At 37.1% G+C, this 72089-nt stretch overlaps 2 protein-coding genes across 3 annotated transcripts; both read left to right on the forward strand.

Moving 5' to 3' along the window:
- Positions 1 to 7359: 7359 nt before the first annotated feature.
- Positions 7360 to 16416, forward strand: csrp1a (cysteine and glycine-rich protein 1a). Of its 2 annotated transcripts, XM_036591433.1 has the most exons (7): positions 7360 to 7512; positions 9057 to 9158; positions 10669 to 10778; positions 12558 to 12726; positions 12816 to 12945; positions 13225 to 13318; positions 15040 to 16416. In XM_036591433.1, exons 3-7 carry the CDS (start codon positions 10670 to 10672, stop codon positions 15114 to 15116), a joined length of 579 nt encoding a protein of 192 aa, XP_036447326.1. In that variant the 5' UTR covers positions 7360 to 7512; positions 9057 to 9158; position 10669; the 3' UTR covers positions 15117 to 16416. The 2 variants fall into 2 exon arrangements, with proteins under 2 accessions (XP_036447326.1, XP_036447325.1); XM_036591432.1 differs by lacking the exon at positions 9057 to 9158.
- A 9732-nt stretch (positions 16417 to 26148) lies between these two features.
- On the forward strand, positions 26149 to 54225 carry lad1 (ladinin). Its single transcript, XM_036591434.1, has 14 exons — positions 26149 to 26359; positions 26795 to 26923; positions 27508 to 27823; positions 28689 to 28765; positions 28890 to 28971; positions 45087 to 45173; positions 45481 to 45524; positions 50814 to 50856; positions 50990 to 51033; positions 51151 to 51217; positions 52120 to 52251; positions 52337 to 52429; positions 53631 to 53731; positions 53897 to 54225. The coding sequence occupies exons 1-13, from the start codon at positions 26322 to 26324 to the stop codon at positions 53712 to 53714; spliced, it is 1236 nt and encodes a 411-aa protein (XP_036447327.1). The 5' UTR covers positions 26149 to 26321; the 3' UTR covers positions 53715 to 53731; positions 53897 to 54225.
- Positions 54226 to 72089: the final 17864 nt, after the last annotated feature.

Raw genomic sequence — 72089 nt, forward strand, 5'->3', positions numbered from 1 at the left:
AAATTTCTAATATGCTACAGACAAGTTGATATATCAGTCAGCACCTACACCAGGAAATCAAAATAACAGAATACAGCCAAACTATCTCTGCCTTCCTTCTTATTGCCATGTTCACCCTCTTGTATCATTTTCCTTTCTCCTGAAAGATTAGGAGACAGCCTAACAGTTGTGTGTAAGAGTTGTGTGTGAACAGAGGTTTTGTCCTTTTTGTAACGCAAAAAGTAGGCTTCTATATCACTAATTCATGATCTCTGAAAAGTAATTTCAGAATGAATAACACAGGTAATTTAAATCTGTGGCATTTAGGACCCATAAAGCAAGGAACAACTATCCAGATGGAAGCTGTTTCATTTTTAGTCTCTTTCACTTTTTAAAACATGCATTTTTAAAACTTTTTCAAGGGATTTCTTTGTCTGTTTAAACAATCCCTTGTATTTCCAATATATTTCCCTTATATTTGCAAAAATACCTTTAATTTATACATACAACATTTGACTAATTTAAATGGAAACTAACAAATGTCAGCCAATGAATGCACAATATAACAATCACACTATTTAAATAAAAATACACAATTCTGAAAAAACAAGGACATTAAACAAAGCACGAGCATGAAGTACCACATTATTTATTTAGTATAGTATTTTTTTTGTTTTGTCTGGTTTGTTTGTTTGTTTTTTGTCAGTGGTCATTACTATGACACAGCTGACTTATGTAGGTTGGGGTAGAATAATGTGAGAAAATCAAACTCTTCCTAAAGCTAAATTCATTATTGTAAGATCATATGAATAAACGGTGGTAAAATGAACTGTTATTGAGGTTCAACATAAAAATACACTTATCCAGTAAAAAAAGTATGTTAACATTCTTTACTGTACTGTTGAAGAAAAGACAACTCTGTCATGTGTTTGTGGCTGTGGCTTTCATATGATTAGATGAGCTGTGGACATCTCAAAATCATACAGACAGCATCATGGTCAGACAAATGTGCCACTACTATGTCAGTGCTGAGCATGATTCACCACCTAAAGAATATAGGCTTGTTCGAGATGAACTGCGCCTCGCCTTGGTGGTCAGCGAGGGCAGCCGGTTGCAGTTGGCGGAGGAGGGTAGAAAAGAGCCGTCAAGTCGGACAGTCGTCACATGAAACCCACGTGAGCTGGCGGATCTCGCGGCGTTTGCGTTCTTCGTAGCTGATGAAGTGGATACGGTAGAAATCCCTCTGTTATATGCATGGAATATAACATATCTGTAGGCTAAACAAAATATTCTTGATCATAGTTGCCAGTTAAGCCCAGCGTTTGTTTTCCAAATCCACAGTTGTGACTATAGGTGACCACAAAGCGTCAAACTAAGTTTTTTAACATCTGTAAACACAAGTGGTTTGATTCATCATTCGTTTACGTGTAGATTGGTGAAAAAGGTTTTAACAAACTGTTATCCGTGAATAGCAGTAATATTTGTCAATAAGAATTTAAAAGAATAGACCTAAACTAAGTAGTCTGTTTTTAAGACTGTCTATTGAATCATTTCACATTAAAATTTCACGTTTGAATAAATAATTCCAAATATATTCCTTTAGTTCAAGGTAGAATGAGTGAATATGATAAACAGTGTATATAAAAATTCTAGAAATAATTAAATGGAAATGATCAAGTGTACTCAGATCTTAATCATTAAGGTTGCGTATATGGTAAACAGACCCCAATTATATTGTGTCAAAGTGGCTTTAAGTGTAAATGTTCTAAATAAGCATTTTGTCTATGTAAAGACTTAATCACATTTCCCCTTTTTAGGCTTGTATCCAAAAATACAACATTTAGAGGATGTTGTCCCTCTCTACTAGCCTCTCAGAATTTAGAGGTCATTTCAGACTTTCCTAATGACAAGTACAGGTGTGTAGAGTATGTGGAAGCCACATAACCATCCAAATGGTTTTAATGTTATTATGATAACCTTTTATCCTTTTGCTTATTATGTAGAATCTATTAAACACCCTTGGCCGTGCTAATATGAATCCACAGCAGAAAAAATTGTCACAGACAAAGAGTGTCCTAGGCTGTCTACGGACTGTTTTTCTTAATTTGTTACAATACACCAAATTGCCACTCAAAACACATCTTTCCATTGAACAGTGATTGGCTTTTAGATTTAGTGTGTGGTCTTTAGCATACACAAATTGAACACATTTCAATTAGCAGTGAATGCCATTGTGTGTGCAATTTAGGTGAAATATCCTACTCCTAAGCGGTGTGTATGAAACTGCAGTTTGTCAGTGCGTATATTCATATATTGTCAACATCAGTGATGATATTAAATTGTAGGGAGATAAAACAAACCTATTATAACTAATCACATAACATGCAATACCAGATGTTATTTTATGGATGTATTGTGTAACAGTACTTCAGTAGGAAAACCAATGAAGGATGTGCCCAATATGAGTCACTAATGAATAATGAGGTTAATTTGTACATTGTATGATTGTGTAGAAGTCTGTGCTTCTTCAGGTACAGGCAAAGCAATTATTCAGGCATTGAAGATGCAAAGTGGCTATGGTTAATTGAAGATTTCTTAACACAGTCATCTTCTGAACAACACAATGCTTTGTTCTTATATTCCAAAGCAGCTTACTTTCTGTTGTTGGTTCTTGTAAAGAAACATAACACCATGTTCATACACACAGCTTTATTTGTTTATTATATTTTAAAACATTTACAAAGTTTACAGAGTGGACAGAAAAATAAATCAAAGTGCAATAGTAATGTAGTGCTTTAAAAAAACAGTCGTTATAAATCATAAAAGTATTTCGGAGTGCTTCATAAAAATAAAATAAGATGACAAAAACCATTAGAGGTTCTAGAAAAATATCAAGATAAAAAGATAGATATGTTAGTTTGAAGAAATATCAGGCACTCGAGTCTTTTCACGACATGAAATGACAATTATGACATTAAATACGTTGAAAACTGCACGAAAATAAACTGTCATGCTACTAGAGAGCATGATAGTATTAGCGTAAATATAGGGTCTTTAAGAGCTAAAGCGGAGATTTACATTTTAGAAAAAAAGTTTCATTTTAGAATAAAATGAAACCCGCGTCACAGATGTCAGCGGAGCTTCTAGCCAATGAGGATTAAGCTCTGTCGTCATCAAGCCATCTCGCGCAGCTCGCGGGAAGCAACTGCAGCGACCATAGATATACATACCTAGATGCCACGTTGGGTCCAGTCAGGCACGTCAACGGCGCCGCCATTTAAGGGCGGTCAACATCGCTGCTGGGCTGCATTGAGTACCATTACAGAGCCACAGTTTAGGTAATATACTGTCCAAAATTATACTATTTAAACAATATTGCACTCAGAAAGTGGAATAGGATTATATAACGGAGGGAACGCAGTGATCCACGCTCATGTTTGTGTGATGCGTATTGTTTGTGTGATGTGTATGTGTAGATATGGTTGTGAGGTTGGTGAGGCACAGAGAACCTGTTGATATGATTGTTTTTCCTCTGGTTTTAATATATATATTCAGGGGATCTTAACTTTATGTAGTAGTTATTTATTAACAATCATGGTTATTGCTTTGTAGGTAAATTATAGCATTCCTTAATCCGTGTAGATATTCATAATAGATTAATGTTAGCACCTTCTTACACGAACCTGAAGTCAGCTTCTTGTTCGAATTTCTTGTTCGAACCGTTCCACCTTAAATGGTGCAGGTTCAGGCACCAGAAAGTTAAGGTGAAACGGGAAAACTCGAAGAAGTAGGTGAATAGGAAGCCATTCAGTTTCGTCCTTCTTACTGTGGTTTGGGGAGTTTATTTTATTTTTATGTGTATTAAGATTAGAAGTGATTCACACATTGATGGATTTGCTGATGTTTCTACCGGAGCTCGATTTTTAACGTCAGGTGCAGACTGAATACTTCTCTGCTGGTCCGGACAGCTAATTAGCACGATCAGTTATTAAAGAAATAAAAGCTACCGAGAGCAGTCCGTGTAGCCTAGATTAATCTATCCCTGAGGATTATAACAAAACAAATTTGGTGAAAATCAGTTGAGTAATAAAGAAATTGTAGCCGATTTAATCCTGAGACTCATCATCTCTCAATACAAGTGAATTTGTTCACCAGCGGATCTTGACCGCACCAACATGGCTGACGCGCAGACGTCTCGCCTCACATAGAAAACAACAGGCAACGCGGCATCTAGGTATGTATGTCTATGGCAGCGACTGGCTCAAACCGGACAAAAAAAGACTAACCGGCATGCACCATACCGAGCCAGGCTGCAATCGGTCTGCGCAGCGCCGGGTTAAGTCGAACACGCCTTATCTGTTCTGTGGTAGTCCTGTTGGGACCCTGACCATTGAAGAACAAGGTGAAAGGGGTGAACAAAGTATGCAGAGAAACAGATGAATTACAGTCTGTTATTGTAGAACTACAAACACAAAAAAACACTGTCCCTGTAAGGAAAAACAGGTTTTAGCCTGGCCCAAGCTGATTTAATACATAAAAAAACTGGCAAAATGGCTCATATAGCAGTAATGCCCACAATGAAATAAAGAGGAAGATAAAATTCCAGGTGGATACTGAAGGCCTTATTCACATTGGGCCAGGATAATTACATATCCCAGACAGAAATCCAGTCTCCCCCTGTAAGGAAAACCTGGTTTTAGCCAGGCCCAAGCTCATTTAATACATTAACTGGCAAAATGGCACATTATTCAGTAATGCACACAATGAAATGAATAGGAAGCTGAAAATCCAGGTGGATACTGAAGGCATTATTCACTTCGGGCCAGGATAATTGCATATAATAGATAGAGAAACAGTCTGCCCCTGTAAGGAAAACCTGGATTTAGCCTGGCCCAAGCTGATTTAATACATCAAAAATGACTGGCAAGATGGCACATTGTGCAGTAATGCACACAATGAAATGAATAGGAAGCTGAAATTCCAGGTGGATACTGAAGGCATTATTCAGTTCAGGCCAGGATAATTACATATCCAAGATAGAGAACCAATCTCCCCCTGTAAGGAAAACCTGATTTTAGCCTGGCCCAAGCTGATTTAATACATTAAAATAACTGGCAACATGGCAGATTAGGCAACAATGCACACAATAAAATGAATAGGAAGCTGAAATTCCAGGTGGATACTGAAGGCATTATTCACTTCGGGCTAGCATTATTATGTATCCTACATAGAGATCCAGTCTCCCCCTGTAAGGTTTTAGCCTGGTCCAAGCTGAATTAATGTATTAAAAATGACTAGAAACATAGCACATAGAGCAGTGATGCACACAATGAAATGAATAGGAAGATGAAAATCTAGGTACATATTGAAGGCCTTATTCACATGTCCTAGATAGAGATTGGATCTCTATCTAGGATATGTAACTATCCTGGCCCGAAGTGAATAATGCCTCCAGTATCCACCTGGAATTTCAGCTTCCTGTTTAATGCATTGTGTGCATTACTGCTCTATGTGCCATTTTGCCAGTCATTTTTAATGTATTAAATCAGCTTGGGCCAGGCTAAAACCAGGTTTTCCTTACAGGGCGAGACTGGTTCTCTATCAATTATATGTAATTTTCCTGGCCCGATGTGAATAATGCCTTCAGTATCCACCTGGAATTTCAGCTTCCTATTCATTTTATTGTGTGCATTACTGCTCTATGAGCTATGTTGCCAGTTATTTTAATGTATTAAATCAGCTTGGGCCAGGCTAATACCATGTTTTCCTTACAGGGGGAGACTGGATCCCTATGTAAGATATGTAATTTTCCTGGCCTGAAGTGAATAATGCCTTCAGTGTCCACCTGGAATTTCAGCTGCCTATTCATTTCATTGTGTGCATTACTGAATAATGTGCCATTTTGCCAGTTATTTTAATGTATTAAATGAGCTTGGGCCAGGATAAAATCAGCTTTTCCTTCCAGGAGGAGACTGGATCTCTGTGTAGGATATGTAATTATCCTGGCCCAATGTGAATAATGCCTCCAGTATCCACCTGGATTTTCAGCTTCCTGTTCCTTTCATTGTGTGCATTACTGCTCTATGAGCCACGTTGCCAGTTATTTTAATGTATTAAATCAGCTTGGGCCTGGCTAAAACCTGTTTTTCCTTATAGGGACAGTGTTTTTTGTGTTTGGAATCTGTTATTGGTTTTCTTCCATGCCAGTACACCCCTCTGAAATTTCTTGTTTCTTGTCTATTTCTTTTTATGCACAATTACTCATTGTGCCATTTTGCCAGGTACATCTACGATTGGAAATAACTCTAATTCATAAACTCACCCTTATTTTTTTCTTCAGTCTAATACTTTAAAATTGCAATGAAAAAAGTATTGGAAATGAATTGAAGGAACATCATATATTTATAGAATTAGACATTTTATTCCTTTATAGTTATAATCTTCATGTTCACAATGGTAAGGCAAACACAGTACACATTCCTAACTCCTTCATTAGTATGTCTCCACCATTAGTCTCTCTGAGTCTGTTAAAATGGGAAACTGTTCAGCATATAGCGTTTGTGAACACTCCCTTTGTTTACCGTCATTCGCTAAAAGAGAAGCCGCGAATAAGGAGCTAACTTCAGCCGGCGAATAAGACGCTGAGAATAAGGAGCCAAAAGAATCGGGAGCTGCGAATAAGTAACTAACTTCAGCCTCGTGACGAAGCGGAGTTCTGTAAATTGCATAGATTTAACTTCTACAGCATGGCTGTATTAGGCACTAAATTCACCTGTGGGCGGCGGACTGGTTAATGGCTACACACTAAAAGTGCAGTGGGCCACTTATATGTCTAAATATGTGCACTCCAGTATTCAGCCTGCACATGCCGTTTGTCCCAATTCCATTCATTTTATATAGTACTATATTAGAAAAACATGTATTTCTCTCTTTCTCACTTTCTCAGCAGCCCACCAGGAATTTCCCCTAGAGTGCCAGTAGCTCCCACTTATTAAACGTAAGTGAGTATGTTAATAAGTGAGTTACAAACCAGGTCCATGATGTGCTTTGCATTAAAAAAAGCAAGACTCATATAGAATTTCTACATAAAACGTGGGAGTTGTAGCAGTATTTGCATTCTGATCTTTAGTGAGCTTTTTGTGTTAAGACATGTTTCTGGAAGAGGCTCAAGATTCTCATATCAAGTAATTACCTGTTTTTCTTCCTTCCATGGACTGGGGTTGTTATTGGTACCATTTGGTAGTAGTTCTTTATATAACCAGCAGAGGGGGCAAAAGCACTTATGAACATGATACGAGGTGGCAGTATTTCTTTAATGTCTCACCACAAAGCATACTTTTGACTCACTTCCTTGTCCCTCTCTCTGGTTTTTGCCCCACCCCTAGCCCTTGAGTAGGAAGCTCACACAGCCACGTACCACCAGTCGAAATTTCAAAGCAACTTTCAGGACTCTACAATTCTCATCTGATCATCTGGATCATAAAACCAATTCAACTGACTTCAAGCTGCTGTCTACCAGCTAACTTACTCCAGGTAAAGTGATTTTTTTTATTATCTAAAATAATTCGCTTCTTTCTGACGTTGTGCTACTGAGCTATTTTCAGTCTTTACAACAATGAAGACTCTTAGTTTTACAACAAAAGGCATTATCTGTATTTTACTGTACTGATTTTATTGAATTTACAAAGATTTGCAACAGGTCAGCACACACTATACACATACACTTTGCTTAAATATGCTTATCAGCCTCTGTGACCTGTCGTGTCATGCCCACTAGCACTTGTTTTAGGTGGGACTGGCAGTAAATCTGGAGTTTCAGTTTTTACTAAGAGGGTTGAGAAGACAGATTCATGGCATATATGGCACCACATCGCACATCCCTAAACAGATAGAGCACAGTATGTGCAAGTTTCTTTAGTCTATCTTGAAGGAAAAAAAGTCCAGTCTATGTAAACATTAGCAACGTTAGCAAGTGCCCTGAACACCACAACCAGCACAGAGACAGCACAGTATTTATTATTGGTGCATTTAGGAACGCAGCAACGGCAGCAGTGTCAGCCACTGTTTACAGTGTGACTGGAAGCCGTTTAACTCTACTATTTGAGGGCCAGCTCAAACAGTTTGAGGGCCACCTCAAATAGCTCATATGACTAGGACTCGAATCACAAATTTAATGACTTGAGAAAAACGAGATGCAAAGTAGAAGAAGCGTGGAGAGGCGTCTGACTGCAGACTGATACACAGCCGATCACTTTTCATGTGAATTAATTTGTTTCCTAAATTGAATATACAGCGACGTCGTCAGGTGTCTATTACATGGTACTCTGTGCTTTCCTCGGTTTATTTCGGAAGACAAGCGCGTTAAACAAGCCAAGCATCAACAGTATCAATAAGCCCTCAGCACTTACTCTCACTGGAGAAACTACCAGGCGAACACGACAATTTTCCTCACTGGACAGGACAAAAGAACGAAAGAGACACATCTCTCTCTATTTGACCAAATTTAACAGCTTCTGCACGTAAAACAAGGGCAACATTCACCACCAAGCTGAAGTTGACTCCTTATCCGCCAGCTTCATATTGGAATTTGTCGTTCCACCTTAAATGGTGCAGCAGTCCAAGTATATGTAACTGCAGCCCGGAGAACCAGTGGGCGTAACGAATGGGCGGAGGCGCTGTCAATCATTTCTTGCATTGGCCAATCATATAACAGAGATGAACTGTCAATCAAAACTTGCATTGGCCAATCACAAGTGTGAATTACCTGTCTATCATTTTGTGCATCAGCCAGTGGTTTGAAGGAAAGTGCAAAAAGGCGTTACATACTGTTCAGGCACGCGGAAGTGGGAGGATAGTTTAAAACTTTGAAGTTGCCTTGAGTATCACGTAATTTCTTATTTCAGATTGTTTCACTAACTATTGTTTTTCATGTATCTTTACTTAAGTATTTCTATTTTGGGCAACTTTTTACTTTAACTCCACTACATTTCAAAGTCACATATCTTATTTTTTACTCCACTACGTTGTGAGAAATCTGTCATTCCTTTTGTCTTATCTGTGCATGTGTACGCGCTTAGGTCTCTTTGGCAGGTAAAGCAGGACTTCAAGCAAATACTGACTGACAATCACACATGAAAGCATTTGTGAACTGACAGAACATATTCTTCCTGACTTTGTGGGTAAATACATGAACACAATATAGAAATATGTGCACATATGCAGTTATGATTGGTTTGAGTTTATACAAGCACTGTTTCCACTGAAACTTTGTTTACAAAAAGTTATTTCATAGCCACTTGGTTCCTAATGGAAACTGTTTGCCTTCAGTGTTTTGTGCTTATGACAATTTTAGGTCTCTGGTCTGCAGCATTCCCCTTCTCACAAAATTGGGTGTTAAACTAACCTAACAACATTGCACATTAACGTTTGGCTGCTTCCGCTTGATATCATCACTTAATCCATTTTCCGTCCATAACACAGCTAGAGAATTCCATTTAATGTACCTACCTGTCGAAAAAAGTCATAGAACCCATAAAAAGTGTCTGTTGGTTCCTGGTGGTTTTCAGTAGTCACTAATGGTGTTCTGTGTTTTCCTGAGGGGTTGATATCACCGTGTAAAGGATTCAGGCATAACGTTATGACCACCTCCGTCTTTCTACACTCATTGTCCATTTTATCAGCTCCACTTACTATATAGGTGCACTTTGTAGTTCTACAATTACAGACCGTAGTCCAACTGTTTCTCTGCATACTTTGTTAGCCCCCTTTTAACACTGATGTGGTGGTGGTGTGTTAGTGTGTGTTGTGCTGGTATGAGTGGATCAGACACAGCAGTGCTGCTAGAGTTTTTAAACACCTAAGTGTCATTACTGGACTGAAATGGGGGTCCTGACCACTGAAGAATAGGGTAAAAGAGGGCTAACAAAGTATGCTGAGAAACAGATGGACTACAGGCTGTAATTGTAGAACTACAAAGTGCACCTATATAGTAAGTGGAGCTGATAAAATGGACAATAAATGTAGAAACAAGGAGGTGGTCATAATGTTATGCCTGATCGGTGTATATTAAATTAGGTTTATGTACTTTTTAAAGTTATTTTCATGAGTATGTCTGTCACACACTCTTGAAAAGGATGGTTCTTCAAAGGTTTTTAGTAAAGAAAATTATTTGTAAATGAACCATGAACACTCAAAGAACCCTTTGATGTATTAAAGGGTTCTTTGCATCATGAAATGGTTATTCATATTGATGGAGAAAGCTTGACATTGTAACAATAGAACGCTTTTAAAAAAAATAACCCTATTCAAAAAGTTGCATATAGAACCATCTATAGCACATTCTTAAGAACTCTTTCATGAGGGTTATCTGAGTACCATGGGTTTTGTATTTTAGTTGGAAGGGTAAAAAAATAATGACAAATTAATCTACAGCCACACACTACTAACATGCTGTTGTTAAAAGGCTATAGGCTATATACTGTTACCATTTTTCAGTGTTATGGCCTTAAATTAGCTGAAGAATGCATACTAACCTGTTTAGGACTCGAAGATTAGAACTATTGACTTGGGACTCGACTTAATACTTGCCTGTAGTTGCCTGTATAAATAGTTTTAAATATTTATTGTGCTTAGGTACCTAAGGACACACAAGGTACTGTATATGTTCACATCTTTTGATGTGTGTTTCAGGATGCCTCTTGGGGGTGGAAACAAATGTGGCTGCTGTCAAAAGACAGTCTACTTTGCAGAGGAAGTGCAGTGTGATGGCCAAAGTTACCACAAGTCCTGCTTCCTGTGCAGTGAGTTCATTTTATTTTCCCAGTTTTATGGCTAGCACTCTCTGAGTTAACTCTGTTCTGAGGTTAGATGAACAGAATTTATTTTTAACATTTAAAGAATGCCTTGTCATACACATATAATTGCTAGACAATATCTGTAAAAATAAGTTATCATAGGTTATCACAGATTATCATCTTCGTTATTTTTTAACATTTGTGGCAGAGAAACTAGTATTCTAGGTGGAGCTGCAATTGGCAACTTCCTACTCATTTGCAGACCTGCAGATTAGCCTCTTTGTTTTATGACCAAGGCCATAACCTATAGGGCACATTGGTACCTTGAAACACAAAAACACATTCTGTGTGTGTCCTGATTGAAAACTAAAATGAACTGTTATTATAGTAAATGTCATGGGTTAATGCTCTGAGTATTAATACTCTTAATACTAAGAGTTTGGAGAGGTTGTGAGTGGTGGACTGTTCTTTGATGCCTTCTAGTGTCTCACACAAAAAACGTTCTCTTATCTAGCCTGTGTCCATTGCAAATGTTTTCTTTGTAAAAAGCATTGTACAAATTCATTTGAATGTAAACATTTTTGAAGAGAATAGAAATTATAGAAAAGTCTTCCTGTGTTATTGCTTTAGGAATATATATTTTGAATATTGAAGGCAACAACCCTGCGGCCCGGAAGGATAAGCGGCTTAGAAAATGTGTGCGTGTGTACGGCAACAAGGGGAGGATTTTGAAGCATTTTGTAATAGTTAGCAGATGAATGTGCATATTTGAGGAAGTATCTGAAAGCAGGAAGTTATTCATCTTCCTTATATGGAAGTTTAGATGCTGTTTGAGTTTGAGGAATGTTCCAGACTTGATAACATTTTAACAGAACTCCAAACCACACCTATTTACACACATTCTGTTAGCTACCAAAGGCTAGTTTCTTGAGGCAGACTAGCTCTAACCTATATATCACCTGTGAGTATTGTACAGAAAAGAAACTTTGTATTCTAGGTATACTATGTTTATTTTTGTTTATCTTTTCAGAATTTAAGCATTACCATTTTAAACTAGGATCACAAACTCTACTTGGGTGGTGTTTTCAAGATTACCAGCTGACTTTGCAAATATATATTACAGCTGGAAAAGTAGTAATAACATTTGTTTGCTTAAGAAAGCAGCATTTTTAAAAAAGAATTTAAAATGGAACGCTTGATTCTTACGAACTGTGACTAGGGTAAACCACTGAACGTTTACACCAGGGGTGTGTAGTGTTATTTGCAAAGGGGCTGAGTGGCTGCAGATTTTCATTGCATTTAAGCAGGAGCATGCCTGTTTCCAATTGTCTGTGGGCCCCTGTCTTTTTTTCATTCCAACATGAGCAGTAGTAAAAAGACTATCTCACTCAATTGCTACTGAAAGTTGCTGGAAAAATGTTCTTAACAGCTGTGATGCTGCAGTATTACATACATGACTGGTATCAATAGCTGTGCACTGTTACTGTCTGTGCTGTCATCAGATATAACAGAGTAAGCACTAAGTGTTTTAGCCTTTTAACAGAGCTGATCACACGAGCTAATCAAACCACACTATTGTGCAGATAAACTAGGGTTTCATGGGAATGTCATAGGAATGTTGTGGGAAAATGGAAAACATAAACTAATAAGCATAAGTCAATGATTCATTAAAGTAGCATAGATTCCAGAGTAAAGGTTTTTAAATACAATATTACAATGATAATAGTGACATACAAGTGTATATTAGTTGTACATAACCACATCTTGTCTCCCCTGTGCTTTCAGTGGTGTGCCGTAAAAACCTGGACAGCACAACCGTGGCCGTCCATGAGAATGAAGTCTATTGCAAGGCCTGCTATGCCAAGAAATATGGGCCAAAAGGCTATGGCTATGGTGGAGGAGCTGGAACACTGAGTATGGACCGAGGCGAGTCATTAGGAATTAAACATGAAGTGTAAGCATTTTTATTTGAAGAATTCCACAACATATATGTACATTTTCATCATAACAAAACAATGTAAATTTCTCTTTCTCTCTTTGCAGAGCTCAACCTCATCAGCCCACTAACAACTCAAACACCTCCATGTTTGCTCAGAGGTTTGGGGGCTCTGAGGTATGCCGACGGTGTAACAAAGCTGTGTATGCAGCTGAGAAAGTCATAGGAGCAGGAAGCGTAAGTGTAAAACAAATGTAATGGCATTGTTGTAAAATAAAAACATTAAAATGAGCTGTCCAAAGAGAAATTCAGCGCACTCTGTAATGTTTTTGTAGTGTTGTCATCTGTTGCCTGTTACACTTAAAGACTTGCATTGAGTGGATTATATAATCAAGAAATTTTAGCTATATTTTTATGGATTTTTTATACCAGTTCACGAACTTGTAGACATGTGTACAAATAAATATAATTAACACTGTTTTGAGACTGTAACAACATTTCTAATCCATTCTCCAGTCGTGGCATAAGACCTGTTTTCGTTGTGCTAAATGTGGGAAAGGTCTGGAATCCACCACTCTGGCTGACAAAGATGGAGAGATCTACTGTAAAGGTATATTCATGTTCAATACAGCACAATTCAGATAAATTATATAGATAAACAATACATTAATTCTTTCTCTCTGTTTCTCGTTCTCTCTCTGTTCCTCTCTCTCTGTGTATACATACCATTCAATTTTCAGTCAAAACGGCCATCATGTACATTATTAAATTTCAGTGTCAGGAAAAAAAAGGAGGAAACATAAACTCGCCTGCCACTATTATGTATACGTACCTTATGTGTGCATAGGCATACTTATCTCTGAACTCATTATCTATTTTCTATCTATTATATTTTGATGTTTGCATATCACATAGATGTACTTTGTAGTTCTACAATTACAGACTGTAGTCTCTGTCTCCCTGTATTATTTATTAACATCCGTTTACCCGATTCATCAATGGTCAGGACCCCCACCACTGAGCAAGTACTACTTGGGTGGTTAACCATTCTCAGCACTGCAATGACACTGACATGGTAGTGGTTTAAGGGTGAGTTGGGGCACATTTACTAACATTTTGTGCCATTACAAACCCCATTTTGGCTTTAGAAAGTGTCCATTGCGATTTACTAAATAGCCAATGGTCCATTAGCACCCATAAAACAATTAAAGGGCTGATCTTTTGCCTCTTGCATTTGTCATATGCATTTATAGGAGTTTGCTTCTCAAAGTGCATAGTACTGGAAGGAGGTTATTATAATGAAGCACCTACTCTGATTTATCAAGTCTGATACTAAATACTGTGACTGTGCGTTATGTAATGCCTTGAAAAAAAAGCTTGTCTTATTTTTGCCACTAACATGGCTGACATTATTTGTGCTCAGAAAAAAAAGAGAGGGCTTTTAAAACACATTTACTTCTTTCAGTGAATAAAAAAAACTGCCATTGAATAAATGAATAAATCCCTGTCATGTCACATTCTTAATGTGATGAAGGAAATAAAATAACTGAAACCAAATAGTTTTCAGAAAAAAAAAGTAAGCTGCTATTTCCTGAAATTTTAAGTATGTTTAACAACACTGCCAAGGAACAGGTTTTGCCTAATTTATTATTTGACTGTTTTCTTTTACAAACAATCGTTAAAAGCGAATCAATGCTGTCCAAAAAACAGAATGTACCTCTATTTTAGCAATTTTAATTTTTTGCGCCATTTGAACACTGTGGCTGTCATTGTCTTTTTGCCTTCTCTTTTAAAGTTACTATTTAGAGGTACACGTATTTCTTTGGACAGAGAAGATATATTAAAACTCTTTGGCTCTGCAATCCCTGCTTTAATAAAGCTACTCATTACTGAGCACACTCAAATTAAAGAGGGATTTTATAAAATCACATGGTTTTCAAATGCATTTGACATAGAACTTGGTAATTTCATCCCACTAGCTGAAAATTAATGTGAAAAAAAATATTTTTTTCAATATTTACATTTTCTTGGAAAGACCAAGACGTCATGAAATAGTTTAATGAACTGTTTATAGTAATTTATTTATAGATTTTCTGCCTAAAATTAGATAATGTTTCAAATACTAGGCATTCTAGATATTACTTTTAGGAAAACTTTAATGTTATACATCTGTGAGTTAAGTAAAACCTGTTAAATTGCTTGTTACCTCATATTTTTTAGGTTGAACTGATGAACCATTTTACAGTTATTAAGGAATCGCCTACATTTACAGCTGCATTTACATACATATATATTAATTGATTTAACCTTTAAATTTTGTGTTTTATTTAGGTTGCTATGCAAAAAACTTTGGTCCAAAGGGGTTTGGGTTTGGCCAAGGAGCTGGAGCCCTTGCTCATGTTCAGTAGAACTGCATGATCCAGTGCTTCATTCCCTGCGCTTTATTTCTACTTGTCTGAGGAGACTCAGACCAGCAGGCTGATGCTTTCTGTGTGTTTGATTATGTGTGACTCATAATTATCAGGTTTCTTAGAGTACAAATGCTTATGTAAGATTACTTATGGACATGACAAAAGACCCATGTGCCTTTAATCTCAGTCACAACATATATCTGTAGAGACTAGGCCTGGGCGATATCTAAAAATAATTAGCATGATATTTTCTAGTTAAAAAAAAAAATCATGATTATTGATTATCGATAATATGCTCCACACCCCCACATTCCGCAAAAAAATAAAATGAAGTAAAATGCCGGGGAAGCTTTGACCTACTTTCTATTTCATTTTAGTCTATATGCTTTTTATGTTTTGATAAAAATCTTTAATAGAACTCACATATTACATAATATGATACTGCGCAACCTGACATCATTTAAGAACTTCATCTGTCAGTACAATAAATGTTAGTGCAAACGTGTATTCATGAGCTGCTTCTGCGGCAAATTTGTGGTGACTTGCGTGCTAATAGCGCCCTCTGCTGAAGAAACGTCAGACTGCAAGTGATTTCCAAAGCTATGCTCAGGCACTTTTGACATTAAGAGCAAGGTTTTTTTCCATCATTACTGCAGCATTTTCATAATTCCATAATTCCACAACTCCCCCCTCCCCCCCCTTTAAATGTTTTTTTCCCCATTTTCAGGCTGTTTAACGGTTAATTAATCCGCTCTAATTCTCTCTTAGTTCTTCTACCAAAATGGCGATTATCAGCTTTTACACATTGGCATCAGGTTACTTGTCCATTATCTACGATATCCGATTACATCACCCTATCGCCCAGGCCTAGTAGAGACTCATAATTTCGGCATGCAATGCCAATTTCGGTTGTAGTAGAGATTCCTTTGCCATCTGGTTTACTGTGTAATAATTTCACTATACTACTATTCATACTGTAGACCAACAAACAATCGCACACTGCACTTCTGTGTATTGCTTTAAGTTGTACTGACCAAGCTCTTGGCCTAATACAGTACTGTGTATTAGACATGTCAAACTGGGTTCCTTCCAGGCCACAGCTCTGCAGAGATTAGCATTCTCTCTCTTTAAACACTTTAAAAGTCTGCAGTGCTATTGTGGCCTGCTGTACTGGACTGCTATATGCACATGATATATATATTTAAATGCAATGTAAAAGTTCATTTCAATCTGTAATTGCATGAATTTTGTATACATTGTTTTGCCAGCTAACCATTATTAAAAATTGAACTCTTCAGTTGTTGTCAAGCCTGTTTCTTTTCAAATCCAGTTATAATACATCCTTACAGTAATTATTGAAAAAAAAAACACAAAACAAAACTAAACAAATACCAATGACTGTAATGAATCCATATTTACAGAAATGCCCACCATCACATCCTGTGTTGAAACTAAAAAACTATTGCCCCAAAGGAAATTATGTTTTGTCCTGTGTAAACTGTTTTCTCAGAGTGTCACGAGATCCTTGGAGTTAAGTGTTTGTTTAGCAGGCAAATAATACTACATACATTGTACAAGCAAGCGAACACTCCTGTGAAATTACTTCACATCAAAGTAAGCATTAAACTTAACACTATTATTGTATATCACATCAGCTACTCAAACAGCCTTACACTGTCAAAGCCTCTAACATGCCACATCTGCCAAAGCTTGGGGTATTTTAATGAGGCTGCCAGCTCTATGATGTCAATTCAGTGTGCACCAGTATGTAGCAGCAGTTGTATTTCGACCCATTAACAAACTCTTTATTCAAAGGATCCGACCATGATCAGAGAAAAAATGTTGATACAGAAAAATATATCAGCTTTGTAACAATTTAGTTTACATTTTCGAAAGCACCATTTATTTATTTTATAGAGAAAGCCAGCTTAGACTTCCTAATATGGGCATGACACCAACTGCAGAATGACAACATGACTTCAGAGGTCTATAGCACTGTCATCTCAGACTTTTGGAAGTACTCCACTGTGTTTGCTTCAACCTAAGACAGAGGAAAAAGAAAACAGAAAGTAAATGTGAAGGAAGTTTAAAAAACAAACCATTTAATGAAATAAAGGAAAACAGACTTGGACTATTACATCAGAAAGTATTAATTACCAATCATAGCAGGTAAAAAAAGGGTTGTAGGATATATGAACACTTTTGTTTGAACCCTGCTACATAATGTTGACATAACCATACCATAAACATGTCATGGCCGGTGGCATTTGCTGCCATGAGTTGTCATGACAGATTGTCTCTATTAATATAACTTTAATTTAATATAATTAATATATATTAATATAATCTATTAATATAACTTTCATGTAATTTAAACAGTAATATGAAATGGTGAGTCTTGACAGAAATTCTAATTTCTGATGTCAGGATGGCTTATGTCACATGCTAATTTTTGCTAACTTCCCTTCTGTTAGCCTGCATGTTATGACGGATTTGATGACATCTGCTTTATGGCAGCTAAAAGAAAGTGTCATAAACATGCAATGAGACATGTCATAATTTTCATTAACAGCTACAACCATGACAGCTGTCATGTTTAACAATGGCTATGCCAATAAAGTCTATGCCATATGCACATTTTTCCAATTGTTTACCAATGGCAACTATTGTCATATGTTACTGCAATACTGTGAATGGTGCATACCTTATTAATAATGTACTACAGATATTACTTATTCATTAAATTGTTTTTTCTAGTTTTGTTTTTTAAATGTGATGCAGATTCTCATGGACCTGCCTTGTGACTCATTCATGTTTAGCAGACTGTAAATTCTCCACTATTTATATTGAGCGCTATTAGCGCTCAATCATCATTGTTCAACTGTTACGACGGCTGTTTACTGAAAAGGAAAACATTTATTTAACCAGAGTAACCATAATTCAGTAAGGCTGGGAAAGAGGAGCTTCATGTCAATCACATTATAATTTCTAAAGTAAAACATTTATCTATACTTTTTACTCTACAAAACACACACAAAACTCAGTGACACTATTTCTGTTAGCTAAGCAATCTAATTTTTACAGGTACAAGATTGAATGACATTTGATTGTCAAAATGAAACTCCAATTTTACCTAACTAATCTTCAGACTATGATCAGTACTTCTCAGAAATGGCATTTTTCTACAAAGAAAAGCAAGCCTTTTCTCACCTGTCTTAACATTCAAACTTATTAATGACATTTCCTCTATAGTTAAAGCTCAATAATATGGCAGATATTAATTTTTGGCATGCAGCACATCCCATTGGAATGCAAGAGACTTGTTGGCTCCTGAAACATTCATTACTGTCTGTGAGTTCATTAAGCACTATTTTTGTAATAACAGTAGATTCTTATGGTCTCCATTTGTATTAGCCAACCTGTAATCTGTTAAACATGGATATGTTTAAAAGTTGTATTAACATGCAAATTAAGATGTCAAATACTGTACATTAATGTTATTGTGGTTGTCATAAACTATGTAACAGCTTTCATAAAATACCAATTAAATTGACCAAAAGTATGTAGACCCTCCTAATTATTGAGTGCAGGTGTTTCAGCCACATCTATTGCTAATGGGTGTATAAAATCAAGCACATAGCCATAAAATCTCCATAGATAAACAGAGATGGCAGTAGAATGAGTCATACCAAAGAGCTCAATGACTTTATACGTGTAAGTGTCATAGTATTTCATTTTTGCCACAAGTCAGTTTGTGACATTTCTGCCCTGCTAGGTCTGCCCCAGTCAACTATAAGTGCTATTAACTGAATAGAAGTGAACTTCATGAAATGGGTTTCCATGGCTGAGCCCTCACAGAAAAATCTAACGTATTTATGTGAAGTGTGTTTTTTTGTTTTGTATTTGTTCATGTTACCGGCCCCAGGCCTAGGGGAAACCCGGGGCGCAGTACAACGCCCGATTCCCTTAATAAAAGAGAGAATGGACACAAACGTTTTGATGTGCAATCTTCTGGCGTTCAAATTTATTCATACAAAAATACAAAAACCAATAGCAATTTAAATACTTGAATATTAATCCTTATAAATTCCATAGAATAAATAAGTATAGAAACTAGAAAAAGAAACTAGAAAAAGAAATAAAGACCACAAATTCACAGAATAACCCAATTAATCACTATGGAATAACAAACAAACAAACAAACAAACAAACATTCTCAATGAAATAAGCCTAAGGACCAAAAATCAATTTGAAATACCCAAACTCATGAATACATAATTAGAAAAGGAAACAAATTAAATTAATAAACCAACGTTGCTTAACTCAAGCTTATATAAGAAAGGAAAATAAAGAAAAGAAGAAAAGAAAACCAAAGCAATAAATAGACAACACCAATGTGATAAAAACCCTAAAACACATGTAAACCATAATACACTATCACAGCTTCATTATAAAAGGGAATACTAAAACGAGTTTGAAGTGCAAATGCAATTAAAGTGCTTCTCAACTCAACTTATAAGCATTAACGCGACAGTAATTCAATCAGAAGCGCGTTTCCACTTATAGCAGCACCTGAGCACAACACATACACAATAGCAAAGCTTTACTTCACAGAGAACCCCTGTAAAACCACTATAGCAGCTTAGTTAGGCTAATGCTAAAGTTAATGTTAGCAGCGTGGCACTATCGCAGCTACATGAGCTTACACGATGGCATAAAATAGCATAAAACACAAGGCACATACAAATACATTCTAAGACCAGTAAAACTTCTTCAGCGCCCTTTTTATGCACACCAGCCGTCCTCTTGGTATGGAGCACCCCCTGCTGGTCTAGTGCCGTTAACCCATTTAGTACCCTTTTTACTCAAGCTGATCTGCTTTTAAGACATGAAGTTTATTTACAAACCCAAGAAAAGAATGACAAGGAAGCACACAAAAAAGAAATTACCTCAACATTTTAAAACCCAAGGGTGTTGATGCATCTCTGTTAAGATTTTCAACCCCTTACATTCACGTGATCACATTTTTTTCACAAGTGATACATTTTGTGTGGAGTGTGCAAAAATTCATTTGACTTTTCTTTTAGGGAGCAACTGGCACACAAGCCTCAGATCACTATATTTAATGCTAAGCATCAGCTGGAGTGGTGTAAAGCACACTAACACTACATTATGGAGAAAAGGAAACATGTTCTCAGGAGTCACAAATGATGCTACACTATCTGGCAGTTTGACGGACAAGTCTGGGTTTGCCAAATGCTATGAGAGCGATATCTACCCTGAGGGTAATATTAATGCTACAGCATGACTGTGCTCATGTGCACAAAGAGAGGTCCATAAAGACATGGTTTGATGAGTTTGGTGTGGAGGAACTCCAGTGGCCTGTACAGCACCCTGACTTCAACCCCATCAAACGCTTTCAGGATGTAACTGGAATGTCAATTGTGAGCCAGGCCTTTTTGTCCAACAGCAGTGCCAGACCTCAATCTTTTGATTGAATGAGCACAAATTCCCACAGACATACTCCAAAATCTTGCGGAAAGCCTTCCCAGAAGAGGGAAAACTGTTATAGCTGCAAAGGGGGGGGCAACTCCATATTAATGCTCATAGAAATGGGATGCCCAACAAGCTCATGGGTGTGATGCTCAGGGCTATCTTTGGCCATATAGTGCACACGCTTACTAGGAAACATTTAGCAAAAATTAGCATGTAACATAAACTGTCATGATATTGCACATAATCGTGTCTGTCATGACAATTACCCATAACTGAAATACAAACCGGATTCCAAAAAAGTTGGGACACTAAACAAATTGTGAATAAAAACTGAATGCAATGATGTGGAGGTGCCAACATCTAATATTTTATTCAGAATAGAACACAAATCACAGATCAAAAGTTTAAACTGAGAGAATGTATCATTTTAAGGGAAAAATATGTTGTTTCAAAATTTCATGGCGTCAACAAATCCCAAAAAAGTTGGGACAAGGCCATTTTCACCACTGTGTGGCATCCCCCCTTCTTCTTACAACACTCAACAGACGTCTGGGGACAGAGGAGACCAGTTTCTCAAGTTTAGAAATAGGAATGCTCTCCCATTCATGTCTAATACAGGCCTCTAACTGTTCAATCGTCTTGGGCCTTCTTTGTCGCACCTTCCTCTTTATGATGCGCCAAATGTTCTCTATAGGTGAAAGATCTGGACTGCAGGCTGACCATTTCAGTACCCGGATCCTTCTCCTACGTAGCCATGATGTTGTGATTGCTGCAGAATGTGGTCTGGCATTATCTTGTTGAAAAATGCAGGGTCTTCCCTGAAAGAGATGACGTCTAGATGGGAGCATATGTTGTTCTAGAACCTGAACATAGTTCTCTGCATTAATGGTGCCTTTCCAGACATGCAAGCTGCCCATGCCACAAGCACTCATGCAACCCCATACCATCAGTGATGCAGGCTTCTGAACGGAGCGTTGAGATTATCCTTGTCCTCTCTGGTCCGGATGACATGGCGTCCCAGTGTTCCATAAAGAACTTCAAATCGTGACTCATCTGACCACAGAACAGTCTTCCATTTTGCCACACTCCATTTTAAAAGACCCCTGGCCCAGTGCAAACGTCTGAGCTTGTGGAGCTTGCTTAGAAATGGCTTCCTCTTTGCACTGTAGAGTTTCAGCTGGCAACGGCGGATGGCACGGTGGATTGTGTTCACTGACAATGCTTTCTGGAAGTATTCCTGAGCCCATTCTGTTATTTCCTTGACAGTGGCATTCCTGTTTGAGGTGCAGTGACGTTTAAGGGCCCGGAGATCACGAGCATCCAGTAGAGTTTTACGGCCTTGACCCTTACGCACAGCGATTGTTCCAGATTCTTTGAATCTTTTGATGATGTTATGCACGGTTGATGATGATAACTTAAAAGTCTTTGCTATTTTACGCCGGGTAACACCATTCTGGTATTGCTGCACTATCTTTCTCGCAACAATGGTGGAATTGGTGATCCTCTTACCATCTTGGCTTCAGAGAGACACTGACACTCTGAGAAGCTCTTTTTATACCCAATCATGTTGTCAATTGACCTAATTAGTGTTAATTGGTCTTCCAGCTGTTCGTTTTATGCTCAATTTCCTTTTTCCAGCCACTTATTGCTACTTGTCCCAACTTTTTTGGGATTTGTTGACGCCATGAAATTTTGAAACAACATATTTTTCCCTTAAAATGATACATTCTCTCAGTTTAAACTTTTGATCTGTGATTTGTGTTCTATTCTGAATAAAATATTAGATGTTGGCACCTCCACATCATTGCATTCAGTTTTTATTCACAATTTGTTTAGTGTCCCAACTTTTTTGGAATCCGGTTTGTACAACACTATTATATTACTCAACATAGTCTCTCTTGATAACTTACGACAGCATATGACATCTCTTGTAACATGTTTATGTCATGGGTAATTCAATATTATGTAGCAGGGTTCGAGTAAAGTGGATATCAAAGGATATATAAATCACTTATAAATACTAAATGCCATTACATGTTGAATTTAGATGATGTTTTGACAAATGGAGCACAAATGTAGCAGAGCCATACAGACCCTGAATTCAGAGTTCTAGATTGCAACAGCTATCAGAAACTGTTGGGGCTGAACATTAAAACAAAGCACACACAAAGCTAGAGTTTACTAAGCTATGTTAGCCTAGCGACTGAAAGTATTTCATTAATAAAACTGTTCCTAATGAGCATGTTTAGTTTTGTTTGCGCTAGCTATCTGGTTTTCTTCCTGCTGACAATAGTAGCTAGACACCTGCTGACAAGAGCAGCTAACACTAGAAGCTAGTGTTACTAAACTCACAGTGAAAACTAGCTTATATGGTATAAGCTGGTTTGAATGACATTAAACCTTAATGTTATACAAAACATGTTTATTAATGGATTATCACATTTTTAAGCAACAGTTTTGGAGCAGGTAAAATTGAAGGAGCTTGTATTGTGAGCTAAAACTTGCTAAGAACATAGCATGATGCTGCAGTTTGCAAACTGCTTAGTAATGCTCATGAGGCAAACAAGTGATGTTACTTGTACAGTTACAGTTATGTACAGGGACAGTGTTCTTAGTTGAAGGTGTTGAAATTTTAAGCAGTATATGCATGACGTAAATGGCGACACCATACAAAATGATTTGCCATATTTCTTGTTTGATATTTTTTTATTTACATTAAAGAGAGTGTGTCATGATGTGCCATAATGTGGCATGATATGACAATATACCCACATAACTGACACATTAAACTGCTGATGCACACCTTGTTTTCTCTGCTCTTTCTCTCTCTGGACAAACATTATGCAAATGAGTTGATGTGAAATGCTGTGGTGCTGTTTTAATTTCAATTAATGGGCCTTAGGAGTATCAGGGGTATAGGTCCAATTTATTGGGGTATGTGCACCAGTAAATTGTTGCAATTTATTTAATTTAAGTCAGTGGAAAAAGTCAGTAAGTAAGCTATCACGTTTCCTGTTTGCCTTCATTGCTGAGCTAAACTACCCAATGCAAACAACATGACCATCCAAATTCTTTTACAGGCACTACTTTTCCTGCAGTGCCCCAGAGTCTTTCCTTTGAATGTTTTGCCCAGTCAGGCTGTGTGGCAGCTGCTCTCAAAACAGAGCTAGCAGTAGGTGGACATAAACATATGCAAGTATTTAACAATGTAGCTTTACAAAGGTTCATCTGTCAATGGCACATCACCCACAAAGCACGAAGAATAATATTAACATGTATGTTAGGGGTTAACCATTTGTTGCCAACTAAAATGCATATTAGGGCACTAAATCAAAGGCATTAGTTAAGTTAGCAACTTATGTAGTCTAATTTAGTAGTCTCTAGTCGAATTTTATACACAAATAAAACTACACTATAAAAACGTGTTTAGTAGCTCAACCTAAAAAAATACTTAATGTGTTAACAAATAAATTAAATTAACTGGTTTTATTTAATCTAGATAATACTTTTAATAAACTTTAAAGGAATCCTTTTAATCAAAGTAATTTATTAAGTAAAACTAGTTAAATTGTGTGTTACCACATAAAAAGTCATTTTTAAGGGTTGAACTACAAATTAATTTTAAATACAAGGGACGTTGTTGAATTAACGACTTCTCATTTTGCACATCTGCGTTTTCTAATGACCATGAATTGATGATGTAAGAACAAAATCACACAACTGGAAAGTAGTTTTTTGGTTTCATATGAATTATTACACATGCCATATGTGGTCTTTTTTTGTCAAATTAAGGCATAAATGTTCTGCTCCTAGGACTGACAAGCAAAGAGGAAGGGCTGGCCCACTTAATTTAGAGTATGCACCAGTACAACCAGCAGTCTAGAAATTCCCTCGGTGTGTACTTTAAACCTTGTCTTTAAATATGTATAATTCTACATGTAGAATCTCTGGTGATCTATCTTGGTGATCCATTACAGAAAAATCACATAACTTTAGTGTGTAAATAATCACATGACAATTCACATTATTTTTCACACCATTTTTCATATAATGCATATCTTTAGTTTTCATTCATTTGTGAATTCCTCTTGTCATGATTGTCATTTTTACACTGTTCATCTGCACATTTTTTGTGTACATGTAATTTTTGTGTACATACAATACATATAAAACAATACCACAGTACTGTGGGTTCAGAGGTGAAAAACATGTGACAACCTGTAATATCAGAAGATAATGTGTCACATGTTCTGTTATTATTCACATTACATCAGGTGCTGACTTGTTTTTAGACACTTACTTTTCTGTAAGGGACACAAAAAGTTTTTTTTAAATGTTATGCCTTAAAGAAGTCAATATGTGTAAATGACTTTGAACTGTATCACAGATTCAAAAAAGAGAAACCTAAAACTTGCTGAATAAAACTGTTGTCCCTATTTTGCATTGCAATTAGGTAAACTGCTAAAACATTTACATTACCTGCTCATTTTCATTTCTCTCTCTGATTAGATGCAAATAAATTAAATTATGACTGTATGACGGTCAGAAAAGAAAGACTAAGTCCTGTTTGCATTTCAGATATCTTTGTCTTTGCTGTGTTGATATTGGGTGTGGTGTGCAGCTTCAATGCAAATCAAATAGGCGTGTGTCCTCCCTATCAACTGGCGTGAGTTACCCAGCAGTAGCACAGAACTCATAAGCACTCTTTTGTCTGATCTAGGTAGGCTACATGTTAGTTTTACCATATGCATGCACCACAACCTTAAACCCAACTAAATGGAAATTCTACAAAGGAAATGTAAAAGATGGCACTAAAAACAGCAAAGCAACACAACAGCAACAACTCAATAAGAACACATTATTCAAAAAGATGGGAACCAATTAAACTAGTTATTTACAGTTGAAGCTCTCTTTATCTGATTATTTCCACCTGATCATGCTGAGATGGCCACACAGAACCACATTAAAGATAGTAGCTCTCCTCCTCCAAATAACAAGACATTTTACAGGATCACCATGACAGCATTTGAGAGCACTTTTGTATTTGGCTTTTGGTAAATTTCAGTTGTGGTATTCAGTTTAACAGGGTACTTTGTTTTACTGCACCCTGGTCAAAGTACAATCTGGCTTCGTTTTACAGGCGTGGTAAGAAATAGTAAATAGATTAAGTAAATCCTAGTGGAGCCTGAAGAAGTTACAAAAATTGGTATCAAATTTTTAAGTGTTTAATTAAAGTGACCTTCTCTGCTTGATCGAACTTTGTGGAATGTTTCGTTGTTCATGTTTTGCAGTGAAGTGAAACGGGTAAAAAAGCCTAGTGAAAGTATTACATCATGCGTTGATGATTGCTTTTATTCCGCTGTTCTGTAATTTATTTTTTTTTCATACAAAATCCTTAAAATATACTATTGTATGGAATAATGTGATACGTGTAAATACGATACGAAGCCTAATACCACTGCACCTGTGTATAAATAAGTTTGGTTTTATCAACACAAAGCGGCAGTGCACTATGCACAGTTGCAACTTGTAATTAGCTACACCTCTAGGGTCAGGTGATCCGTCCTCCTCGAAGTGAGCGGAGGACTACAGGTAGATGAGAGTACAGTGCCCTGTGGGAGCTGCTGAGGACGTCTCGAGAGGGAATACGTGCACGTTTTCTTCCAGTTAGCGCTGTAAAAGACCGCGATAAATTGTTGCTTGGACATGTCCATTAGTCGGCAAAACTGGTCAGCTTTGTCCAGGTAAGTTTAATAAAGTGCTTTCATTTTTTTATTATTTTGCTCTCCGCTGCAAATGCAGTAACGAGAAAAAAACTGTCAACTGCTTATCCGAAAAAAACAATTGTTTTTCCGGGGATTACCTGAGCGAATATTTTAGACATTGTGCTACTGAAACAGCCAGCGTTGCTATTTCGGTCACTTAGGCCTAAAGCAACCGTTTCTTTAGTAGTCCATGACGTGTGCTAGTGGTTTTATAAGCCTGTTTCACAACAGTTTGTGAGATGCAGTGTGTACGAATGAGCAGAAGTCAAACGTCTTACACTGCCAATAGAACATGAAATGAGAATATGTTATGTCTTAAAAATGTATTATTATTATTATTATTATTATTATTATTATTATGTTTGTGTATGGCAACTAGTTTTAGCTGCAGATATCTTTGTTATGTGTATTTAGGCTGGCCCAGCAATGGACAATGGAAGATGAAGAGGAAGTTGAGAGAGAGCGGAGAAGAAAAACAAAGAGCTCCGTCAGTGATGTGGACAGAGACATTTTCAGTGATGACACTGAACCACAGAACATTAGGTTAGAAGATGATAAAAAAGAGGCTGCTTGTATGCATTATGCAGACTATTCTAGATCCTCATGTAAATGCTGTTTGAACAGACAAAGTAGCCAAAGGATGTTTGCATAAAGAGCTCAGGTCAACAATGACAGTACTATTTTAGAAATATATATTTTATTGTGTCATAATGGTATATGATGGCCATAATTCATAGGCGGGTGTGTATTCTGTGCTGTCATATAGCATACATAAATTGGATGGCTGCCATGTGGGCATCTGAAAGTCATCATGTGAATTGGCACCATACATTGGGGTAGCATTCGTACACTTATAATGTTAATTATTTTGCTCTGAAGAAATAATCTATTCTGAAGGGTTTTTATCCCAAGAACCAGAGAGGTTATGTAGCTATTAGAGAAGATGAGGAATCCATCCTCATGAAGACTTTTCTTCACTTATTTAAATGCCTTAGAGAGTATGTTGTCTAAATTCAATACTTATCATTTTATAATAATGTAAATCTTTTTGCTCTTACATAAAATATTTTGTATGTGGATATATCAGATCAGCATACAGAATATCATTACTTATTGTGTATCTCAAGTGAGAGTTTAGTTCCTGAAGGTGATGACTCTGGTGGCGGAGTGTTGGAGCAGCTGCAGATGGACTTTGTGGAGATGCTACGCATGCGAGATGAACGCAGGAGGAGGAGACATGTAGAGACACTGAGTAGGCAAAAGCAAGAGGAAGAAGGTGGAGGTGAGGTCGTGGGAGAGGAATACGGTGCAGGAGAGGCACAGGTGGAGGTACTGGGAGACACTGAAAATAACGACATGAAGATGAGCAAGCAGACCCTTGCCTCCTCCCCAACAGTGTCTTCCATCCTCACTCACAGCCCAGTCTCAGAAAGAGACAAGCAGGTGCTCTTATTGTTTAACCTAATAGCTTTGACCTAGCATTTTGAACAAGCATAGAGGGCAAAAAATGGTTATTTTTGATACCCAGTCAAATCACTGGAGAACCTGAAAGTGTTAAAAACAAATTTCCATTCTTTTTTCCTCAAACTGTAAAAGGAGCAGTTAGGTGCTGGCAGTTACACTTGGTATGTTTGAGAAGAAATGTAACTAATATTAGCCAGTGCAAGCACTACATAATTAATATTGGTGATTATAGTTGTATAACTTGCAAAAGTTTTTGTACTTAGGAGTATGCAACTGAGGCTGTAAACATTTAAATCCTCTGAATATCTACATAAAGCTTTTTGAATTCAATGTGCTGTCATCTTCACAGTTTAACTGTGACTGCCTTTACCTCTGAACTGGGGTCAGAGGTAAAGGCAGTGATATCTTTGAGGCTGTATTCTGTTACTAACTGGAGACTGTGATTAATCATCTACAGCATTAACCGAAGGTTTTGCCTGGGGCCTAGTTTACCTCAGGTAACCTCACATGTAAAAGCATATTGGGTCCTAAAACGTATTTCTGAGATCCCTGCCTTTGCTTCTGTGATATTCTATGCCAGAATATGTGTACTGTTAAAAATGCCCCACAAGTGTTTACTGTAAATATGTTATGCTGAATTATTCATTATAAATGTTTGATAAAAGAAGTGTTTTGATTTCATATGATTTACTTTAAGTCAAAGCAGCAATCTCTATAAACTGCAGTTGTTGTAACAAATTGTAGTTCCTGGGTCAACAAAACATGTATTTCAGCAGCTATTATTCACTGCAGAACTGAAATCATGCTGTAACTACTCCATATTTTTTATTTGTCTTTTTTATAGACAGAAAATGGGAGCACAAAGGCTGATTATCATGCAAACACATTCACACCAACCGAGTCATCGCAAACATTTGTAAGGTAAGCATACATAAAGATATAAATACATACGATTACTGAATTTTTTTTTCCTTTGATAAGGTAATATCTGGAAGACAACCTTTTGCTCTGCTTGAGTTCTTTTCCTCTTGTTTCATTTGATCAGCTCTGTTTCCATCTCTTTTGACAAGAATGTTGCCAAGACAAGAGTGACATCTCCTCTCAGCACTAGGTCTGCATCCTCTCAGGTATTAGAAGCAAGTGTTCTACTAAAGAAGTTGTCTAAGAATAGTTTTATTGATCTGCAATTTAATCATCACATTTACTTGGTGGACTATGGCCCTCTTCCAAAGACATAATAAAGTGCAATATTAGCCATTCTTAGGTAGGGGAGTGAATGTCTAAGCTAACTCTACTCTTATCTTAAAGATAAGGCGTGTTTCTTATTAGCAGTCTTCAACTCTGAGCTCCTCTGGGATTTTTGAGGTATTGCATAGAACTTGCTGAGACGTGTTTTGTGTGTCAACTGCAGTAAGATCTCTAGAAAGATTATAATAATTAGGGATGCATCGATAATGATACTGGAATCAGGTATGGACCAGATGTACAAAAATGCACCAATACCACATTTACTTTGGCGCAACCATCGGACACATTTATTAGCAGGTCAGATCAAAAGTTAACCTACTTTTAAAACTTTATGGTACAGTACAACTACATCTAAAAAAGAACCTAGACAAGGAAATCACAAATTATACTCTACTTTATTTCATCCTTTAGGGTCCAACCCACAATAAAATGTCATGGCCAGTAAAGCTACTTTGCATGCCTTTTAGCTAGTTAAACTGTTGATAATTGTTGATAATTTAACTGATCTTCTTGTTGCTGAAATATTGAAGATGTTCCCAGAGTGCTCAAGTTTCCAGTTTCATTCTAATGTAATTCCTACTGGTCAAAACATAATTACAGATATCTGTATCTTACATGTAAATATAAAATAAAATGTAGTTATTACTAGTCAAAACTGCATTCTGACAAGTTACAATTTTGCATTCAGATATCAATAATATTATTCTTACTAGTTAAAAGAGAACTCGATATCTTCAACTATATTTTAAAGATCTGAAATGATACATATCTCTAATGCATATTATAAGTAGTTATAATAACTAGTTAAAATTTTAATTTTAATTAATATTTTTACTGTCAAAAAACTGTACACATGTATGGCATATGGCAAGCCATTTTAGCTTTTAATCCTTTTTTTTCATATCAGGAATTCCATTTTCAGATGGGAAAATTCTTGATATTAAAAATTGAATTTTTACTAGTAAGAATTTAATTTCTACGAGTAATAATTACATTTCTTTATATTAAAAATGAAATCTGTAGTAGTTAAAAATATATTTTTGATATCAAGAATTATGGCAAACAGTTTTAGCTTTTAATGCTTTTTTTCTTGATGTCAGGAAATATGGCAAGCCATTTTAGCTTTTAATTCTTTTTTCTTGATATCAGGAATTCAATTTATACATGTGAAAATGTAATTTCCACTAGTAAAATTTAAATTCTTGATATCAAAAATTGAATTTTTACTAGTAAGAATTCGATTTTCACTAGTAAACATTTAATTTTCACTAGTAAAGATTTTATTTTGGCTAGTAAGAATTGTATTTTTACTAGTACAAATTGAATTATTACATGTTCTAATGTTAATTATATGGCAAGCCATTTTAGCTTTTAATACTTTTTTCTTGATATCAGGAATTCAATTTAAACATGTGAAAATTTAATTCTTACTAGTAAAAATTGAATTGTTACATGTAGAAATTAAATTTTTGATATCAAGCATTCAATTTACACATGCGAAAATTGAATTCTTACTCATAAAAACTTGATATCAGGAATTTAATTCTTACCAATCGATTTTTTTCACTAGAAAATTGAATTATTGATATTCCTAGCTGTTTTAACTTGTATTCCTTTTTTTCTTGATATTAGGAATTCAATTTACACATGTGAAAATATTTCCACTAGTAAAATTTTTACTAGTAATAATTGAATTTTCACTAGTAAAAATTTAATTTCTACTAGTAAAAAATCAATTTCTACTAGTAAAAATATCTTCACTAGTAAAAATGTGATTTCTTGATATCAAAAATAAAATTTTTACTAGTCAAAATTATATTTTTGATATCAAGAATAAAATTTTCACAAGTAGAAATTGAATTTTTACTTGTAAAAAAAATTAACTAGTAAAAACTGCATTTTTACTAGTACAAATTGAATTATTACATGTTCTAATGTTAATTAGCTTGATTTGCATGTGGATGTGAAGGCGGGGATGATTTGCATTGTGCTTTCCTTAAATAGACAACGGCAAGTACCATAAATATATATTACGTATAAGTCATTAGGAAAAATAATGCTTGCACTTTAGCTTGCAGTATGGCAAGCCATTTTAGCTTTTAATCCTTTTTGTCTTGATATCAGGAATTCAATTTAATTTTTACTAGTAAGAATTTAATTTCTACATGTGAAAATTAAATATTTACTAGTGAGAATTCAGTTTTTACCAGCAAGAATTGAATTCTTACTAGTGATAATTCATGAGTTTCCCCATTCATTTTTAATGGGGAAAACATTTTTACTAGTAAGAATTAAATTTCTACTAGTAAAAATTAAATTTTCACATGTAGAAATTTAATTCTTACTAGTAAAAATTTTATTCCTTCATTTTATTTCATTCTTGATATCAAGAATTCAATTCAATTCAGTTATGTAATATATATTTATGGTACTTGCCATTGTCTCTTTAAGAAAAGCACAATGCAAATCATCCCCGCCTTCATATCCACATGCAAATCAAGCTAATTAACATTAGAACATGTAATAATTCAATTTGTACTAGTAAAAATGCAATTTTAATTTTTACTTGTAAAAATGTTATTCTTGATATCAAAAATATAATTTTAACTAGTAAAAAAATTATTTTTGATATCAAGAAATATAATTTTCACTAGTAAAAATGTAATTTCTACTAGTAAAAATTTACTTTTTACTAGTAGAAATTCAATTTTTTACTAGTGAAAATTCAAATCTTGATATCAAGAATGTAAATATTACTAGTGAAAATTAAATTTTCACATGTGTAAATTGAATTCCTGAAATCAAGAAAAAAGGATTAAAAGCTAAAATGGCTTGCCATATAATTAGCTAGATTTGCATGTAGATGTAAAGGCGAGGATGATTTGCTTTGTGCTTTTCTTAAAGAGACAACACCAAGTACCAAGTCCTCAGGAACAATACAGCTTGTAGTTAAGAGATGCTGCAGTACATTCAAACATTTAAATTTAAAAACGTTTAAAAAGTTACTGTCTTACAAAACTTTCAAAGAAACTGCTTTCTCCAATGTGACATGCCCATAATACTTAGTGGGAGCATGGTTGCCAGAAAGCTTTGTAAGTAATGTTACAGATGGCAAAGTCAAAAGCTCTTCATAAACCAAGACTCAAAAATATAAGCTACCATAAATATATAGGAATATATAAACATTAAAAGCACACATTAAAGTAAATAATACTGTTTACTCTCATCCATTGTCATTTCATTTTGAAAGCCTTAAATTTCTAAGCAGGCTGCAGACTTGGCAACCTTGGATCTGTGTAGACACTCCCAAAGTAAGTGACATTGGGGCACTATTGGATAGATTTAAATAGACACTTTACTGGCTCATTTGAATAAATTTGAACTAGCATAGAAAAGCATTTAAAAGGTCTGCTCACACAGCGAAGTGGTGCTAACTCCATGGCAGTCAGACACAAAGCCATTGGGCACTTTAAACATTCCACCTTAGAATATTCCCGCCAGGAATACATTGTGTGATTTTAGCCAGTTTTTAACATACAAAAACAAAACCACAACCACCTCCCCAGTATGGGTGAAAACACATAGGTTAAATTAGCAAACTGTAAGCAAAAAAAATTTGACTGAAAAGAATTAGAAGGTAAAAACGTTAATATGGTGATTTTTTAAAATTGTCTTTGTAAAATAAAAGTACTATAAAATGTAATCTATTTACAGCTATAAAGAAATGTTTTTCTGACGTGGAACAAAACCCTTTTTTCCAGGGTTGGTGCCACAACTTCAAAAGTGGTGGGGCAAAACATACTTTTTCAAACGGCAACTGGCTGAGTGACGAAATGCAATTAGGCCACGTACTATAACTGCCTTTCATGAACATGTCTTTAAAAACCTACTCAGAGGTGCGCAGTAACTAGTTTCATTTAAAGTACATGCACTTTAGTAAAATATTCATGGATTTTACTCCATTTTTCAAATCATATTACTTTTATTTCAACTAAAATGAATAAAGAATCTTTTTACTCTGATACGTTTTAGCTATTCATATTTAGATACTACTTCCATTTTTTGTGTTTAAGTATGTTTTGATAGTGGCAATATATGTACTGCTTTGTGATTGGTTACATTTCTGACTTCTGAGCTTCATGTTTTAGACCAAACCCTAAAAAGAGAAGATCAGAGCCACACAATATTTAGTTCCTAGGCTGATAAATGCTGGATGCAGTAGAAATTCCACTGCGGTACTGAACACTTATAGATTTTCATCCTGCTTCTTTTGTACTTCTCCTCAAGTTGTTTTGGGGAAAGTACTTTTACTTATGTAATTGTTTTATGCAAGTATCAATACTTTTACAGTTTCAGTAACTGCAGCCTCTGATAGTAGTATTGGTTAGCTAACATCTCTGAAGAACATCAGGCTGTTTTCATTCCCAGTTCATTTTCTAAAGGTGCACCACAGTTTTGTTTTTTGTGATGTATCTCATTCATTTCGTTCGGAAGGTGGACTGCGCGGCTAAAGTGGACTAAATTACACACATGGTGTTTGTTTATTGATCAGAAGTTTTGCAGGAATGCAAGCACTCTGTTACTCAGCAAAATCATACCATTATTTCTACAAAAAATAAGATGTTAAAATATGGTATATGTTTGTTAAATAATGTTTATTTCAAGGTAAAACATATGTTTAAATATACTGTAATTTACTGTCATTTTATGCAGTGTCCTTGTAAATCTGACACTTAATGTGCTACATGCAATGGAAAACTAAAACAACTGGAAAGATGCATTTCTTGAAGAAAGTCAAGGGATTGCTGTGCAGCAACGCTAGCAATCATTTGTGGTTGCCAGTGTTTATTAGGTGGGTGTAAGGATGTTGCTAAATATCAGGTAAATTTAAAACATATAATTGATCCAACGTTCTCATTATGATATGATTAACTTATCAACCTTTACTGTGTTAATGCCATCTCACTGCAGACAGGCTGCCTGAACTATTTAAAGTGGATAAAACGGTTTTTTTTACAGGACTTGGGCGGAGCAGCGGTTGAGCGAACTTGTTAGCCTAACTGATTCTCTATAAAAACGGCTCCACATAACCTGAGAAAATAAAAGAAAAACTACATAGTCGGCTTAAGCTCGGCTGCTGTGCGGGGAACATGGCAAAGAGTTGTCACTGGCACATCGAAATCAGCTCAGGTACAGATACGGGCGAGGCTCTGCAACTGATGTGTTGGCCAAAAATTACGAAAAGATTCCACGTGTACTCAGGAAAGCACATTGCGCCCGCATTGAGCTCGGAGCCGTCGTCAACGTTTCACCGTGAATGTGGGAACTGCGCGCCTAGAGCCGCTTTTGGAAACTTCGAAAGGAATCAAGACGCGTTTGGTGAGTAAATTATTGATGTATTTGACATAGAAGTAGTTTTTAAGATACTTATTCAAACCTAATCCCAGAATTTGTTAATGCTGAACTTTCCATATGTCAAAAACGAACATAAGCATTACTTGCTAACCGTTAGCTAGCTAGCTAGCTATCATATACAATTTTGGTAGGCTAGCGAGTCACCACTTTTAGATGACTGTTTGTTCTTACAAAATATGAGAAATATGAAAAATTACAAATTTAAAGTGAGACAGTGTCGAATATCTGGTGTGTACACTTACTAGAGTTGCTAGCTAGCTAACCTAACTAAGTAACCTAGCTTAGCTAGCTACGTACGCGCAAGCTTAGGCTAAGTTAATAGCTCTGCTGGACGACCGGATTATGCCGCCTAAAGGCCTCAGCATACTTTTTGCGAAATTAAATTCTCGAGGGTTGTGCAAAGCCGAAAGCACCTTAGCGAGCTTACAAGCTTGCATACTTTCTGCGGTTTCGTGTTGCCTGTCGCGGATGCTCCACGTGAGGCTACGACATTTAGTGATAAGTTCCATGACTGCTGGAAAACGATTATTTCAAAGTTCTAACTATGGCGATGTTTGAGTTCAGAATACTGCCACCATTTAAGGTGGAACGGGGAAATTCAAACAAGAAGCTGATGAATAGAAAGCCAACTTCAGCATTGTCCTCTTGTGAACCTAAATATAAGATAATCTGTATGTTAGGTGCTTAGCACTAGTTAGTTAGCACTAAGTTACCGAATAACATCTTACATTTAGGAGATATCCGTTGTTTATTTAACAAATGCGCGTTTCTCAGTGAAATATTAGTGCATCTTCCAAAGCCTAAGCTCCTCAAAGTTGTCCATCTTTGTTTCATGGCATGCCTCTTTTTTACTGACCAATCACAGGCCCTGTCGCGTAGTGACTTTGTCCGCGGAGTTCGCCCAGCTGCCATGTGCGCGACACGGCGAGCGAGTCCTCCGTGCGACGTCTCTGCAGGAAGTATGCTGAGGCCTTAATTTGTGCTAACCCATGATGAATACAGGCTCAAATCTGAACGGGAGACGTCGAGTGACTGGTGTTGGAGCGACAGAAAAGCAGAAATTAGCTAGCTAACTGCGCTCTGTGATGTGTGGAGCTGATAGCTTGGTGTCCAGTAGGCTAATGGGCTCACGCACCACAGAGCACACTCGATGCTTCTCTCACAAGAAGAGGATATTTAGCATGTTTAAAGGATAAAAACAGAAATCTGAGAGAGATGCGTCGGGTGACTGGTACAGTTAAAACACTAGGGTCAATTGCAATTTGGTAACTAGCTGCCAAGTGATTTTACATGCTAACTATCCTAGCTAGCTATATCAGACTAAAGTTTGTGAAATCGGTCTTTCTTCTCCTTACATCACTGTTTTAAGGCTTAACCATATCTTTTCTTCTTGCAGTTACCTACACATTTCCTACATCTACCACAAGCATTTCTCAGGTATGAAAGCAATGTTTATTTGCCTCTTTCTCTGGCATGCTGCTGGTTTGTTTATACTCATTTTTCTACACTTGTGACATTAATAGCCTAAGATGAATGTCTGTCTTTATTTGAAGTCAGTTTTGTACTAGTTACTAGTATCTCTGTGTTTCTCATGACTGACTATTGACTGACAGTAATACTCTTTGGGAAAGAACAGGTTTGTGACATTTTAAATGTTTTCTCCTGGAGGATGCATATATCTGCTTCCAGGTATACAAACAAACTTAAAAGAAAAAAATTTATATTTCAGGGTGTCTTTCTTCTTCTAGGCCCTCACATTTGCAGCTTCAGGAGCCTATTGATCAGGACTGAACAAAGTACAAAACTTCTGAACGTGAGTAACAATAAAAATTAAATAGTGGTTGATTTAAAATAAAAGTATTCTATTTGTTTTTACTTACAAAAGTTCTTGCTTTTAAAGTAAACTCTAATTTGGAAATCATAATGCATTGAAACAATAGTATTGGTTATGTTTTATTTTCATATATATATATATATATATATATATATATATGTGTTTATGTGTGTGTGTGTATATGTGTATGTATATGTGTGTGTGTGTGTGTGTGTGTGTGTGTATATGTGTGTATATATATATATATATATATATATATACATATATATATATATATATATATATATATATATACCCAGCCATTACCATGTCTTGGGATGTCTTAAGACACGTCTAAAGACATATTATGAAGACGTCTAAGGACATCTTGAGGCATGTCTTAAGAAATGAAGACATGTCTTTAAGACATGTCTATAGACACGGATCTTAAGATGTCTTGGCTATGATAACATCCCAAGATGTCTCAAGATGTAGGATACATATGTATTTTTATTATTTTTTTTTTTTATAAATCTTTTACTTTTAAATATTTTTAAGAGAATTTTAAAACGTAACATTATTTATAGCAAAAAATCTAGTAATTATTTAATTTTTTTGTTCTATGTAAGATGCATAATGGTATCATTTATTTTAATATATTGTATATTATTTTATAAACATACAAACATTGCATACATTAGTACATACTACAGTTATAAATTTCATAACAAATTTAACAACAAAAGTAATAATAATAATAATAGGCACATGGTTCCCAGTCTTTCTCTACAATGAGCCATTTTATATGAAACCACTAAATGACTTTGTTTACATCGCAATGACAGAATTATGCCAAGTTTACACAAATGTGGAATTCCCCTTTAAATGTTTCTGTGGCATTAGAAAAGCTCATGGAATCAGTGAAAATTTATTTGTGAGTTCATACCATGCCTTCAACATGGTGGTAGTATGAAGAAAGACTCTTATGCAACTATTTTGTAATACAGCATTGCTGCAAAATTTAAAAATCTAATTCAGTGCTTTTAAATACCTTTTTATAGTAATTAACCCTTAATGTTTTAAAAAATGTGGTAAAAATAAAACATTTTTTTCTGTTACTATTTTACAGTTGCTTCATTTTTTTTATGAAGGTATCATTTTATCAACTTTTAAAATAATAATAAGAATAAGGAGAACAAAGAGCAATAATAAGTATGCATAAATTACAGTAATGTAATTTAAAGGGGTATGGAAAATCACTGTTTTACAGTTTTGTATTTCCTTGTTAATCTGTTAAATTCACAATACTTCTACATTCAAATAATTTACTCTGCAATCCAAAGCATAGCCCATGAAAAAGCACCCACATAGCTTTCAAAAAATATAGATTACAGTTATTGTTCATTGTTTTTACAACTGTGTATATGCATAGTACAATAGTGTCATCACACTTGAGATGTTCTACAGACAAGGAAAAACATGTTAACTGACTTTATGTAGAAATTTGAAATATACTGCAATAAATATACAGTTTCACAAACCAATTAATCTGATTTTAAGGTCAGCTGTTATTCCGTATATAAGTTATGCTTAAGTTATTAGCAACGTAGTACTATGAACAATTATAAATGAAGGGAAACAATTTTAAGACAAATTCATATGGACTAAAAAGAAACACTGACCAACAGAGTAATACAGAGGTCTGAACCCCAGCAGCACTCATAACATACCTGAGTCAGATAATGATCAGCTGTCAAACAATTAATACCAGACTCAGATGTGCTAGGAACATTTTATGTGGACATACGTGGACACAGGAAACAGGACACAGATAACTCGATGTGAATATGTCCATGCCATAATGCCTGAACACTAAAATTACTTATCACACTGCTAATGTTACCGATTTCTCCTTTTAGAGTTAAATCCATGATGAGTGAGAGAACTGTCAGATTCACAGCCCATCGCTTCTTCCTCTGTTTTTTTGTGTTAGTCTTCTTTGTCAGAGATATGAGGAAAATGCATCTGTTAAAAAATCAATTAAATACGTTTACTCATCTAAAATCAACTCAGGCATTTAGTACACAAAGAAATGTGACAAGGCTTTAAATAATACCGATGCATGAACTCCAGCGTGGCACCCAGCTCGCACGCATAGCTGATATTCAGACAGTGATTTTCAGTGTAATGAAACATCAGGATGAAGCCACTTGTGTAAGAGCACAGTTGAGTGTTGAGAATGATATGGACTGCCACCATACTGGATGAGACCCAAAGAGAGGATGTTCCTTTGGAAGGATTGAAAACAACAAAGTTGATTAGATAATTCACAATTCTGTTGTTTTCATCCTCTAACATGCCTAAATCAACATGTAACAGAAATGATCATTTGCAGTTGAGGCAGGTGTGAGCTTAGTACTGATATCTGTATCTGTTAAAAGCTGTGTTAAAGGAGAATTACACAATTTTTAAGCACAATTTAATCATTAAGATGCAAAAAAGTAGTCTGATAAGAAATGTTCCATTGTGGAAAAACTTAGTCAGAGTTGTTCACAGTGGCAGTGACAAGAACCAGATGTTTGAAGAGTTCAATGCCTCTAATCTCTCTCACAGAGAATTATTACATGAAATGATTATTAATAAGAGCTAAACTCTATTACAGCATGTTTACCACATGCTGTATGCTATAAATTGTAGCGCTCTGAGACTTGCAGTATTAGACATTAAGGTACCATGAAGAAGTAAATTCATAAATATTGATATAGTGTTGGTGATATTGCCACATCAATATTTTGAACACAGCTGTAATGAACAAAGCGCAGATATCTGAGTACTCTAACCCAGCTTTACCTAAACATTCTGCTCTTCTGTATTACAATAAATACTTCATGAAATATATTTGTTTGGAATACCCACCAAATCTAAACATCTGTCTGACATTCATATAGTTTTATTAAAAAAATTAAAACTTGAGTCTCACCAGTTGCTCAGCTTCAGATGATTGCTGATGAGAAACATCTAAAACAAAACAGACACATGAGGTAAATGCAGCAAAACAACAACACCAAGGCATAACAATGAAAAACACAAAACAAACTGGTCATTATATATTACTGACTAAAATGTAGCCGAGTAAAACATAGATTATTAATATAAAGCACAAATAATACATTTTAAAAATATTCTGGAAAGTACAAATCCACCAAGACGTTACTAGAGTAAATGTAACTGAGCAAATTAAAATGATTACTACCCTCTCTGAACTACACAAACTGACGGACTATGTTCAGTTTCATTGTTGTGCTTTTCAGTGTGCTAACCCTGCTGCACTGAGATCAATCTTAGATTTAATTCTGAGGCAGCCTTTCATTTGTTCCAGCTTCCTCAATGCTTCAACCGACTGATTCAGCTGCATACTAGTGTAACATCTCACCTGTCCATACTCTAAATCTTATGAGTGTCCATGGCTGCACTGCTGGGTGAGACAGCTGTACAGAGCTGAAGCTGGGCGGTATGTTTACAGTGCGCTGCTGGGTGAGACAGCTGTACAGAGCTGAAGCTGGGCGGTATGGTTACAGTGCGCTGCTGGGTGAGACAGCTGTACAGAGCTGAAGCTGGGCGGTATGGTTACAGTGCGCTGCTGGGTGAGACAGCTGTACAGAGCTGAAGCTGGGCGGTATGTTTACAGTGCTAAGCGACATCTGACGCAGCCGCAAGGCGTAAACAGACAAGCCGCTTAGCCGCTAGCTAGCTAGCTAACTATATGCTAAAAGTTAAATGCTTCAACTGACTGATTCTGCTGCACACAAGCATAACATCTCACCAGATGAGACAGCTGTAGGTTACAGAGCTGAAGCTGGGCGGTCACTAACGCTATGGTTACAGTGCGCTGCTGGGAGCCGCTAGCTAGCTAACTATACGCTAACCTAATGCTGGTGCCTTCACTCGGGAGATCGACCCAGAAATACAGAAAAAAATGTTTACTCCAGCTGACTGTTAGTGAGGCTGCTTATCTCATTTTGTCACTACTCACCTTTTAAAAGCAGATTCTGACCGTTGCAGTCGTAACTCCAGTCGCCACTCCACTCGGTCCAGTCAGTTAACTTTAGTCAGATACGCAGCTTAAAATCCTCGTTTTTGGGAGCTGAAAACGTCACCCGGCAGATGGCGCTGTCTTGGTAAGGAATGTAAGAGACTGTCTTATCGAGGTTTAACACTCGCTAAACAAACTCTTTAAAACTGCCCGCGTTAGCGACGTGAGAGACTCACTCACTGTAAACGGCTTGTAACGGTCGCATTTGCTTTAAAAGGAGGAACGGCCCCAAAGAGCGCTTGCGCTTCAAAACCGAACGTCCAAGCGGCGGAGTCTCGCGCTCTAATTGGTCTGAAACTCCCGCCAGTCTTTTGTTTGTCCTCCCATAGATCTTTTTCCGGTTCGCACCGCTCTGCTCTACTGAATGAACTGTGCTGTTTTGTTTTTGTTTGTTTGTTTTTTTAATCTAGACACAGGATAGAAAACTGCAAACTCTTGAAATACATGAGACTGCTGTACAGGATTATCATACAAAGCATCACTGGAGGCCATGTCTTAATATATTAAAGTCAAAGTATGAAGTTGGACATTTAAACAAAAATCTGTTTATTATGTAATTTTACGTGGTGAAACAATATATAGGTCTTTATATTAGTACTCAAATACATTTGTTTATTATTGTTTGTGTTTTCCAAATACCTGGAGATAATAATTTTGAAAGTTATACATGGTATGTAAAAGGTTTGTTCTCTCTTTCTGTTGGGCCAAATTAAAAGTCCTAATGGTCTAACTTTGGGCAGCCCTGATCTACTTAAGAAAATAAATAGAAATGTAGATGTTGAAGAGAGTGAACCAAGTGCTTTTTTGCGTTAAGTTTTGGTGGTATGTGATCTCTAAAGTACTCATGTTAGCTGTTAAGTACATTTACTAAATAATTGTGATTGTAACATTTACTAATGGAGATAAATTAAGTTATTCTACCATGAACTTCAATGATATAAGGAAACAAGTTTAAACATTTTAAAGTAAAGTAAATGGTTTAAATTTGATTTTTTTTTTCTTTTGCTCTTTTGCTACTGTAAACACGTCTGCAATAATCAAAAAACAAAACATCAAAAAAAAATAATCACAAAGGTACAGCAAGTAAAACCTTAGTGAATGTTCTTTTAGTAATATTACACAAAAACCATAAGATTACAGCAGGCTGTTTCTTGAGGACATACTTGTTATATTCTCATTATATTTTACATTAGGGAGTGCTGTGGTAATCCTGGTAATCCTCAGTAGTTTTCAGTTTGGCAGTACCACAGGAATACCACACTCATACCACAGGACTTTTTGTAATGGACCACTCTTTGGTCTCAACTGAACTGTCTTAAGACACAACAGCTCTGTGTCTTAAGACAAAGTGATGTCTTAAGTCATGCCTCATCTTCAAGACACACAAAATAATTACTTCTTTGTCTTAAGATGTTAACTTTCATGTCTCAAGACATCTTATAAATACTGTCAAGACATCATAAGACACAGTGACAGCTGTGTGTGTGTGTGTATGTGTATGTGTGTGTGTGTGTGTGTATATATATATATATATATATATATATATATATATATATATATATATATACATATACACACACACACACACACACATGAATTGTGCACTTTGGACATTAGCAAGATAAACTAGCAGGTTGACTTTAATTGTACTTTGTCAAAGTGCGTAGCTCCAGATATTAGAGTTAACTGTTCATGTCTGTAGCCACATGGGTCATGATATTTATCAAAATGACATTTCCTGTGGTAATTACAGTGCTTATACTGCTGGTACTTAGATTAATTTAAAAGCAATTCAAGTAAAAATGTTGACTGAATACCTTTACACAAGTAATTAACCCTAATTAAGTATATCTTCTTTTACTCAAGTTACTAACACCTGTCTTACACAACAAGTTGTGTACTTTGTCCACCCTGCTTCTTGCTGACTACCTAATCCAGAAGTAGCCAGAAAAAAATCTCTGTCTATCTCCATCTCTAAATATCTCTTACTAGATTTGAGAGGCTTGGTGGTGGTGATGTTAGTGTGTGTTGTGCTGGTATGAGTGGATCAGACAGTGCTGTTGGAGCTTTTTAAATATTGTGTCCACTCACTGTCCACTCTATTAGACACTCCTACTTTGTTGGTCCACCTAGTAGATGTAAATTCAGAGACAGTAGCTCATCTGCTGCTTCACAGTTTGTGTTGGCCATCCTCTATTCCTTCATCAGTGGTTGGTGGAGTGTTCTCAGTCTAGCAGTGACACTGAGGTAATTAAAACATTGCAGTATCTGATACACTAGTACCAGTACCACACACACTGTCAGTGTCACCGCAGTGCTGAGAATGAACTAATAACTGCTTTGTGGTTGTCTTTGCGGGTCCTGATCATTGATGAATAAGGTTTAAGGGGACTAACAAAGAATGCAGAGAAAAAGATAAATTACAGTTTGCAATTGCAAAACTATGAAGTGTACATATATTAAATTGACCTGATTCAGTCAAAAAAAGTAAGTAAATACAAGCTTGCTTTACCTAATAAAATGGCCAGAAAGTGTATACGTATAGTCAAGTTCAGTGATGTAATTTGTAATTTTTTTTTTTTTGTAAACACCATTGTTATAAGATATGATACCGTTTGTAGTGGCTTAATATATGATAATGCATATATTACTTTCCTAGAACAGTGATTGATCAGCTGTGCTCACGTGTTGTAGTTCTTCTTTGCTTGAGACTAGTTGTACTTAGTACAACAAAAATTCTTATGCTAGCTCAACTAAATATTTTAGTGTTGACTAATGTCAATCAGTATAACTAGTAATTTATGGAAGTTGGGTGAACAAGATAAAGGATATTGGTATTAACATTTTTCTTCATGTTCAAACTCATTGTTTTTACAGTGTAGGTGCACAAGGTGGCTGCTGGGTTGTAATGTTTGCTAAAGTGAACTACGTGGTTGCTTGTTGACAGTTGCTAGGGTGTTTGTAGGCGGTTGCAAGGGTTTCAGGGTGTATACTAAGATGTACCAGTTGGCTGCTGGGGGTGTTTCTAGGTTGTTGCTAAGGTGAACTAGTTGCCAGATAGTGCCGGGTGGTTGTTAAGGTGTAGTAGTTTGTTGCTAGGGTGTCTGATTGACTCAAAGCATCTGCACATTTAGGCTACAAGTCATGTAGGCATCATGCTCAAGCACTGCATCAATCTAACTTTTGCTTTCTTTCTGTTTTCTGGCTACAGAGAGGGTCATGCCAGTCCACAGTGAACACCTGATGGACAACATATGAGTTCTTATGCAGATCTGTTGACAATACACACTAAGTTTTAGTCATCATCCAACATCTTGTCTGTTTGGGACTCTTATCCCATGTTGAGCGCCTTGTTCGGTCAAGTCTGGTTCTTGATCAACCAGGGCAAGTGGCAAATTTTTTATTGTAATGTTTATTCATTCCACCATGGATTATCCTTTATACATATGGACACATGCTGTTATTTTAACATCTCAGCACTGCTTTGTGAGTTTCCTGGACAAGTTATTGGATCATCCAAGAAAAGTTTCTTAAAGTTTATCAAAATACTCTACCTTGGATTATAATGGATGTTATTTGTTATTTCCTTTGTAATAAATACCATAAGTTGTTGTTGACTGTTAAATCTATGATAACTAATTGTAATACCTTATGTGTTGTACCATATTTTTTTGCAGCAAAATTCTTGCAACCACAGCTGCCTGTAATTTACTGTGAAGTTGAGCTTTGCAATAAAATACTGTAATGTGTTATAAGGTTGTACTGTGTTTATCACTGATAGACTGTAGTTAGGTTTACGGTAGATCAGATTTTTTTTTATAATTTACTGTAGACAGAATTACAATATGTCTTTTTTACAGTAATTAACTGTAAATAAACAACAGTTCTGAACAGTAAAATTTACGGTTGAAAAAGCATACCGTAATGTCTTATACATTGTCACCATATTTTTTACGGTGAAACTCTGGCTACGACAGCTGCCAGTATTTTACCATAAATTTGACAGATACCAGTTTAATTTAACCGATCAGGTCACTGATGCTCAAAAGATCCTCCACGGTTCATGTACCAAAATCAAACGCTTGTAATTATTTCATTGCTTGTCTCTCGTAATTTACAGCAGCTCTCAGTTCAGGAACGATATGAGCGTCTGTAAAGAGTAAAATGTTAAAGCAGCAGATTGTGCAGACAGTACAGAGAAAATGTACTCTGGAAAAACAAGCTCTGGTGTTGATTTCCCTAGTGAATTAGCGCAATTGAGTTGTTTGGTGCTGCCTGGTAGAGTTGCGCATGTCAAAACCAAACTAAACAGGCTAATGTATATCATAAATTTAGCTAGATTGTAACGATTTAACTGTTAATATTTGAAGCACTCGTACTAACAACTACGTAATTCTCACTGTGGTATTAGTATGGGCAAGTACTAAAGATGGTATTGACTGATGCAACACTATTTAATACTCCTACTGCGTACTACTACTACTAATAATAATAATGACATTTTATCCAACCGTCTAATACTTATTTTCATTGGTTGTGAATGGTTGTTGTATTTAAAAGTTCATCTTTTCATTCTGTTATTATTTGAAATTCACTGAACTCAAAACTTTAAGGCCACCTGGTCACTTGTTATTTGAAATGACAAAATGTGTGTTTGGGTTCTGTATGTGTAGGAACATCAAAATGGGTCAGCAGGCAGCTTTGAACCTACAAACAAACCTTCATTTACAAGACAGAGCTCCAGGACCATGTCCTTCAGGGTAACAAAGCTACAGACTGATGTAAACATGTTAGAATATTGCATAGTTGTGAGTTGTGTTCTGTTACATTAAAGGTCAGTGCAAAGTGCATTACAATATGTAATATTTGTCATTTTTTGTCTTCTTTGCAGTTATGTCCTGCCACACTATCTGCACCTATGTCCATTTAAAATGTGCAAATATCACTTTTATAGAGTCTAGAGCATTAAAAAATCTGCTTTTACCAATCTTTGCTAAATATTTGACTTGTAAAACATGGAGTGAAAGTTATTATGCACTGTCGCCTGACACTGTGTTTTACTGGCAGATGTTGAAGAAAAAAGAGGAGGAAAGCATGTCATTTCAGAGGAGGTAAATATATTACAACATAACCATCATACACAGTTTTCTACTAACCTGTCTTTGTAATGCTTTACTATTGTCTTATCTATTGCTAGCACCAAAAAAATAATGTTTTAGCACTACATTAATATCAAAGTATTGTATCTCTTCGTGTTTTGGTACAGTGGTATAATAAATACAGCCCCATTTCCAAAAAAGTTGGAACCTAATGCAATGATGCGCAAATCATTTAAACCCTATATTTCATTGAGTACATCAAAACATCTGGTGGTTAATTGGCAACAGGTCAGTAATATGATTGTGTATAAAAAGAGCATCCCGAGAGGTCTTTCAGAAGTAAAGATGGGGAGGGGTTCACCACTCTGTGAAAGGCTGCACAGGCAAATAGTGCAACAATTCAAGAATAATGTTTCTCAACGTAAAATAGCAAAGAACTTTTGCTTTTCATCATCTACAGTACATAATAACATTAAAAGATTCAGAGAATCGCTGTATGCAAGAGACAAGGCCAAAAAACAGCATTTGCTGGCCATGATCTTTGGGCCCTCAGGCATTACTGCATTAAAAACAGACACGAATCTGTAGTGGAAATCAATGCATGGGCTCAGAAACACTTCTGGAAAAACACTGACTATGAAAACAGTTTGTCGCTGCATCCACAAATACAAGTTAAAAGGCTAAAGAAGAAACCATATATAAACAGAATGCTGCCACCTTCTTTGGGCCTGAGCTCATTTAAGAGGAACTGAGAGGAAGTGGAAAAGTGTCCTGTGGTCTGACGAATCAACATTTGAAATTCTTTTTGGAAATCAATCAATCAGTCAATCAACCTTTATTTCTACTTGGAATACATTGACGGAGACCCTCATTCACAGTGTAGCTGAGCAATACAGGAATCAGGGATTGAGAAGTTGTACAGTAAAGAAAATAAATCAAATGTTGTAATTAAATAATAAAAATCATAATAGTAAAATTTAATAAGAAGGTACCAATAAACTGTTAAATCAATAAATGATTAAAATTACAATATAGTAACTTATCAAGTAACAGATCAGATCAGGATAAAATAAGTAAAAACAATTTAATGAAATAAAAGTAATAGATGATGTAAGACAATAAATTGACAATAATAAATAAAAAGAATACTAATAAAAAGAATGATAAAAAGCAAAGAAATAAAAAATACAAAAGTAAAAAGTAAAACAATAGTTAAGACATAGCTAAAACATACCAAAAATCATAATAAAAGGTAAATCAAATAAAGTAGTTGCAGGCTGCATGGAGGTGGTTAGAGACTAAAAGTTTAAAATGTTCATGTGACACCAGAGAGCTGTGTGCTGGTGCACTGTAGCTAAAAGCAGATTTTCCCAGCTCTGTAAACGCTCTCGGCACCTAAAGGGTAATCCAATCACTAGAACGAGTTTGATAAACTGCATTAGTTACATTGGGCATTTCTGTGATGTACGATAGCATATGGCCAGTAAGCACTTTATATGTAAAAAGAAGCCAATGTGTCTCCCGACGCACAGACAGAGATGACCAGCCAACCTTTTCATATAGTATACAATGATGGGTATTGTAGGGGTCATCTGTAATAAATCTTAAGGCAGCATGATATACAGAGTCTAGAGATTTCAAAATAGTTATGGGTGCATATCTGTATAACACCATATAACCATATCTGTCACCATAATCCAGAACAAGGCAATAGTGTTGCTTCAATGATCTTTCTCCTTGTGTGCCTTGGCGAACATACTTTGTTACAGTACACGGAGCCAAGTTTTTGTCTCAGTTTACATGTAAGTTTGTTAACATGTTGTTTAAGTGCATTTGTCATCTAGCCATATGCCAAGGTATTTATACTCATTGTTTCAATGTCAGATCCTTTCAGGGTTGTGATTTTTAAAAGTGCTAAAATCAATGTTAGAGGCTCTGGAAAACAGCATAAATTTAGATTTCTCAACATTTAAAACTAGTTTATGATTGTAAAAAGCTGACTGTAGTACATTAAAAGAATGCTGTAGTTTATCTACTGCAGTACCATTATAGTCAGTCAAGCAGTACAAGACAGTGTCATCAGCATATAAGTGTACTTTGCAGTCAACAATGGAGGTAGCAATGGCATTAATATAAATATTAAATAATACATGTCCAAGGATCGAACCTTGAGGGACTCTCTTTGTTATTGCAAGTAGCTCTGATTTACTCTGCCCTAGGGCCACACATTGCTGTCTATCAGAGAGAGAGTTTCTAATCTAGTTTGTTGCCCTGAGATTAAAACCAATGTTTTGTAGACTTTTTAAGAGTAGGGAATGATCAACTGTATCAAAGGCTTTAGAGAGGTCAATGAAAATGACTGCACAACGTTTCTTTATATCAATGGCACTGAAAAGATCATCTAAGATGAGATTAGCTGCAGAGATTGTACTGTGCTTTTCTCTGAAACCAGATTGGTAGTCTGATAAGATTGAATTTCTGTGCAGAAATGCCTTGAGTTGATCATTTACTAAGATTTCTAAGATCTTGGCTAAGCATGACAATTTTGAGATGGGTCTGTTGTTATTAAGATCAGTGGCGTGACCTCCTTTGTGAAGTGGAGTTGTATGTGCTGTTTTCCAGATACTGGAAATTCTGCTTGATAAAATAGATAGAGTAAAAATATATATAATGTTCTAAAACAATCGGGGTCGCAAGCCTTAGAAAAAACGGGTCCAAACTGTCCTCTGTACTTTTTTTTTTAGTATTGATGGTGTTAAGTGCTTTGGCCACTAAGTGAGGAGAAAAAGGGTGAATTGTAAAGAGACCATGTCTTACAGCAGAGGGTGTATCTATTTCATTGAGAGGTGCCTCCATGTTAATATTATTGAACAAATGTCCAGCAGCTGCAAAGTGAGCATTAAATGCTTGGCAAATCTCTGTCTAATCAGTAAACTGTTGATCGTAAATTACAATATGATTTGGAATGGGCGTTATTTGTTGTTGAGCAAATTAATTGTCTTCCAGAATTTAGAGGAATTTTTAGCTGAGTTTGTAAATATCTGGAGGTAGAATTCTGCTTTAGCTTTTCTGATGTAAGAAGTACATTTATTTCATAGCTGCCTAAAGGTAAGCCAATGGTCTCTGTCATCATTTCTTCTAGCTAGAGCCCATGCTTTATTTCTTGCATTAAGCAAGGAAGATATTTCTGAATTGAACCAGGGGTTTGATCTATCTCTGATTCTCACGTTTATATAGGAACATGCTTGTTTACCGCTGACTAGCGCTAAATCGATACCCAGAATTTCAGAACTGTAGTGGATGTCGCTGAGCGCCAGGTCATTTAAAAAGCCTTGATCATTAAAATGTTTCAAATTTCTTCTAACCACCATCCGAGAGCCTGACTTTATTGAACTAGTGCTTCTAATGCATCCGATAGGGCAGTGGTCACTAAAACCAGGGTCAAAGACACCTATAGAAGTAATTTTATCAAGTCTGTTGGATAAAATTAAGTCCATTAGTGTTGACTTAAGCTAAGTCATCAACTGTGTGAGAGGGTGCAGAAGGAGGTCTATAGATCCCAGCTACCACAAAACTGTTATTGCGTCCAGTGCATACTTTTAAGGCCCAGAACTCAAAACATTTATCTTTGGATAATGAGAAGAGTTTACTTGAATAACAGATTTGGTGTAAATAGCCACTTTGCCACCCCTTGCGTTCCTATCAGCTCTGTGTAGATTATAACCGGGTAGGGATAGCTCTGAATTAGATACAGATTGTTTTAGCCAGGACTCTGTCAAAATTATAATATTAAAATTTTCAGATTATCTGATTTACTGTGCTGACGAAGGCTTCTAATGTTTAAATGAATTATGCCCTTGCCTTTTCTGTGTTTTAAACTAATATGACCTGTTAGTAATTTTGTTGCACACATCGGTTTTGGAGGATCTGTGAGGTGATTTGAGGATGAAGGTGTGACGGGGATGCCTTAATGCTGATAAGATTAGCTGGTTTAATAAAATAGTTTCCTTTCCGCTTTATTCCCTTGTCTGAATGGCTAATCCTAGGTTGATTGCTAATGACTACAGAGATAGCTGAATAGTCATTTCTAATTTCAGGCTGTCATTTCAGGTTAAGAATAAAACACATTGTGACTTAAAATCTGCGAGCCAAGCCTGCTGGGGTGAATCCTATTGTTCCTATAAAAGGATGGATGGTTCCAGAAAAGATTAAAATTGTCGATAAAGAAACAATTTAATCACTAGACAAGCTTCCTGGATCCAGCTGTGCAGGTTTAACAAGCGGCCAAAATGACCACTGCCTCTTCCCAGTGAGGGGATTGGACCAGAGATAAAAATCATGAAGTCACCATTAATGCTGAATACTATATACATGTTTGGCAACATATGCTGCCATCCAGACTATGTCTTTTTCAGGGAAGTATTTGCTTATTTCAGCAAGACAACGCTGGGTCTGGGTGCTAAATTGGCCTGCCTGCAGTCCAAACCTGTCACCACTGAAAACATTTGGCACATTATGAAATGAAAAATATGAAAAAGGAGAGCCTAACTGTTAAGCAGCTGAAATCCTGTATCAGTCAAGAACAGGAAAACATTTCACTTTCAAAACTACAGCAGTCTGTCTCCTTAGCTCCCAAAAGCTTACAGAATGTTATTAAAAGATGAGGTGATGAAACACATTGGTAAACATGCCCCTGTCCCAACTTTTTTGGAACGTGTTATTGGCATCACATTCAAAATAGGCATATATTTTTCAAAAAACAAATGGAAATGGGTTTGTACTTATATTGTATTCTAGTTTAGTATAGTTAAGTATGGTATTCTCTTTTTAAAGATTTGATTTCCTAGTTGCAGCTGTCTCTCCTCAATATACAGAAACCACACATTGGCAGGTCAAGTTTCATCTGATGTGAATGATGCTTACCTTTTACTTTTTTTTTTTTTCCACAAATGACCCATTATCATGCACTGAACACTTTCGCATTAAGAGTTCTTGCCTAACTGACTTTAAGACAATGTAGCCAGTTATTTTATCACATGGTGTCAGTGGCAGTCATGTTGACTCAAATGATGTTTTAAAAACGTTTTTAAACATGTTTTCACCCGTGAAAAGCTTCTTTTAACTTTAAAAACAAGATCACTGGTCTTCTTCTCAAATGCAGTGATCATATGTGATCAACTAACTGCATGACTTTGATTCCATTTCAGCTTCAAGTGGTAAATTTGGCCCTTAAGGTTATCCTCAAAAGGACAATGATTTAGGTTAAGTGCTTTCCTAATGACTTGTTGGTCCTTTTAACAGTGCGAGTATGCGGATCACAGCAGAGAAGTTTGAACCCAACCAGGTAAGCACAATAAAATAGTAAATTCATCTTGTACTGCAGCTACATCTACAAATATCACTGCAGCAAAATCTGTGTTCACTCTGTTTTCAGACCTCAGTTGTTAAAAGTATTGTCTAATTTTTCAACCACTTAGAAATCTAAGGAAGAGGAGGAACAGAAGTCCTTATTTCAGAGAAAGCAAGTAGATCCTCTTTTCATCAGTTTGACAATTATACGTTTTGGCGGTTTGATGCACTTTCCATCCAACAATACTAAAACAGGTGTTAATTAATGTTAAAAAATCTTCTTCTGAAGCTCCAGGCAGAGACTGTCCTCCCGTAGTATTCGGGAGAAGATGGAAAGACTTGCCCAGGCCTCAAAGGTACACACAAAATTGACAGTTGAAATTATAGTGTCAGCCACTCTTTTATTTATTTATTAAAACTTTAAAAACAACTAAAGCTACAGATGTTAATAAATTTAACATATTGCATAATACAAGGGGTATTACCTATTTTTGTGGTAGTGGATAATGGATTTTCTGTGCTCAAAAGCCCCCACAGTTCACTTATCAATTTGTACACGGAAGCCTTTCTACACGTCCACACGAGGTTGCCAATGAGTTGCAGGTTATAGCGCATCTGATGCGTTTCAGGGAGTGGAACTTACGAGGTGGGAAAATAGAGAAGCGGACTAGGTAAAGATTTACTAACCTGAACCAGTCTGAGGAATCACATTTTTTTTCCATTATCGCCAAGGAGAAGAAGGTGCAGTTACTTTGACAATGGCCACAGCGCTGATGCACAAGAAGACCAAGAAAGCAACAAAGTAAAAGTTTAGTTCAATTCAGTTCAGTGTTCATTTATACAGTTTGCGATTGATATGTTTTCAGCAGCAGGTTATAGTACATCAGCTGCAAAATTAGAGCTAGCTGTGCTCTTTAAATGTTTAGGGCTACTTAGTAAATCCAGCCCAAAATGTTTTAGCAGGGGATTACATAGCCTTGAACTATTGTTCAGCCCTCTAAACAAACATTTAGAACAAAAACCATGACATTTTGTGATTTAGTTCTAAAAATGTATAATTACTTTATTCCGAAATATATAATGCCTAAAATAAAGGTCCACACCTTTAGGGGTTTAACTTAAAAAAGTTTTAACTCTGGCATGACATTTGTGCTTTGTGCTATTAAAAATCAAATGTTCAATCGAAAGTCAAACGTTACCCTTCCCTATTTAAATGTAAAGAATTAAAGTTTCTTTCCTCTTGTTTCATCATTTGCAGAAATGGGAGCCTATTAAATCACCCACCCTTGTTCACAAGACCCTGTTTTTGGTGGATGAGGTGTCTAGAAAGAGAGAGCTGTTTGAGAAGGAGCAGGCAACATCCGAAAGTAACCCTGCACCCAACAAACAGGTTAGACACATGCCAAATGTGTTATTTAGCTTCAAATGACAAGATATATATATTTTTTTTTAATTAAAAGTACTGCCTTGTGTAGGACTATCGCACACTATCTGCTGGGATTTCAGACCGAATCAATCGCTGGGTTCAGAGGAGAACACTTCAAAATCTGTCTTCACTTACTCCCACTGTAAGTATTTACCATGCTGAGGAGCACATTGCATGATGTTTCGTTCAGATTGCTTCGTCCAAGCGAGAGTTATTACAGAATATTCGGGGCCTCTTTCAAGTGTATGACCCCGTTGTGAACTGTCAATATTATTTTACTCAATTACTAGTTCACCAGATTTAATTTCCATTCTCATGTTTTTAAATAACTTTCAATAAACCTCTAACATTAGTCACTGATTTTTGCCAACTAAGTGTTTGTACTAATGATTAAGATCAACTTGTTTCTATGTCAGCATGTTTCATTTATCAGTCTTACTGTTATGTTCTTGTTTTGCTTGTGATGACCAGAGGAGGTTGGGCACCCCTTTTTGAGTCTTAGTTCCTCTCATGGTTTCTTTCACTTGCTCTTAGTTGGGCTAAGACCCAGATTTCTGTAAAGCTCCTTTGCGATGGCACCTGTTGTAGAAAAAAAAGCACGATGCAAATAACTTTGAATGGAAAAAAAAATTGAAAATCAGATTTTTACATAAGAAACGTACTGAGGGGCTCCTAAGTGGCGTTACTCAACGCCCCCATCGCTCAACGCGATGCTAGTCAGCGCAGATGTCTGTTAGCTGACATAACAGAACTGGCGGTTGGCGCTTTCCTTCTGAGTGCGTTCGGCTGTCCAGTGACGTTGGGTAGCGTGTGATTGGGGGAGTCCTAACTAGCGAGCGGAATTGAAGACGACTAAATTGGGGAGAAAATTGGAGGGGGGGTTAATTCCCCAGCATACGAGAGTTTGTACTCACCAGTAATAACATACTGTCACTGTCGGAACAAAACCTTGTATCTCCAAAATGTTAATTTTAAAGGAGAAGGAAAAAAAGTTAATAACTTGTGACCATGTTACCATAAGAATATCTTTTCCCACGTAATTTTGGACTATCTGTTTGGACTATTTCTGTTGGCCTGTTTGTCATGAAATGTTAACACAATGCAATGGGTAGCGTTTTCGAATTATGCCAAAAAAGTGAAAAATTACAAAAATGGAGATACAAGGTTTTTGTGTGACAGCAATAATATGTACTATAACAAAACATATTAATATATAGCACCTAGCAATAGAAAAATACAAGTAGAGAAAACCATCTTTCTGAAACTACGCGACATAAACCAACCAAAAGATCAAATATATTCAGTGTCTTCCCAAGCCTACATTATATGTTCTTGCTCCTCAGGACCTGAGACATGTAGACATCTCCAGCAAGAAGATGCTGTTTGAGAAAAGACAAGAGGATGACCACCTTACAGCCCATAAGTGAGGGTTTTGCTGCCTAATGTAAGTTTAGTGCCCTTATACACCCTCACACATGTATTATATACATCTGGTCACTATGTCATCTAATTAGTAGTCATTACATTACCTAATGTAATCTAAATTATGACAAAATGCATAGTTGTTAAAAAGAATAGCATATTAAAGTAACAGTTTATCTTTCCACAGTTATTGGAGGACAGATTTTGGAGGACGGATTATCAGCTTTCCCTGAAAGACAGCTATCTGAATTGTTGTAATTTTTTTTCTTTCTTTACATTTCTCGCTCATAGTTCTTAAGCATCTTTTCCACAGTTACAAAGATTTTGGAGGACTGATTATCAGCTTTCCCTGAAAGACAGCTCTCTGAATTGTAATTTTTTCTTCTTTCTTTACATTTCTCTCTCATAGTTCATACGCATCTTTTCTGAGAAATTGTAAAATCAAAGCATATATTATTTCAGGGTAAACATAACATGTACTGACTGCAAGATTAAAGAAAGCTTTTGTGGATCTCACTTTGCCTGTAGTGACTGTTGCCTATTGATTTATAGGTATGCAACACAGAGAACTTGATTTACTTAATTTTCTATCACACGTTGGTTAATTTCAAAGTACAATAGAAATTATTGAATAAACAGGGTATATATTTATTATACATTTTTACATGACATTTTTTAACGCCTGCTGTTAATATTAAAATATCTTTCATTATTATATCAAATAACAGTCGCTCATTGAAATATGCATAGATTGACATCACTTGATGTTTTGACACAAAATTTGCATGGTGCAAAATTTATGGGCATGCTGAAGTAGAAATTTACATCTTCTATTACAACTACCGCATTATACCTTTTTATTTCTGTACAGGCTATTGCAAGAATTCTTTCTATTAATAGCCTAATGAGGCAGATAGATCGCTAAACTATGTAAGGAGATTGGAAGCCCTGTGTATCAGAAAAAGAAACAATAACAGAACTGTCTGGATTCCTGATCTAGACTATATTGTAAACAATTAACATCTAACAAAATTTTAAATTACAGAAAGCATCTGAAAAAAAATATTAGTCCCGAGCACTGACTGAAGGTTTATTGTACAGCTGGGTGACTAAGACAAGTTTATTGTACAGCTGGTGGACTAAGGGGATAACTTGTCTTCTTTTGGGTTTATATTAATCATGTTCTTCTACCATCATGTAGTGTGTAACTGTAAATTATTTAAAATGTTTGTGCTATATTAGACATCCAGCAAAGCTTGAATGACAAAAACAGTGAGAAATATAATAAATCATGGCTTAAAGTCACTTAAGAGAAGTGCCTGGGTGTGGCTCTAATATTCGGATGGGCTTACATGATCGACAGCCCTCAGCTGCCAGCCTGCTGTATCACTAAGCACGACAGCACGTCCATAGGTGGTGTTGTGGACACTGCTATCACAGTAAGGTTCTTTATTCCTCTGTTGTGCATCCAGGGAATGCTGGTTGGGCTGGTTGACCGTCATGCTTGGTAGCTTAGCTTTTGTTCATCATCAGCCTTTTTACAGCAAGTTTATCCATCTTAAGTACAGAAAGATCTCTGGGGAACAGTTTTGTTAAAGATACGATAGCAGGAGCCATCAGCTTTGTGATTCTTGAGGACCTTGCTTATGTAGCCACCACCCAAGCTTAGCACTGCTGATTTTACATTAAGAGAGAAAAATGTAAGCAAAATACATTAGTAAGTTATTGGGCACTGGAAAGTTATTCGAAGCACATACTTTGTACATGTATATTGTGTTAACAAGAGCAAGACTGACCTACTTATAAAGAAAACATGGATTTACGTTCCCTGGGGCTTTCAGCCTACACAGCTAAAAAAGATGGTTCTTTGAGGATTCTTCAGTGAAAAAAAATAGTTCTATATGGAACTATAGAACCATGAACACTCAAAGAACCCTTTGTGTAATTAAAGGATTCTTAGCATTGTTAAGGGGTTCTACAGATAGATGAAGACTGTGTTTATATGAAAAGGGTTTTGAAAAGGGTCCTATATAGCCAGAGGTGGCTGAAATACACAGGTACTTAAGTAAAAATACTAGTAATCTAGTAAAAAATACTCAAGAAGAAGTTGAAGTATGATTTTTTTATCAAATAGAAGTATAAAAGTACATGTCCATTAATGTACTTAAAAGTACTAAAGTAAAATGCAAAAAAAAATGTTGATTTATATTTTAACAGTCAGTACTGAACACTACATCAAATAAGTCCTTTAGGTAAGTACAGGGCTAGAGTGAGTTTTCAGACTGGGAGTTACATGATGCATACCAGCCTATGCTCCACACACACACATACCCACACAACCTTTTAATGTCCTGGCTAGAGGCTGTTCCTAACATCAGTGCAGTCATCACCCTACATATTCCAACACTTCTACCCTGATACAAAACAATCGCAACCAATCAGAAAGCTGGATTCACACAAACAAAAAACACTGCAGCACCTTCTGCTTACCACAGACACAACTTCTACACAGAGAAGACGACAAAACTAAGTTAAATTCAGACAACTGGGATGTAAAGTTAAAGATGTACGAACTTAAAACCTGATAATGAACATGATGGGGAAAAAAAGCATGCCAGAGAGGATTAGTCTTTCAGAAGTAAAGATGAGGAGGGGTTCACCACTCTGCATGTGCTAATAGTACAACAATTCAAGAACAACATTTTTCAACATAAAATAGCAAAGAACTTTTGGATTTCATCATCTACGGTACATAATATCTTTAAAAGATTCAGAGAATCCAGAGAAATCTCTGTGTGCAAGGCACAAGGCTGAAAACCAATACTGGCTTGCTGTGATTCTGCAGTGGAAATCACTGCATGGGCTCAGAAACACCATACATTCTAATGGCCTATACAGCAAACCCTCTATTAACATAAGTCTGTTGAAATTATGGAGTTTGGATACTTTTATAAGGACAGTCAGAACAAAAAAATGATCAAGTTTAATTAAAAGTATTGAGAGGATGAATGTGAGGTTGATAGGCTTTATAGCCTTCTGCTTATTATTGATATTCCAATTTCAATAAAGCGTATTATACCTTATGTCATATGTTTTCTTAACCTCTCTTAACCTATATAAAATAATTGTATTGTAATATAAAAGCTATAGACCAGACACTTTATTCTATGTGAGCCGTGTTTGTGACGTGAAATACATAAAGCAAGTGTAGCAGAGTGATTAGCCTACATGATGCTTTGCAGGACAAATATGTGCCACTCCACTCCACTTTCCACAAACACAAAGTGGTGCTCTCTTATCTTGAGAGGTTATGAGGTCATCATTAAACAAACTGTCAAGGGTTGCAGTTAGAAACACAGGTTAAATATGAGTCATGCACTTTATGGTGAAATCTTAAATTACAGGACACAAGGTGTCTACTCCCCTTGGTCCCACAATATATATATATATATATATATAAAATGTTATTTGTAGACAATCCTCACACTTTGAAGTTGATATTAAGGCCTCAATTACATATTGTGTTATATAGAGAGTTGATATAGGCCTACCAGTTGTATCAGCTCCAGCTTTATTTAATATAATGATAATAGAGCATTGTCAGCCTGCTCAGGGGAAGACGATCCCCTGTAAAGATCGGGATCAATAAAGATAAAATAAAGATCAATAAAGATCAATCGATCGATTGATCTTTACTGATCCCGGAAGGAAACTGCAGTGTTTCAGTAGCAAGACATAATTGCACATAAACTTACATATACTATGCAAGAAAATAGAAATAAATCAAGACATAAGTTAAAGTACAAGAGAAATAAAAGTATATCTATTTATTTACATATTTACATGGCATATGAGACAGATTTGCTGTATTTACAAGACAGCAGGCACTGAGTGGTATGAGGTAAAATAAAGGAACATATTATAGACATGACTAACTGAGTTGCATCATTATTATAGTGTAAAGTGCATAGTGAAAGTGTCATTACAGTAATTGTGGTGATATATTGCACAGTGTGTATTAATCGAAAAGGAGATACAGTGATGTGGTTCAGCACAGTTCAGATAGCAGGAGATCAGTACCATCTCTCCTGTAAGGAGACTCGTGGTAGAGCCTTATAGCAGTAGGTAAGAAAGATCTCACATGGCGCTCTTTAACACAGCGCAGTTGTAACAGACGGCCACTGAATGTGCTTCTGCATTTATCCAGAGTAGCATGCAGAGGGTGTGAGGTGTTGTCCAAGACGGCTAACAGCTTGTTGAGCATCCTCTGTTCTGCCACAACCTCCAAAGAGTCCAGCTTGACTCCTACAACAGAGCCAGCATTCCTAATAAGTTTGTTGATTTTGTTCAGAGCACTTTTGTTAATGCTGCTGCCCCAGCACACAACAGCATAGAATATAGCACTTGCTACAACAGATTGGTAGAATGCCTATAGGAGCATGTCCTTGTTGTCCAAGTGCACACCCAGATATTTGTATGTCCCAACCACCTCCACATCAACACCATCAATAGTGACTGGTGACAAGGCAGGTTTGGACTTCCTAAAGTCCAGCACCATCTCCTTAGTCTTCCTGATGTTTAGCTGCAGCTCGTTCAGCTTACAGCAGTCAACAAAGTCCTTTACCGGCTTCTTGTATTCCTCTTCCTGTCCATTCCTTGTGCACCCCACAATGGCCGTGTCATCCGAGAATTTCTTCAGATGACACGACTCTCTGTTGTACCTGAAGTCAGAGGTGTACAGGTTGAACAGAAATGGAGCTAACACGGTCCCCTGGGGTGCCCCAACACTGCACACAGCCTTGTCTGAGACACAGCAGTCGCACATACTGAGGTTGTCCAGTTAGATAGTCCATTGTCCATGAGATGATGGATTCATCCACCTGCATCAGCCGTAGTTTCTCCCCTAACAGCACATGCTGTATGGTGTTGAATGCACTGGAGAAATCGAAGAACATGATCCTCACAGTGCTGCCTGATGTGTCCAGGTGAGAGTATGTTCTGTCCAGCAGGTAGATAACTGCATCATCCACTCCAATGCCATCCTGGTATGCAAACTGCAGAGGGTCAAGAACTGTTCTGACCAGAGGTCTCAGATGAGCTAGCATCAGCCTTTCAAGTGTCTTCATTAAGTGGGATGTCAGTGCAACTGGTTGATAATCATTCAGTGCTGTCGGTTACCTTTTCTTGGGGACAGGAACCACACAAGATGTTTTCCACATATCTGGGACTCTCTTCGGGCTGCAGCTCAAATTGATTGTGCTGAAGAATTCCACACAGCTGCTCTGCACACAGTTTCAGCACCCTGGGTTCAATGCCATCAGGTCCTGCTGCTTTGCTCTGCTTGAGTTTTTTTCAGTTCAATCTTCACCTGATTAGCAGTGAATATAACATCACTGCACATTCCAGTTGTGGGGGGAGGGTGAGAGGTGTCTATTGCAGACAGTAGTTGCTGATGATCACAGGTGTGAATGGCTGTGGTGGAGGAGGGTGAGGCTGTGGATGGCCCATGGTGTAGTTGTGTAGGAGTGTTAATCTGCTTAGGAGACAGACACAATGGAGCAGGAGAGGAGCCGTTGTCAAACCGTACAAAGAACTGGCTTAACTCATTTGCCCATTCACGCTTTCCATCTGCTGGAATAGGGCTGCGTTGGTTGAAGCCAGTGATGTCTTTTAGGCCTCTCCACACATCACAAGTGTTATTCAGCTCTAGTTTGTTTTCCAGCTTGGACTCAGCTGTACTCCTCTTTGGCCTTCTTAATTGAGGTTTTAAGCTCTTTTTGTACCCTCTTCAGTTCCTCCCTGTCTCCTGCCATAAATGCTCTTTTCTTCTGGTTCAGCAGAGACTTTAAGTCACTGGTGACCCAGGGTTTGTTGTTCGGAAAGCATCGGACAGTCCTGGAGGGTACAACAGAGTCCACACAGAAGTTGATGTAGTCAGTGATGCATGATGTCACTGCATCAATGTCCTCACCATGTGGTTCACACAGGACATCCTTGTGGTCACTGCCTGTCTCTGAACCAGGGGTTTATACCACGAGTTGAGATGAACCAGGTTATGGTCTGAACGGCCCAGTGGAGGGAGAGCTGTGGATTTATATGCTTCTTTGACATTGGCATACAGCAGGTCCAGAATCTTGTTCTCTCGTCTTGCAGTCCACAAACTGGCTGAAAGTGGGCAGACATTATCAGAGGGTAACATGATTGAAGTCTCCAGACACTGCGATGAATGCACTAGGGCTCTGGTTTTGCACCCTCGTAATGGTCGAGTGGATGACATCACACGCGGCGTCCGCGTTAGCAGAAGGTGGGATGTACACAGCACACAGAATGGCGTGAGAAAACTTGCATGGGAGATAATACGGATGCATAGCTACAACACACAGTTCAATGTCCGGCTTACAGATTACTTCTTTAACCATGATGTGACCAGGATTACACCATCTGTTATTCACGAACACAGCCAGCCCTCCTCCCTTCTTCTTACCAGTTTGCTTGTGGTTTCTGTCCGCCCTCACAGTAGTAACACCATTCAGATGAATGAGAGTCTGGTACGCACAGGCTCAGCGATGACTCTGTGAAGCACAGAATGCTGCATTCCCAGTATTCCCGTCGTGTCCGTGTTAGAGCAGACAGTTCGTCCATTTTGTTAGCCAGTGACCGTATGTTCCCCATAATTATTGAAGGAAGATTTGGTTTGTATCTCTGCTTCTTTTCCCGCTGTTTCTCTCCCTCTCTGCAGCCCCAGTAAGGACGTCTCAGCTCCGCTGGAATCACCGGCCGCTGCAATTGAAACAAAGCCGCCGGCTTCCGCAGCGCGATCAGCTGATTCCTCATGTATACAAAGCGAGGGCGCGCGGTGCAGTAGTAGTCTGAAAGTTACGTTAAATTATCCATTGAAAAGTCAATAAAAGTTTTAAAAAGTTGTGTAACAGCTTTAAACCCTGCCTCAATATCCAGAAAAAAAGTGAGGTGTCTGAAGTTCCATGTCTTCTGTTTTTGCAGGTTTGGAATGTTTAAGTCAGGGGGCCCCTGGTCCAAAGGCCCCCATAGGGAGTGGGCCACTTTTAGTTCCAAATAGATGAGATCATTTTAAAAAGGACCATATGTTCTGTCTCTTTTTTCAACAACAAGTACCATATATAAGCAGTTGCATATGATACTGTTCTGGAGGGGACACTTTAGAATTAGCATGGATCTCTCTCAGGTACTTTATAGTGCTTGATATGATACAGTTTTACTTTGTAATAAACGTCTTATACAAGCAAGATGGTGTCAGCGGAGAGTTCTTTGTCATCTTCACATCATCGCTATTTAAATAAACAACAAGAATTTGGCGTCACGAACTTCGGACGTGTTGTGGCTGGCTGCGTCGCCGACAGCCTTAGCGCACTTACTCCCGCACCTGGCCGGCATTTCAGGTGAGCTTTTTCACATGATTGTGCGCTGGTTTGTTCATTAGGGCTGCTGGGTGTTTGCTGTCTAGTCGCACCATAAAGAATTGTGTGTGCATGCCATGCTGTGTTGGTGTTTGGAGTGCTTCTCCGTTCTAAATTGGGGTTTATTGTGTTGTAAACGCCGCAATAAAAGGGGGAGTATAATAGGGAAAAGGAAAGCTGATGTAAAAGTGTAGAATAGCCTAATTAGTAACGATAAGGTGAGCTAAATAACACCATGCGAGATTAATGAGGGTTGGGCCCTTATCTTCTTAACGGTAAGACGTGTATATTAGTCACTGCATGAAGGTTGGTTTAGAGAAATAGTCAGATTAGGTTAAAAAAAGGAAAAAAAGTGAAAAGTAACAGCCCAGGGCCCTGGGAAATTAGATTAATGGGAAAAAAGAAGAAAGAAAACAGAAAGGATAAGAGTTAAAGAGACATAAGAGAGGTTAAAGAGAATAGAGAAGATAAGAGTTAAAGAGAAAGGAGCCACAGATTTGGACCAAAGCCCTCTGGGAGGCAGTTTTAGACGGGCCTAAAATCCTGGAAAATCACTAGGTGAATTTTGGGTCAGTTCTAAGGAACTGGAGGTGTGGAATGGAAAATTCAATTGTAAAGTTCCCACTCGAACACTAGTTGACAAACAGTGTCTGAAGCAGCTTTTTATTGAATATTCACACCTCATAAAGGCAGCATAAATTTAGAAGAAAAAGAGAAAGAGGAGCGGCAGGAAAAAGCATGCTATAGGATTAGATGTTATTTTTTGTCTTCTGTGTTTTTTGAGCTCGCTGTGTGCTCCTGTATGAGGGGGATTGCCCCCCCCCTTACTGTGTGTGCGAAGCTGAAAGACTTCTGTGTGTGTCGTTTGTCTTGGCTGTGTTCAAGCTGCGTGACTGGCTTTAGGAATGTATAAATGATAAGGTATAAAAGCATATGAGCCTCTATGAGAGGACGTTTCTTTGATTTTGTTAAAACTTATGAGCCTTTCGTTGGGGGACATTTTTAGATTTGGTAAAACTTATGAGCCTCAGAAAAGAGGACTTTATGAATTCACAAAACTTATGAGCCTCTTTCAAGGGGACTTTGATAAGATTTATGAGCCTCTTTCAGGGGACTTTTTGAACTGGTTAAATTGTATGAGCCCCCAAGAAGGACGTTTATGATTTTGGAGAGAAGTGGAGAGACCAGTGAGGATATGTTTGTGTGCATGGGTAAAGAAAATTATTATTATTATTAAGTATTTAAAGGTGTTATTAGATTATTATTCTTTATTGATGATAACTTTGTTTTTAAAGGAGGAAAACATTTGTTATAGATACAAATGACCTAAGTGTTGGCAGAAAAAGTGTGTGAATCATATTGAATTGCTTATTGTGTTGTTAAAAATACCTAGTGGGTTCATTTGACACTTAATTCTGATCTGTTTCTTCCTTTATCCACCTATGGTGTGTGAGAATTGGAGGGGAAAGAGAGAAAGAGAAGAGGGGGCAGGCCAGCTACAGTGCTGACACAGATTGAGGTCTGCTGACGACCGCATGCCCATCTGATTAAGGCCAGTGTGTTTTATCCACAAAACTCTTTTTTGACAAATACTTGCATTCTAAATATATGTATGCATACTTATTTATAGTCATTATTGTTGATACATATATAATCTTATATAAAAATTATAGGCTATTATAAGAATATTTCCCAATTTTGGGTTAATAGAGTACAACTGTTTGTTTATATGATACTATATGTTGTAGTTTTTTAAAAAAGAGAGGTTTGGCAACAGACTGACCAATCAATGCATTTAATTAATTAATGGAATATACTTATTTGGTTTAAACTCTTAAGAATTGCAAATGTGAGTTTTATTCTTTGTGCATGGTTTATTCTGATTTGAGCTGCATGGGTGTGAACATTGGGTGATAAAAAGGTGATTGTTTTGCTGCAAATAGGAACACATTTGGTGATAGTTGGTCCCTTGTGGGTGCGTGATTACTTTGAGCTTTATATAGGATTGGATTTTCTTTTATTTGCAGGATATTTGAGGAAATTTTACTTACAATTAGGCAGATTATTTGTGTGTTTAGTCAATATTATAGGTGGACTTAGTGTTGTGAATTGTTATTATATTAATATGTTTCCGATTTCTTTGAAGTTGGCAAATTTCTTTCATTTTTACTGATGTGGTAAATTAGTGGTTTGAAAAAAAAAGAGAAAGCGGGAAGTAATCTAAATAGTTTTAAGTAGTCTTAATTTTAGTAATTAGTCTTAATTTACAATAAGGGAACATAAGGGAGCATAAGGGAGGAATAAGGGAGGAAATTTTGAAAGTACTCCTGTTGATGTAGTGCAGAAGAACAATCCTTTTGTTAAAGGCATTGCAAAGATATCGGAGAAATGGCATAAGCGTTGGTCTAAAATTGACCAACCATGGCCAGTGGAGGGGACCCTTAACCCAGATGTAATTAAAACAACGCAGGTGCTTGTGTCCACGTACAAAGCAGATCAAAAGAAGGGTAAAAAGGGGGGAAAACGCAAAGAAAAGAGACAAGTAGAGCTTGGTATTCTCCAGTTGTTTGAAAATGAGGGACAGAAACGGATAAAAGCGGCAAAACATAAGAGAGATAGAGGTGCAGAAGAAATAGGAGAAAATGCAAAGGAAATAGAAAAATTAGTGGCAGAAATTAAAGTACCTTTCTCACATATGGATCTAGTAAAGAGATCCCCACCTTATGAGAAGAAGGTGAAGGAAATCTATTCTCAGCTCCCAGTGATTAGCCAGGAAGGTGAATATCGCATCAGAGATGAGGATGACCGGATAATAGAAACAGGTAAAGCGGAAACAACTATAAAGATGTATCCAAGTTCCAAAAGTAAGAGGAAAATGGCACGTTTGGAAAATAAGGGTGAACTGAGGATCAGGAGGATGGAATCTGCAGATGATGGCGATCAAAGTGACCTGGAAGGGATCATGGGTGGATATGACCCTGCAGTCAGGCGAATATTGGTAAGAGCGGAACAGAGGGGATATAAAACATGGAGGAAAGAGGACTCAGGAGATTATAGTTCTAACGAGAGCGGGAATGGAGACAGTGATGGAGATTCGGAGAGTAAGGGCCTTTTGTCTTCGAAAGAGTTTTTTCCTGCAGCATCCAGTACCAGAATAGAAGAGGATAAAAAGAGAGCTTTAAGAGAGGTTGAGAGAAGTATAGATCAATGTCTTTCGTACTTGGATAAATCCATTAAACCAGAAAGCCGAAAAGCACTGGAGAACCAATTAAAGGAGCTGCAAATACAGAAGAAAGAGTTGCGGAAAAGAGGCTCCCAAAAGTTGGATATGAAATATGCATTACGCACAAGAAAAGGGAAGACACACGAGAAGATGTGTCCAGTGGTCATCCGAGGACAGAGCTTGGAGTACAAGCCTTGGCAGAACAGATATGTCAGATATACTTGAGAAGTTACCTACTCTTCAAGATGGAGCACATCCTTGGATTTCGAAGTTGGAAGATATTATGGTGGGAACACAGCCCGCAATAGGAGATATTAAGAGACTTTTGGCTAACCTCCTTGGGGTTCCAGCTATGGAAGAGATTTTACAGAAAGCTGGACTTAATCGATATGTGGGGACTGCTGTGAATGATCCAGAGCTGTTTTCGGCAAATAGAATTCGAGTGTGGAGAGCGCTGAGAGATACATTTCCGACAAATGTACATCCTGATAATAGTCTTATTGAGCCACTGGGACAGGAAGAAAACCCGAGGGCCTATGTGTCAAGAGCCCATCAAGTGTAGAGAAATGTTACAGGAAATGACCCGGATTTGAATCAAACGGAGCAGTCAATTTTGCGAGCCAAGATACAGAACGGGCTGCCTCTACCAGTGAGGAGTAAACTGGCAGAGGTGGTTGGTCTTGGAAGCATGGCAAAGGGTGTTTATATGGATCACATAACTCATCAAGTGGAGCTATATAGGAAAAAGGAACATGACCAGAAAGAACAGGACCAAGAAACCCTCAGAAAACTTAATCAAATACAATTAGTGGATAACAAGAAGAAGGAGAAGAAGCAGGCCTTGGTTATACAGAGTCAGTCTCCGCTAAATCAATCATTACCACAACCGCAGTCGAATCAGGTTCACAGCCAACTTTTGGTCAAGCGCAGACCTGGAGAGGAAGAGGTCGAGGAAATTTAGGAAGAGGAAGAGGAGGAAGGTTTAATCCGAATTTTCAACAGTTTTTAGAAGTGTGTTATAATTGTGGACAGTTTGGCCACTTTGCCCGTGAGTGCAACAGGCCAGGAGGAAATTTCAGAGGAGGATATTTCAGAGGAAATTTCAGAGGAGGCTTCAGGGGCCAACCAAGGCCATTTGGGGGACCAGTGAACCCTTACAGGGGTCTGGAACCAGGATTTTAGAGGTGCCCAGAGGACCCGAGAGGGGGGTGTCAGCTGGTAGCATCGGGGCCGGAGAGAGATCCAACAATAGAGGTGAAGGTGAATAATCGACCATTGGAAGTGATGGCGGATAGCGGAGCTGCTTTCACCTGTATTCGGCCTGAAGATGCTATACATCTCCCCATGTCTGGCCAATGGATTCAGACAATTGGGTTTGAGGGAGTGAAGCAGCTGATTCCTCTCATGGAACCAACTGAGCTCTGCTATAAAACATGAAGACTACAATTCCTATACTGGTATCAGAACATACACCTATTGCACTGTTGCGAAGAGATGCTTTGTGTAGATTGAACTGTACAATAAAGTGTACACCAGACGGCTGTCTGGTTGAAGTGCCAAGTGCCAGCACTCACCAATTATTGATGACAACAGAGACTGAAGCTTCTTCAGTATTTTGGATTGGAAATCTTAGTGCAGATTTCTTGGAGCCAGCCAAGTTGTGGGAGAAGTTTCTTGTAGCAAACATGCCTGATGCGAAGCATCCAGAGTATCCATTTCACTGCACGCTCAAGTATTTCAAGGATGCTGCTCAATCAAACTCAGAGGAATGGTAGTCGTCAACTAAAGCAAGTTCAACTTCGGTCGTGCTGTATAATTTTGGGACCACAAGGGGCAGCTATGAAGATAGATAGAGATGATTATTTGGATAAAGAGTTTGACATTGAGAAGAGTGTGCCACATGTGACTTTGTTGGTGTCTGAAGAATATGAGCAGAAGCACATAGGAGAAATGATGGCAGAAGCAGAGGAAGCTGTTTTTGAACCAGTGAAAGAGAATCTTGCCGTCTGGAGGAGTAAGGATCAGCGATTTATTAACATTATGATTTCTGCTCAAGGACAGGGACAGCCACAAACTGTGTGGATGACATATGAGTCAATTTGCAGCGTTAAGATGGATTCAGACTCTATGAAAGACCCTGACGTCAATTTGCCGTCAGACAGACGTTGGACTCCAACGCTGGACAGACGTCAAATTTTGGTTGAAAATGAAAATCGGACTGACGCCAAAACCCAATGTTGGCTTGACTCCACCCCCGACGTTGGACAGAAGTTGAATTTTAGTTGAAAATGAAAATCGGGCTGACGCCAAAACCCAACGTTGGCTTGACGTCAATCCCCGATGTTGGACAGATGTTGAATTTTAGTTGAAAACGAAAATCGGACTGACGCCAAAACCCAACGTTGGCTTGACGTCAACCCCAGACATTAGACAGACGTTGAATTTTGGTTGAAAATGAAAATCGGACTGACGCCAAAACCCAACGTTGGTTTGACGTCAAACCCGGTGTTGGACAGACATTGAAGTTTGGTTGCATATGAAAATTGGACTGACGTCAAAACCCAACGCTGGCTTGACGTCAACTCCCGACGTTGGACAGAAGTTGAATTTTAGTTGAAAATGAAAATCGGGCTGACGCCAAAACCCAACGTTGGCTTGACGTCAATCCCCGACGTTGGACAGATGTTGAATTTTAGTTGAAAACGAAAATCGGACTGACGCCAAAACCCAACGTTGGCTTGACGTCAACCCCAGACATTGGACAGACGTTGAATTTTGGTTGAAAATGAAAATCGGGCTGACGCCAAAACCCAACGTTGGCTTGACGTCAACTCCCGACGTTGGACAGATGTTGAATTTTGGTTGAAAATGAAAATCGGACTGACGCCAAAACCCAACGTTGGTTTGACGTCAAAACCCGATGTTGGACAGACATTGAAGTTTGGTTGCATATGAAAATCGTACTGACGTCAAAACCCAACGTTGGCTTGACGTCAACTCCCGACGTTGGACAGAAGTTGAATTTTAGTTGAAAATGAAAATCGGGCTGACGCCAAAACCCAACGTTGGCTTGACGTCAATCCCTGACGTTGGACAGACGTTGAATTTTAGTTGAAAATGAAAATCGAGCTGACGTCAAAACCCAGCGTTGGTTTGACGTCAACCCTCTGACGTTGGACAGACATCGAATTTTGGTTGAAAATAAAAATCGGGCTGACGCCAAAACCCAACGTTGGCTTGACGTCAACCCCCGACGTTGAATTTTAGTTGAAAATGAAAATCGGGCTGACGCCAAAACCCAACGTTGGCTTGACGTCAACCCCCGATGCTGGATAGAGGTTGAATTTTAGTTGCAAATGAAAATCAGGCTGACATCAAAACCCAGTGTTGGCTGTGCATCGACCTCCAACGTCAGACAGAGCATTTGGGTGCCTTGCTCAAGTGCACTACAGTTGCCAATAGGAAGAGTCTGGGACTGAACTGCCAACCCTGCGATTAGTGAACAACCCGCTCTACCACCTGTGCCATGGCTGCCCCATCCTAGCTGTGGCCACCTTAACGCCTTTCTGAAAGTCACCTTATAAATAAAAAATTAAACACACACGCGCACACACAAACAACAACAAAAACACAAAGCAACGACTCCTCTAAAACACGTCTTTTTCAAGCTGTTCGGACTGACGTCAAAACCCAACGTTCTTCAGCGACTTGAATTCAACCTAATTTCAACCATGAATTCATGCTTACATATTATATTCATTATATCATATATTCATAATTGTTCTCAAAATAAGACAGCTGACAAAAAAGTACCAATAAAACAATTGCTTATTTATTTTAGTAAAAAAACTAAAGACAACATTTTTCAACGAGACAGAAAAAAAAAAAAACTTCGTTAAATTGGATAAATATTGTGCTCCTAACTGTTTTGGGTTGGACGTGTAGCCTCCCCTGCCAAACTGTCCAGGGGCTTGTTAAAGGTGGTCTGGCACAGGAAATATGTTCTGATCCTTGCTGTACCACTTTTTGACAGAAGCTGCAATGACAAAGAAAAACTAATCAGTCTTTGTCTAATGATGATTACAGACTACAATCAGAGGAGCCAATTAAAAAAAAAAAAAACATTGTAATGGACCATGACATAGGGTGCAGGTAAGTAATTAGCCTAAGCTAGGGCTGCTTAGGATTATTAATGGCCTATTAAGATGGTACTCGTAACTACACACTCAAATGCTCTTAAAGTTGAATTGGAAATCAAAACGCATTTTTCTTACTTAACGTGACACATTAGACAGACTACTTGGGTGGGAAATAATTGTGGGGAAACTGTTGTCATTTCTGAAATATGATCCATTAACTGCTGAAAGCTTTATTTTAAGGGTTTTTTTTACTTTCAAATACATAGACGAGGCAAAATGCTAGGTAGCAGGCTAGCCTGTTAGCATCCATTTTGCTCTCGCTTTTGTTAGACTTTCATGACAAAAGCAAAAGAAAATAACTTGACATCTTTTTCCTGAAGTTTAACAATTCCATATATGAGTGCAATCGACGAACAAGAGATGGACTGTGTATGTCTGTGTAACTGTGCATGTCACTCCTTTACCAGCTAATTTATATATTTATATCACCAGTTAAAATATATAAATATATTTATATATTTCATGTTCACTGATATACATCACATATTGCAAGAGCAGCCCCCCACATATCACTGTATTGAAAAACAGGTGGGCCTTGAGGTGGACAAGGTTGAGAACCCCCACATTACAATACTTAAGAAAGTGATGTATTCAGAAAACATTTGGAATACATATACATTATCTGAGTATCTGAGAAAACCTCTGCAGTAATTTTTATTTCACACTGTTCCTTACTCTTACTGGTTGGCAGTAAATGTAATTCTTATGTTAATGTTTCATGAAAAAAATTAATTATTCAAATGAATGCAAAAATGATTACAAAATTCCCAACATTATTTTGGCTCTCATGGCCTGTTTCAGTCCACTGTCACTCTTATAATCATGCTACCCTTTCACCAAAAATTTGCCATATCCAAATAACAAAATCTATTGTATTACTAATTTGACAGTAACGTGGGTAGCTGTATGATTTTTAGTTAATAATGTTATATGTAACATGGCCAAATGCATACAGAAGTCCAGTACAACACTATCGCTTATCACTTGTGAACATTTAACCTACTCACAAGACTGTTCAGTTTAATCATCCCTCAAAGCAGTTCAGTAACACTGAGATTAATAACTGACTCATCACACTGATTTATCAGTATACACCGGCTATGTATTAGACTATATTAGACATTCTCATTTGTTCCATATACTAATAATAATTATGCAACATTTGGTTCCGACCTTACAAGCTGATTGGTTGAGAAGTGTTGTAATCGTGCTGATATTTGTGACAACAGCACTGTTTTTTCCACACCAAAACTGTATCACTCCGCTGATGTGTTGCCAAGTAACAGGTTTACAGGCTTTATGCATGCAAACCTTAGTTGTTTTGTATTTGTGCTCATACAAAATGAGACATTGATAAGATGGATGATTTTAAGATAACATTTGACCTGCAACCCGTTATGACAGAAGAGTGTGACTGCAGACGCACATCAAATTCTGAACCTTGATATTTGTACAGTTCTATGGCTCTATCTGTACCACAAAAGGTGAGCTTTATAGTATCAGCAGTTATCTTGGGCTGGGCACAGGGCACAACAAGCTAGGGCAGGGGTCGGCAACCCAAATGCTGAGAAAAGTCATTTTGGCCTTTCGACAAAAATCAAACCACCTTGGGAGCCACAACAATTTGTCATTTTTACCATCTTGGCTGTAAAAATGACTCAGTACGTGCTAATGTCCTAGTATAGGCTAAAAAATATAATATAAACAAAAACACATGCTTAATTTGCTCTGCTTTAAGCTTTAGCTCAGCTATAGCCATTTTTCTCACATCTCTAGCAGTTTTCCTCAAAAGGAATAGTTTTTGAAAAATGTCTCTAAATATTTGATTTTTTAATGAGGCTGAAGTCGCTTCTCATTCACCAGCTTCATGTTCAAATTTTCATATTCCACCTTAAATGATGCCTGAGGTACCAGAATGTAACTGCTGCATCATTTAAGGTGGAATGGGAAAATATAAATGAGAAACTTCTGACTTCAGCTTTGCAACTTTAGTGTTTGGCAGTTTCTTGTTACAGATTAAATGTATCAGGAAACCAGCTGGAGTGTTTATAATTGCAAATAAGTCCATTCATCTCCAAATTATCAATGTTCGTCTCTCTCTCTGCCGTTTCGTTAGCTACTAGCTAGGTGAGGTTGTTGTGTGTTGATATGGTGACCAGCAGTCTGCGCACCAAAGGGTGAATTAGCAGTTATACATTAACTCCAGTGTTTAAGACCATTTATTGTTAAACTGTTGAATGATCAGCAGAGCTTTACTTTCCTGCAAATGAATATTATTTTTTTTTTTTTACCTAAAAATCTAATTCTGCTGTGGGGCTGCAACAGGGCAGTAAAAGAGCCACGTTGCCAACCCCTGGTCTAGGGAATTATTACCATTGCATAGCAACAACTCATTTGTTGTAGAACTACTTTTTGGCAGAAGGTATTGTCAGTATTAAAGCATATTCAGTATGAAACTCTTTGATTTATTTTGTTTTGTTTATTTTGTAGAAACTGTTGTATAAAAGCAATAGAACACTCAAGGTTGTGTGTTATCAAATCATAGCCGTGACATTATTATGCAATAACACACGATCTTGAGTGTTCTATTGCTTAAATAGCCATCAAACAGAACTAGAATTTATGCCTTATGATCATAAGCCACCCCACTGTGCATCAAAACTCGGAACATGCAACTTGTAATCATATCTGTAATGTTATAAATGAAAACAAATACAGCTGATACTGATAATCACAACTTTTGGAGGTCAGTGCCGTCGCTCACTTCTAAACTAATCCAAACGATAGTGTCGAACGGCATTGAAAGGCGTTTCCATAAAATGAGAACGCCAACATCAGGAACACCCCCTTAATTTACATTGGCTGATATGTCTGCAGAATGGCTTCTCTCATTGATGGATATGACTCAATGGTGAAAATACACCAGTTTTTGTAAAGACGTTACACATTCTAAATTAATATTGTTTTTACATGTTTACTTAATGAGCATTTAAAAATATGCACAAATGTACAGATTTTTATGATTTGTATAGAGTACTGTATCACGGTTTTGTGATCCCTGACCTGAATTTGCAGTCTGAATGCCTATCATTGCTAACGGTAGCTATCAGCAGTGTTTTCAGCAGTACTACACAATCTGCTCCACACCAAGCATTATTTAAATTAATGTGCAATAATGGATTATAATGTGGATTATAATGTCCCTGATGAAAAAAAAACATCAAAACCATTAAGAGTTTCTGTTGGTTCTTGGGGGTTTGTAATGTGTTTTGGCTTTTCTTGATGGGTTGATAATGTAAAGGATCCTAACGGTTTAACAGGTGATCTAGTGACAGATTCCAGATACATTTCTAATTCTTCACAGACCAAAATATTGGTCTCTATCAGTAACCATTAAGCTAATTCCTGTTAGGGGGCAAAAACCATTAGGTTTTAATCCTAATGGTCTTTATTCAGCAGGGGTTATTGTTGTGCTGCCAGCTTGCACAACATAACTGAAAGTTGAGTATTGTTGACTTTCAA

Source organism: Colossoma macropomum, unplaced genomic scaffold, assembly GCF_904425465.1.
Source record: "Colossoma macropomum unplaced genomic scaffold, Colossoma_macropomum, whole genome shotgun sequence".
Classification (NCBI taxonomy): Eukaryota; Metazoa; Chordata; class Actinopteri; order Characiformes; family Serrasalmidae; genus Colossoma; species Colossoma macropomum.

What these genes read in the sequence shown, in the direction of transcription:
- csrp1a (XM_036591433.1), top strand. Translation starts at nt 10,670, where the DNA reads ATGCCTCTTGGGGGTGGAAACAAATGTGGCTGCTGTCAAAAGACAGTC. An exon ending in AAGTCATAGGAGCAGGAAGC is followed by an intron (nt 12,946 to 13,224) that starts GTAAGTGTAAAA and finishes TCCATTCTCCAG; the next exon opens with TCGTGGCATAAGACCTGTTT. An exon ending in TGGAGAGATCTACTGTAAAG is followed by an intron (nt 13,319 to 15,039) that starts GTATATTCATGT and finishes TGTTTTATTTAG; the next exon opens with GTTGCTATGCAAAAAACTTT.
- lad1 (XM_036591434.1), top strand. Translation starts at nt 26,322, where the DNA reads ATGTCCATTAGTCGGCAAAACTGGTCAGCTTTGTCCAG. An exon ending in TCATCGCAAACATTTGTAAG is followed by an intron (nt 28,766 to 28,889) that starts GTAAGCATACAT and finishes TCATTTGATCAG; the next exon opens with CTCTGTTTCCATCTCTTTTG. An exon ending in AAGTCCTTATTTCAGAGAAA is followed by an intron (nt 51,034 to 51,150) that starts GCAAGTAGATCC and finishes CTTCTTCTGAAG; the next exon opens with CTCCAGGCAGAGACTGTCCT.